The sequence below is a fragment of the Theropithecus gelada genome, chromosome 10 (genome assembly GCF_003255815.1).
Source record: "Theropithecus gelada isolate Dixy chromosome 10, Tgel_1.0, whole genome shotgun sequence".
Taxonomy (NCBI): domain Eukaryota; kingdom Metazoa; phylum Chordata; class Mammalia; order Primates; family Cercopithecidae; genus Theropithecus; species Theropithecus gelada.
The window spans coordinates 44,610,682-44,682,770 of record NC_037678.1 but is presented as its reverse complement, the minus strand read 5'-3'; the positions used below and the strand labels follow the sequence as shown (position 1 = coordinate 44,682,770).

Below are 72,089 nucleotides of genomic sequence, written 5' to 3'. Positions count from 1 at the left end.
ACAGCACCTGGCCTACCTGAGTTTTAAATTTTAGAGATTCTGTTGGGCATGCATGGCATCTTACTGTGGCTTTCCTTTGCATTGCTCTAATGACTACAGATGTGACTGTCCTTTGATATGTTTGTGGACATCAGAACGTCCTTTATGTGGAGTGCCCTTTCAAGTCATTTGCCCATCTTTCTTGTGGTTTATCTATCTTTCTCTTAATCATTTGCAGGAGCTCTTTATATATTCTGCATGGACAAATCCTTTGTTGGATGTCTATGTAATATGGTTTGGCTTTGTGTCCCCACGCAAATCTCATCTTGAATTGTAATCCCATAATCCCCACACGTCACGGGGGGGACCCAGTGGGAAGTAATTGAATTATGGGAGTGGTTCCCCCCATGCTGTTCTTGTGATAGTGAGTTCTCACAAGATCTGATGGTTTTACAAGGAGCTTTTCCCCCTTTTGCTTGGCACTTCTCCTTCCTTCCACCATGTGAAGAAGGGCATGTTTGCTTCCCCTTCCACCATGATTGTAACTTTCCTGAGGCCTCCCCAGCCCTGTGGAACTGTGAGTCAATTAAGCTGCTTTTCTTTATAAATCACCCAGTCTCAGGTGTTTCTTTATAATGGCATGAGAATGGACTAATACATATATTGCACATATTTTCTTGCTCTTTGTGGCCTTTTTTACTCTCATAATGGTTTCCTTTGATGGATAAAAGTTCTTTACTGCAATGTGGTTCAGTTTAGCAATCTTTCACATTTTAGACAATGTTATTTGTGTCCTGCTTCAGAATTCTTTGCCTACTCCAGAGTTATAAAGATAATTTCCTTTGTCATCATATTGAAGCCTTATTGTTTTATCTTCTACATTTTAATTCATAAGCATTCTTAGAATTGCTTTCTGTGCATGGTGTAAGGTAGGGGTCAGGGAAAGCTCCTCTGAGTCACATAAGCCGTGGCCCACCCTGGGCTTGCAGCAAATCAGTGTGGTTTACAATGAGTGAGAGGACAGGGGAGAGGCTTGTTCTAGGGCCTGGAAACCTGTTCCCCTGTTAGCATCATAAAATAAAAGTAAATACATTATTCTCTTCCCTCATGAAAGACACATCTACCATGATTTACCCTTTTTTTGAGAAAATGTCTGGGGTTTTTCTAGGTGAATCTGAAGCAAACCAGGACAAACGACTCCCTAGTGATTCAGTCATGCATCTTGAGTGAATGATTCTCATTATCCATTCATTCAATGAGGTTTCTTAACTACCTACTGTGTGCTGAGAATTGAAGATACAACAATAGGCCAAAAGGGATAAGGTCTCTGCCTTCACAGAGCCAGACCTTTTGTGAGGGAGACAGCTCTTATGACAAAAGCTCTGACTTGGGATCAAAGAGAAAAGTACATGAGGCTAGAAGAATTTAGAATAGGAAGCAAACCTACTTAGGGGGCTCTGGGGATGTTTACCCAAACAAATGATAACCGATCAAGACATAAAGGATGACTAGTTGTTAATTAGGTAAAGAGAGGAGAGAAAAGCTTTCCAAGTGGAGGGACCAGCATGTGCAAAGGTCCTGAGGTTAGAGAGAGCAGAATGAGCACCAGGGGCTACGAGAAGCCTGGTGCACCAAAGGCCTTGTGGGTACATGGAGTCCAAGCAAGTTGGCTGAAACCAAGACATGCAGGATAGAATGTTAGGAGGACTGCAGGATTTGAAGAAGAGTAAGCAAGACATGACTTAATTTTAGAGAAGGTTTAGAGAAGATGGCCTGGGCTGCTGGGTGGAGAGCAACTTGAAAACTGTAGGGTCTGGGACATTTGCACACGTTCCAGGCTAGTCTCCTGGCACTCATGACCATGCCAGCCCTGAGTGTCTTGTTTGGCCATGGGTTTTCCACTTTACCCTGGGGCCTTCCTAGGCCACTCTGACCATGCATTCTACTCTTTCACCACCCCAGGTAGGCTCAGCCTGTTCTGTCCCAGTTCTTCCTTTCAGGCCAGTAGTTTATGGTTCACCCAGACCTCCCCGTCTACGAAGTCCTTCCTCCACTCTTCATTGTTTTTACCAACCTAGGAGCTGGCTCCCCTCACTGAAAGAAATACCCATTTCTTGAATGTTGGGAGGGAGATAGAGTTCCTGCTCCTCTAGATGACATCTGTTCAAATCCCTGATGTGCTCCTGTTCTACTTATTCATGAAGTTGCCCACATATATCCTCCCAGGCACTCAATCCAAGGAAGGTTGTCAGTGGCAGTCCCCCTGGAAGCTGCTGGCAAGTTACTGGATGCCATGACTATGTGCAGCTGCCCCTTAACCAGCAACATGGAGCTATCTCCACAGAAAGAGGCATGAGCCAAGGGTACCAAGTGCATTTCCACCTATAAACAAGACCCACTCAGCCCAGCTTCAAAGGAAGGATCACTTCTGTTCATCCAACAAACACATCATAGCAACAGATGACCAGAACAGAGGACCTCAGCTTTGGCGGAGGAGGTAAACAACAGACATTCAAATAATTCCACACCTACCCCAACTGATCTGCCCTCCACCATACTCCCATAGAAAAGGAGGCTGAGGACTTAGGAGTCAGCACTTAGGCTGCAGGTGAGCTCCAGGCTGGGACCATATAGTAAGAAGACATGAGGAGTTTTTTGGTCTCAGATCCCTCCCCACTCGCACCTTCAAAGCATTCTGGGATGCTCCATTTCTTCTGGACGTAGTTTTCTTCCCAATTTTCTTGATTCTTAAAATGTCTTAAAATAGAGGTCTTGCATTAAGGATTAGAATTTTCCAGTGGTCACAGAGTAATGAAAACCAACAGAGAGTCTGTTTTCGAAAAATAAAAGACCACAAGGAAAGACTCTCTGAAACACAAAACCAAAGGAATCTTTCTGCCTTGTAAGTCAGAAACCCATGGATATGCTATTTATCTGTTTATTTTTATTACAGAAGCATTCTAGGAGAGCAAGCTCTCTCATGGGAGGATTTGCAAGTGTGATGGGTGGGGGCAGATATGGCATTACTTAATGGTCTCAAAATTTTTTCTTCCCTGTCAAAACTGAGGAGTCCCTGCTCTTGTTATCTACTGTTACCTAACAAACCACCCCAAAAATCAAGACGTCATGCAGCTATTTATCACTATGCTGTATCACAACTCCATGTGCCAGGCGGATGACACACAGCAGGGACAGCACAAGTCTGGCCCCTCAGCTGAGAAAACTTGAACAACTGGGGGATGACTAGGCATCTCTCCTCCTCCTCTTCCCCCGCTTCCTCCTCCCTTTTCTCCTCTTCCTCCCCTCTTCCTCCTCCCTTTTCTCCTCCTCCTCCACCTTATTCTCCTTCCCCCCTCCTCACCCTTCTCTTCCTACTTCTCTTTCTCCTCCTCCTCCTCTTCCTCACCCTCCTCTTCCTCACCCTCCTCTTCTTCACTCTCCTCCTCTTCTTCCTCCTCCTCCATTTTTCCTCCTCCTCCCAGTACACCTCCTCCCCATCTTCCTCCTCCTTTCTCTTTCTCTCCCTTTTCCCCATCCTCCTTCTCCTTCCTTGTTCTTCCTGCCCCTTCTCCTCATCTTCCTCCTGCTTCTCCTCTCCCTCCTCCTCCTGCTTCTTCTCCTCTTCCCTCCTCTCCTCCTCCTCCTTCTCCTCTTCGTCTCTCTCCTCCTCCTTATCCTCTATCTACATGGCCCAATGTGGCTAGCTTGGGCTTCCTCACAGCATGACAGCCTGAAAGCAGTCAGAATCCATTCATGAGGGCTCAGGGTATCAAGAGGAAAAAAGTGGAAGCTAGCAGTCCCTTTAAAGACAAAGCCTGAAATGGACAGAGCATCTCTTCCACCATACCCATTGATCAGGCACCAGCCATGATTCAAGCAGAGACAACATGAACTTTACCTCTCAATGGGAGGAACCTCAAATAATTTGTAGCCATCTTTAATTCCCACAACTCTGAACCCCATATTACTTGGGAACCTGAAGGACAGAAATGATAAAGGACAAGAATCAAACCAAAATAAATAGAACACTTAAGGTGGGTCACAAGAAAACAAAAAGCAGAAAAGGTAATATGCTGCCTCTATATGTCCCAGGGGAAAGATAAAAGCCATGCATTCATTCATGGATTTGTTTGCTTATTCACTCATTCATTCAATGAAGTGAAGACCTACTATGTGCAAGGCACAGTTCTTGCCACTGGAGACACAGCAATAAGCAAGCTACATGAGACAGTGCTATCATGCAACTTGCAAAAAACTGTCAGAGGAAGAAGACACTAAACAAATAATTACAGCATATTTCACTTTCAAAAGGCAACAACATGGAACCATGAAACCACGTATTGGGGTACATGACTCAACAAGGAGGGTCAGAAGAGGTTCCTCTGAAGAAAGGCTATTTAAACTGGGCAAATAAAATAAGCTGAAGTTTTATGAGCAGGGAGAGAAGTGAGAGAGAGAACGCCCCTGACCAAGGAAACAGTTTGGGATTGTAAGCAGAGAGATGGCCAGGGTGGCTGGAGCTAGGGCTGCGCAATATGGTGGGGCCTGGTTGTGCAGGGGCTCATCAGGGCCTTGTCTCATGATAGGGACAATGGTAAGCTCTTGGAAGGTGTTCAGCAGAGAAAAGACCTGGCCGGACTTGCGTTTTCTAATCTTATCCTGGAGGGGTTGGAGAGGACATCAGGAGACCACGAGGAGTTGGCTGTAATTGATGAGGTGACAGAGCTCGCTCCAAGTGGGTGCTATGGACATGGAGAACATTCAGGAAGTGGAATTGGCTGTCCCTGGTGATGACGAAAACATGGTTTATGGGAGGCTCCCAATTAATATTTATGCCATAAGTGAACAAACAAATGAATTGATGCAGCATCAGAGATGAGAAAGAAAGGGGTGCGTCAAGGTGGTTCCAGGTGTTGGGGTTTGAGTCCCAAAGTGGATTTTGGAGACCGTAGGTGGAGCAGCTTGGCAGGAAGCAGAGGGGGTGGACGAAAGTCAGTTCCAGACCCCATGAGCTTCTAGTTGCCATGGAACACCCATCCCTCCCTTCCTCCCTCCCAGGATGTGGCTCTCTCTGGGGCCTGCCTCTGCTAAGGGCCAGCCTCCTCTGCTAAGCCAGGCACTTGGCCAGAATGTGGGTCCCACCGGAAGGCGAGCTTTGTCCTGGGAGAACTCATGATTGTGCAGGAGGAAGGAGGCTGCATCCTGCCCCAAGGGCTGGACCAGACATGTTGATGTCTCCTGGAGAGAGCTGAGTCTCCAACCCCCATTGTTTGATGGTGCTCATCTCAATGGGGTGCACACCCAGCCCTGGGCCTTCAGCCTTAATTATACCCCAGACTGTTTGCAGTGTGTAATTACCACCATTAATTGACTGAGGGCGGCCACACTTCTCCCCTCCAGCCGTCTTTCTGACACTGAGATCCGCCACACAACGCATCTGCCTGCACAGGCAGGAAGGAAAGGTGGCAGCGTCTGCCTTTATTTTATTACCAAGAAATATTTATTTCTGTGATTTTCTGGAAGAAACAGGGTGGAGGTGCAGGCTGAGGTCTGTCCAGCTCGTTCTGTGCCTGCTTTGGGATGTGGGCACTGAGAAATTAAGTATTGAATGAAGACTTTCCATATTGTCCTTTCACTTCCATGGAGACCCCACAGTATCTGGGCCATATATTATTATACTGTGCTTCTTCTCCTAGAAGAAGAAACATCATAACAGACAAACAAAATGAAACACACACAGCAATAAAAACAAGAACAAACTCCAATTCATTCTTGAATTTGTGTTCTAAATATAATAGTTTCTGCATTCCACACAAATCCCTATCTTCCTTCCTTTCTTGTTTCCTTCCTTCCTTCTTCCTTTCTTCCCTCATCCCTTCTCCTTTTATTCCTGTCTATCTAATCTAGCTGACTATATCTGTATCTATAGTGCTTGGTGAGCCTTGGTTTTACCCTCCATATCTGTGGACTCTATCTATAGCTATATAATGGTTTGTGAACCTTGGTTTTCTCATTTGGAAAAGGGAGAAAAAAGTACCGCCCTCTCAGGTTTCTGTAAAGATTAAATGAATGTAAAATGTGACCCTGGCTCCTGGTGTGTGAGTCCTCAGCTTCAGTGTCAGCAAAGTCATGCCAGACATGGGTCGTGTCCTCTATGTCCTGCTTGGGAATGGGCACGTTGTGACTTGGGTTTGAATTCAGTGGATTCAAACCTGGGGGGTATACAGTGGCCCAGGTACTTTGGGGTCCCGTGGGAAAAAAAATGACCCTGGGACAATATGGAAAGTCTTCATTCATTGCTTAATTTCTCATTCCCCGCAACCCACAGCAAGCACAGAATGAGCTGGGCAGACCTCAGCCTGCACCTCCACCCTGTAATCAATGTGGTTGTCCTCACCCCTTAGACTGTACACACCAAGAGGTGACAAAGCTTTCACCTTAACAGGAAGCAGGTGATTTTTGTTCATTTGCTTTGTTTTGTTTTGTTTGTTTCTTTTGTTTTGTTTGAGATGGAGTCTTGTTCTGTCGCCCAGGCTGGAGTTCAGCGGCACAATCTCTGCTCACTGCAACCTCCGCCTCCCAGGTTCCAGCAATTCTCCTGCCTCAGCTTCCTCAGTAGCTGGGACTATAAGCGCTCGCCACCACGCCCAGCTGAAGCAGGTGTTTTTGTGCCTTCTTTCCAGATGGCAGAGCACCCCACTGCCAAGTGAAGCTGAGATTGGTTAAGAGACTTCTCTAGGGTCACACAAGCTGAGAGGTGAAGGCGGGACTGGAATCCCACCTACTGACTCCTGCCCTGTGCTCCTGCCACAAGAGGGGCCGGCACCACGTGCTCATTCCTGCATGTGCCTGCACAGAGGCTGAGTGTCCTCAAAACCATCCCTCAGGGAAAAGGGCAACCCCTCCAGGGAGCGCCCACAGCCTCTCGAGCTGCCAGGCTCTCTCTCAATTTTAGGGTCAGTTGCACCTGCGAGTTTGTCCTCACTCCAATCCAGGGAGCTCAGGCAGTCACTGGGCGTAACCTCTGTGGGAAGCAGGGGCAGTATAAGATCCTCTGCTCTGTCCAGGCTCCAGGGGAAGGGGACGTATCTCAAGAGGTACAGGGGCAGGCAGTTAGAGGCAACGGCACGTGGATGCCAGGTAGGGTGAGCAGAGGGGTCAAGGGGCTTGAAGCAGGTTTGAGCAGAGTACCTGCAATGCCTGCGCAGGCTGTGTCTCCTCATCTGTGAAACAGGAATGATGATGAAACCATGTCCTGTAGTAGCGCCGGTGGTCCCATGCAAGCCTTCCATTCAGATGTAAGTAAAAACAAATTAAAACCACAAACTGATCTTCCTCTCCTCTCACACCACAACAAGCAACACAGAAAACTTCCGTGAGCAAATGTGTGAGGGTTTCTTCCCACCAGCAAGCAAGCCATCTATTCTGCAGTGATGCCAGCTGGGTGTCCCCTGATTCCATTCTGCAGAGATAGTGTCAGATCCCACAGGTGGACGATTCTGTCCCCGAGCCTGCCCTCCGTCATTTCGGCACGAAGTGCAAGCCCCTGCGCTTTTGACCTGTAAATTGGGGTTCTCAAAACCTTCCCCTCAAGTTTAATTTATTTCCTAGACAGGCTCACAGAACTCAGGGAAATGCATGTTTACCAGTTGATGACAAAGGATAATTTAAAGAATACAAATGAACAGCCAGACGAAAAGACACGCAGGGCAAGGGCTGAAAGGGTCCTGAGTGCAGGGCCTTCTGTCTCCAGGGAGTTGGGAGGCGCCACCGCCCGTGTCCACCTTTCTGCAAGCCTCTACATGCTCCGCTATCCAGAAGCTCCCCGAGCCCTGTCCTTTTGGGATTTTAGGGAAGCTTCATTACATATGCGTGATTGATGAAATCATTGGCCACTGGTGAGCCACTTACCCCTCAGCCCCTCTCTCCTGCCTGGGAGTGAGCTGAAAGTCCCACCCCTCTCATCCTGCTCTGGTGTCTTTCTGGTGACCAACCCCATCCTGATGCTACTTAGGGGCTGCCAGTCACCAGTCAACTCATTAGCAGATGAAAAGATAACGTTTTGGAGTTCCTAAGGATGTCAGGAGTTATATTCCAGGAAATGGAGTTGACGTATATATTTCACAATATCATAAGAATATTCTTTCCTTCTTTCATCATCCGACTAACAGAAAATGTGCTGGAGTTCCGGGGCCTGATGCCTTACTGGCCCCTTGGGTGCTGGGCACCTGAGCCCCTTGGTCTCCAAAAGCCTCACTGACTTGGAGAGGGCCATGGGCCTGTGCTCTGGCCAGCATGTGGGCACTTGGAGTAGAGATGCCAAGCTAAGGTAGCCACATGCCTTCACCTCTCTCCCTTACAGGCCCTTCTTCTGAGTTAGCTCTGGTGGTTTCTTGAGATCTCAGGAGAAAGTTCCTCTAAAAACCCAGTGTGGGGGTTCTGTCGCTGTCCTGTTGTGCCCCTTGATCTAAAACCCGTTTGCAGCACCAGTCCCAATATCCCACTCAGGGAGGCCATTTCACTCCGGGGAAAACAGCTTTCAAGTTCAGCTCTGGTTAGTGGGAACAGGGGTGTGGAGTCAACAGAAGCAAGCCTGGGGCACATCAAGCTAAATGCCCTGTTTCAAGTAGTGTAATTAGACTAATCGTAGTAATTGTACTAACTGACATTTTTGAAATTATACTCTATGTGCTATGATTAACACCTCCATTTCATAGATAAGGAAACTAAGGCTCAGGGAGGTAAAGCAACTCCCTGAAGTTTACCAGGAAGTTGCCCAGGAATGGTGCTGGCTTTTCCTGTCCTTGTTGGAAGCGGGAGAGGTGGAGGGATTGGCCCTCATCCAGAGCAATGAGGGAACGAAACAGGGTCTACCAGCCCTCCACACTGCAGGGGGAAACACGGCAGTCACAGGGGGCATTGTTAGAAGGGGACACAGTAGCTATTCATTTATTTCAACAGGGATTATTTTTCTCTTGGCATCTTTTGTGCATCAGTGGCTTCAGAAGCGAGGATACCCCATCCCCTGGATGTGACTCAGCAGACCCCTGGGGGAAAGCTGGGGCACTGTAGGGCATCCCAGGGGCCAAGTCCGGCCAGTATAGCCTGAGGGCACCACAGCCCCAGCTCGTGGCCAGTGTGGATGCTCCGTGGGAAGCACCATCCCTGCTCCAGCCTTACTTGAACAGGAGCTGATGCCACCCTTCCCAGCATCCCTCCCTGCTTCTTTGAATGACAGTCTTCAGGCTTTGTTTGGGGACCTCCCCCTGCCCTTTTCTCAGACAATGAGATCTGGATGGAGCTCCATTCCTGGCCAGCACACATCTGTCAGTCTTCATCTTCCTGGGCATGGGGTGGGTGTGTGGCCAGCTTAGGCTGGTGCCGTCAGAGCGAACTTCAGACATGCCTGGACCCTGGAGAGGAGGCTTTCTCTGTAAACTTGGCTTTGGGGCTGTAAGGATGGGGAGTTTCTGCTAACATCTCTGCCCCCCAGAGGCGAAAAGCCAGCCTCTGAATGGAGCCATCCTAGGAGAGCAGGGACAGGCGGGAGAAGGTCAGTCCCTTCCCCCATGCAAGTCTGCAGTAAGGTCTCAAACACAAGCCTTTACATCTCCATCCTCTGTGAATCCCATCAATGGCACAATGCCCTCCAGAGAAGGCTTCAGTGCCCAGCATGGTAGGTGAGGCCAATGGCATCTCGTCCCCACACACCTCTCCAGTCCCTTCTCTCGCATGACCCTAGTCCCTTCTCTCGCATGACCCCTTCTCCGGGCTTTGCCTAATCCAGTGTGAACTTCTCACCCTGTCCTTAGGGATCAATATTTTGCTCGCCTCTGGGTATTTGCTTCTAAGTTCTCTCTGCCCAGCAACACCTTGTCCCCTCTTTCAGTGGCTTGTTCTATGTGATTGCAGGTCTCTGTTTGGTGGTCACTCTTCCCCGATTCATCAGCTCTCCGTGGGTTGCCCCTTCTGTGTTCTCACAGCACCAATGCTTCCTCTATTAATGGCCCCATCAAATCGAATGGTTGACTTTCTCTGTTTACTTTCTGTCTTAGTTTGTTTTCTGTTGCTTATAACAGAACACTTGAACTGGGTAATTTATAAAGAAAAGGAATTTATTTCCTACAGTTATGAAGTCTGAGAAGTCAATGGGTTATGTCTGATGAGGGCTTTGTTGCTGGTGGGGACACTTTGCAGAGTCCCAAGGCAGGGCAGGGCATCACACAGTGAGGAGGCTGTGCACAGCTCACTCAGGCCTCTCTTCCTCTTCTTGTAAAGCCACCAGTCTCCCTCGCATGATAATCCATTAACCCATTAATCTATTAATCCATGAATGGATCAGTCCACTCGTAAAGGCAGAGCTTTCATGATCGAATTGGAACCGCCTTTGCAAAAATTACGAGGTGAAAAAATTATGACAGTGAAAGAGATCTGATCTAACCAATCCCCATCTTGCCTTTAACTCCAAACCGACCTTGGTCATTCCTGGGCATAATGGCCCCTCCCCCAAACTAAACCACCTTTGTGAAGTTAGTGAAACCACCAGGTTAGGAGGATGAGAGGAGCCTGAATTCTGCTAAGGTGTAGATGGGAAGGATTACCAGCCATTATTCCAGAGGCCACAAGGCTTGCAACTTTCCCAATTACTCCTGCAAATAACATCACCATTGTAGAACCTAAGATTAGCCTTTTGAGATGTCTTTTCAGGTATCTGTATTTCTGATGACCGATGGCTCCACCCCAACCAGCCAACCCACCAAGTGGTCCTATGGCCCCACCTGGAACCGGACTCAGTGCCTATGAGAAGTGTTTTCCACATCCCTATGACTGCACCCCCAGCTAATCAGCAGTGCCCATTTCATTGCCTGACAAATTATCTTTGAAAAACCCTCGCCTCTGAATTTTCAGGGAGGTTGATTTGAGTAACAATAAAACTGTTGAAGGGGGCAAATATTCAAACCACAGTACTATCTTTAATTAACTTTGTATTTTGAGGTAATTATAGATCCACATGCACTTGTAAGAAAGAATATAGAGAGATCTCAAGGACCCTTCCCTCATTTTTCCAATGGTCACATCCTACACAACTACAGTACAATACCACAACCAGAATATTGACATTGATACAAACCAGGAACCTTATGTGGATTCTAGCAAACTGACCTGTGTTTATTTGAGTGTGTGTATTTAGTTCTGTGGGATGCTATCACCTCTGTTGATTAGTGTGATCCCACCACAGTCAAGGTACAGATGGTTCTCTGAAAGGACCCCTCATGCTGCCCTTTTAAAGCCACAGCCACCTCCTCTGCTTCCCACTTCATCTCAATCACTGGCAACCACTGATGTGTTCTCCACCTCTATTATGTTGTCTTTTAAAAATATTATATGAATGGAATAATTTAGTACATAACATCTTGAGATTACCTTTTTTCCACTCTACACAATTCTCTGAATATCCATCCAAGTTGTTGCATCTAATACTTGCCCTTTTAAAGGCTGCATAGTATTCCACAACATGGGCATACCTCAGTTTTGTTCAACCATTCAGCCATTGAAGGGCATCTATATTGCTTCCAGTTGGAGACTATTATGAATAAAGTTGCTATAAACATTTATGTACAGGCTCTGGGGAGAAGATACATTTTCTTGTCTCTGGGGTAAATGCTCAAGAATGCAACAGTTCACATTTGGAAGAGCATATACCATTAGCTATACTTGTTTGCAAAAGCAGACTCCTGGGGCCCAATACCCTAAGGGACAGTGAGACCAATCCTGCCTCTCCCTAGGGGCCAAAGTCCCAGCCTGCAAACACAGACTTTCCTCTTTTTCCCATTAAAAAAAAATATGCTTATGCCTTATTTATATAGTTCACATGCAACCTTGGCTCTTTCAAGAAATATTCATTCACTCGTTCCACAAATATTTATCTGGTGCCCACTCTGTGCTAGGCACAGCCCTAGGCACCAAGGAGACAGAGGCAAACAAAACCCAATTCCTCATGCCAGGCAGTTACATTGTAGTGTCAGGAGATGAGCAGCAATTGAATGAACAAGCTGACACTGATGCAGACATAGTTTTCTCGAAGTGCTGTAGAGAAGTGTATTCTTTTGAGGGCAAAGGACAGTTCAGCCAGTGAACTTGAGTGGACGAAGTGAGATAACTCGATAAGATCTAAAGAGACTTGTGGACCTTGGAGAAACTTAGGCTTTTGTTTCTGGTGAGAAAAAAACAATGGGAAGATCTTGAACAAAGCAGTGACAAGGTGTGGCTTATACTTTCCAGACCTCTTGCTGCTGTGGGCTACAGCCTGGTGAGCGGGGTGGGCAGAGGGGCCAGCTGAGCACAGTGACAGTCACCCCAGGGAAGTTTGATGACATGAACCAATTTAGCAGAGGTGGAGGGGGTGAGAGGTAGTTGATGGAACTGATCAGATTTGTGTATGAATCAGACATAGGGGAGGAAGAAAGAGAAAGTGTGAGAGGTCAAGGAGGACCCCAAGACAAGAGAACCCCAAGACAAGGAGGACCCCAAGATGGGAGGTTTGGGGGGGCTGGGGCATGGGAGGTTCGGGGGGGCTGGAGCACAGGAGGTTCAAGGGGGCTGGGTCATGGGAGGTTCGGGGGGGCTGGAGCACTGGAGGTTCGGGGGAGCTGGGGCATGGGAGTTTCAGGGGGGCTGGAGCACAAGAGGTTCAAGGGGGCTGGGGCATGGGAGGTCCTGTGGGGCTGAAGCATGGGACGTTCAGGAGGCTGGAGCACGGGAGGTTTGGGGGGGCTGGGTCATGGGAGGTTCGGGGGNTTCAGGAGGCTGGAGCACGGGAGGTTTGGGGGGGCTGGGTCATGGGAGGTTCGGGGGGGCTGGAGCACGGGAGGTTCGGGGGGGCTGGAGCACGGGAGGTTCAGAGGGGCTGGAGCACAGGAGGTTCGGGGGGCCTGGGGCATGGGAGGTTCTATGGGGGCATCAGGAGCCTCAGTCTAGGCTGTGGATTGAGCCAACAATCAGGCATCCACAAGAGTCAAGAAAGAGGGTTTTTCTTGAAAAGTAGAGAAAACTTTACATCATCTATGTTGCTAATTCAGATGAGCCAGCAGCCTGGGTGGGGTGGGGGTCCAGTCTATTGGTCCAGAGGCAGAGGGACAATAACTGATGCCAAAGGGAAGGTAGGACCCAGGTGGAAACAGAGTTGGGGCTTTTGGAAACAGGACACAGAAATTCTGTCACATGGCTCTGTTTTCCCAGTGAAAAGGGAAACAAGGCCCACAGTGGGAAGCAGAGAGGCAACTTAGAGAAGACGGCAGGAAATGGTGGTCTAAGAGCGTGGGAGAGGAAACCAACCAGAGTGAGGCTGACCTGCCAGGCGGCTCTGAAGGCCTGAGTGACATTAGTGATTGAGTGGTGATTTTTAAAATAATGTAAAACTTAAGAATAAAGTGCTTACTTGGAACATTGACCTTGGAGTCTTAGAGATCTGGGTGCAAATTCTGTCGTTGCATTGTCTCTCTGAGCCTCAGTTTCTTTATCTGAAAAGGGATACGGTGAATCTACCCTGTGGGGTTGTGTCAGGGGTCAAATGAGGTAATGCGTGTGCAGCGTCCTGCACAGAAACTGGCAGGGGACACGAGCTCATCGAGGGAATGTGTTCTCACCGCCTTTCCAGGGCCCTCTCTGAGCACCCCGCTTCTCCCTACATCTCACCATCCCTTTTGTGAAACTGACCCCACTGCTTTCTGTTTGTGCATCTTTCTCTCCAAGTGGACGGTGAGTTCCTGCAAGGGGAACCTAGTCTTGTTCATTTTGGGTCCCTGTGATTGGCGTCCCTTCAGGCCCCTGGAGGTTGCAGAGGGAATGCAGGCTGGGAGGAGCAATGCCCACCCACGGTCCAGAGAAGGAGGCTGGGCCCCTGGAGACCAGCAAGTTTGGGCCTGCAGCTCCAGGCTGATGTAAGTAATGGGCAACCCTTGAACCCACTGTCTACCGAGGTTGAGTCTTTCATAAATAAAATCAAATACATGTTGCAGGGGTTCAGGGAAGGAAACGAGGAAATTGTAAAATCAGTAGGCACTGGCACCTGGATTTACTCTGGCATCTGAGATATTGAAAATGAAGAGTCTGGATCTGAAAACATTAGCATTTCAAAAGTGCTCAAGCACCATCCTGGTGGGAAAAGAGGAGCTTCACTCCAGATTAGATCATCGAGCAATTGCTGAAATTTCAGCCTTTCGGTGCATAGACAATAACTCCTTCCTGACATCCTTATGGATGGAACGGTCTCTGTCTCGGGGCCACTTCCAAAAGCCATGAATAGAGCAGAGAAACAGTTTCCCATTGTGGCTCCTGGCACGGAAAAGCTGAGTTAGAGTTGCATTTGCATTCATGTCAGGTGATGATGTAATTATTGATTGAAAGTGAGATTTTTGTCCTGAAAGGAAGATGCATGAGTGTGGGAGGGGGTCAGGTGTGTTGTTGTGCAGATCCCAAATCCTAGGCAGTTTCTGAGAGAAACCAAAGCTTGGTGTTTATGCCTTTGGCCCTGGAGCCCATTAACTATTTTGCTCTCTGAGCTAATTCACTGGGAGTGATTGAGATGCTTGAGGTTTCTAAACCTGCCTTTCCAGATTTGCCTATACGTAGCCATCAAATCACATTCCATGTTCAACTAAAGCCTTGTCATTCGTTGATTTTGTGCATCAGCTATACTGAGCCACAAGGGATACCACAGCGAACAAAGGCAGGGACTCCCCTGTACTCCCTCTCCGCTTTCCATGTCCACATCATGGCTTCAGTCAATCTCTGTCTGGATGCTCTCATCCCTACCCAAATCTCCACTGTTTTAAAGGCCCATCCAAATGATATGTCCACCATGAAGCTCACTTAGGTCCCCTATGTCAATCAGGAGTCTCTCCATTGCAAGAGACAGAAAATCAACTCACCATGGTTTTTAAAAAAATAAAAAACAGGACAATTTATTGGCGCACAGAATTGAAGAATCCAGAGGGAGACCGTCAGGCGTGATTTGATCTAGGAGCTCAGTGGATGCTATTAGGGTATGCTCTTTCTCTCTCTCTGCTCTGATTCCCTGCGAGTTGTCCCAGCCCACTGTACAGGGGCACATGGGCACAGACATTGTGTGTCCCGTATCCTTGGGCTCTAAACACTAGAGAGAGCATCTGTCTCTCAGTGTCCAGGTATGGAAGTCTCAGGAAAGGACATGAATTGGGTCTGGCTTGGGGTTTGGAGTTGGAGATTCTAATTGGTAGCACTTTGCACACACATTCCTTCGGCCCCTAACCACCTTCACAAAATGGGGAAGGGTAGTTCCCTGAAGAAGGAGCCAGGACACTGGCAAATAGGAGTGAGGGGGTGGGGACAATACTGGGTACCTCTTCCCCATGCTCAATCCCTCCATTAACCAGAGCCCACCACTCTAGGAAGGGCCTCTCTTATGGGCTGCTCTGGGAGCGTACCTTGACTCCCCGGTCGTCCAAGAGCTCCCTGAAGGCCACGGTAGTGGTGTGTCCATCTGCACATCCCCAAAGCCCAGGGCAGGGCTGGTGCCCAGCGATCTCTCAACAGCATTTGGTGGGCTGGGTTAGGGGAGATTTTTGCCAATGGCAATGAGAGTGAGAACCACACCCTCCCTTTCCTGGAATTTTGGGGCTAAAGGCACAGACCAGAGAATGAGAGGTGGTGGTGTTCAAGCACATCAATGAAGTAGGCAGTTCTGGGGGCTGTGGTTTGGGGCTCTTAGGAGCTCCCTGGCCACTCCCTAAATATCTTCCCTTTTTCATCACAGATTTGTATCTTGGCATCTTGTATCTTTGGGAGCCCTCAATAGAAATGCACGGATTCATGAATAGAGTTTCTGTTTCTGTCCTCTGAAGAGTGTGGTAGCTGTTCCCTGCCCTGAGAAACTGTGGAAGGTCTCTCTCAGCATTGCTGTCTGCCTGAACCCACACTCCTCCTCTGCCGAAGGGGCAAACGCCCATACACGGGCTGCAGCTATGTCAAGTGTAGACCCGCTGCCATCACCAGGAACGACAGGGGAAGGCAAAGCGGCCCCTTTCTCAAATCCTGGCACAGTGAAAGAACAAAGGGTGCTATATGTATCTGGGGTAGGGGCCCAGTAAGCAGCCTGCCATCGTCAGGTAGGCTCCTTGCCCCTGCTAAATGAGTCATCAAAAGAAGGACATTGACTTATTTGAGCAGACGTGAGCCAACATTGCCGTGACCAATAGGTGCTAACATCCTGTAAGGGCTCATGCCCAAAGCAAATGTGGACCAAGGGCGGGGAGCACTGGCGTATTATCACTGCTTACAACCAGACACAGGCATCGGATCCTTGCAGCCGTGGTGGGATGCGTGGCCAGCAGGAGAGGGATCCAGGCCAGGCAGGATGGGGGAGGGCTGGGAAGAGGCAGGACATGCCAGGAGGACTCAGCCCCAACCCAAGGGTCTTCTAGCTAGCAAAACCCCAGTGAAATGCCCTTCCCCTGTGCATCTCATCAACCGACAGAATTGGACTCACAAGGGCTTGTGGATAGATGGATTTCTTCAACCTTTTAATGCTGCCCATCAAATCCCTGTCCAAAACATCATCTGAGCTGAGCCAGATGGATTCCTTTTTCAGGGTTAGTCAGTCTGGATCCATCTCACCTGCTGTGATTAAGCAATCACAGCAAAGCGGGAATGAATTACAGAGCGTGGCTGTCTGTCATCTGGCCTCCCTCCTGGAGAGGTGTCCTGGCGGGGGCGGCCATAGGGGGTGAGGGCAGAGTCGTCGGCTCCACTGCACAGACGGTAAACACAGTCGAACACAGGCAGTCTCCGGGGAAGAAAGATTTTGTGATCCTTTGCATTAACTGTAAACAAGGTGGTGGTTGTTGCTGTTGTTGTTTTTAACCAAGTGTATTTTTAAGGAGTGTTTAATGGGACTGCGTCTGCCATATACCTATAAACTCTGCGTGACAGCACGCTGGCTCCGGCAGAATTTCATATACAGAACTCCAAACAAATAATCATATCTGACAGGCACTTTCTCCAATAAACCCAGTGAAATATTTCCCGCTGCGGGGGAGGCAGTGTGCACACGGCCTTCTGCAAAAACTGGCATGATTCGGGGGGATAAGGGGAGTGGGAGCCAAGGCTTGTTTGTAGCGAGGGCTTCCGGACGTTGGGCACAGGGAGATTCATCGTGAATTTTAAAATGCAGACAGGATCAGTCTTCCGTTGAACACCCAGGCACCTTCTGGGGGAGGGACTGGTTTAAGCATTTGCCCCACAAGCCATGGGGGTTGCGGGGCTGTGGGAAACCTCCCATTTTCTTGAAAGGCCGTTGATAAAATGGAATTCCTGGATCCTGGGGAAGGGCTTCCTTGTGTTCTAGACAGTGGGTGTTGTTGCCTGTCTGCTTAAGAACCAAGTTGCAGAGGGAGGAATCTCACTGGCCTGGCCCAGGACAGCATGGGGTATCTCCTTAACAGCTCCGTCAGACAGCGAGACCCCAAACGTGGCTTTGTTCAGGCTGACCTTCCCACGGCGTCAGCACCTCAGGCCTTGGACGCTGCTTCGTACTTCCCTCTGCTCCAGTCTGGTTTTTCAGCTTCTTCTAGAAGTAAGAGAGTTCTAGGAAGTCCTCATTTGCCTAAGCAAGCCAGAGGTGCTCTCTGTTGCTTCCAACCCAGGAGCCAAGACCAGCATACTCTATTCCGCATCTGTGAAACAGGCACAGCTTCCGGTTTTATTGGCATTGGGTGCTAACCAGATCTCTGTGGTAAGCGTTACACCAGAAGGTCTCAAATTTGTTGGTCTCAAGACCCCTTAAAATTAATGAGAACCCCAAAGGGCTTTTATCTATGCAGGTTGTATCTATCGATATTTCTATGTTAGAAATAAAAACGAATAAAATTTTAAACACGGGAATCACAGCACAGATTCATTTCATCAGCCAGCAAAGCAATGACGTCCTTGCATGTCACGGAGCTGCTGGAAAACTCCACTGTACTCTCACAAGAGAATGAGGACTAAAAGGCAAATCGTGGCCTTAGGAATACCCAGGGGTCCCGGGGCCACACACTTTAAGAACGCTGTGCTAGGTAATCCTTACAATGTCCCTCAGCCCATATTACAGCTGAGAAGACTGACGCTCGGAACTGAGAAGAGGCTGACTCTAGCGCTAGGGAGTGGATTAGAACCCGGTCTTGAGACTCTAAAGCCTGAACATCACCTCTCCAATTTGCCTCATCAAGAGTGGCCCAGAGGAATGAGGACTTCCTCTCACAGTTCCCAGATGGCACCTCTGTTCTCTGCACACTTGCCCCATCCTCTTCCTGTTCACCGGCTGCCACACCTCACTTCCCGTCAGCCTCCAGGTTATTCTATTCCAGGCCCAGGCTGAGGACCTGACTGTGCCTCTCCACTGTGTTGCCTCCCGGGGACTCCTGGTTGGAGATTTTGGGCCAAAAGTGTTGTGTCAACAACGGCCAAGCTAGGCAGCCTGGGGCTCGCTTTCCAGCCTCCATCCCAGGGAAACGGCTGCCTCCTGAGGGAGGCCAGGCCTGGACAGGTCCCCGATGTCTGTTTCCAAGCCCGACTCAGTCCATCCCGCAGGGTGGTAGATGCTGCTCCTATCTTGGTACTGTTCCTGCTGTGCACGGAAGCCATCGCCTCCCAGGGGCCGGCATAGCTGTGATTAAGAGCGGGCTTTGGCCCCACATGAACCTAGGTGCAAATTCTTGCCCACCTCATGTTAGCGGGTGGTTCGGGATGTGTACATTCCCTCTTGAAGCTTCCTTTTCCCTCTCTGTAAAATGGGACTAATGGTATAAAGGCCCCTAGGTCTCACTTACCTATCCATCCCTGGTCCCCTCTCTCTGCACTCATTACTCTGCAGTCTAATTGATCTTCCCTCCATTTCTTCCGTGTGCCTCATGACTTTGCACATGCTGTTCCGCTGCCTGGAACGTCCTCCCTCACCTCTCTCCTTTCCGTCCTCAGAGCCGCCTTTCGGGTCTCAGCTGAATTAGGCGTTCCTTGGTAACCCTGTTCAGAAGGAAACTGTAGAGGCCACAGTGAGAGCCCAAAATGGTGATCTTATCGATGCCATCATACGTCACTTAATGACAGGATGCGTTCTGCGAAATGAGTTGTTAGGCGACCTCATCATTGTGCAAACATCATAGAGCCTGCTGCACAAACCCAGATGGTGTAGCCTCCTACACACTGAGCTATGTGTGTAGCTGTGCAGCCATGGCTGTACTGAATACTGCCGGCAGTCGCAACACAATGGTGAGTGTTTGTGTATCTAAACCTATCTCAACACAGACGAGGTACAGTAAAAGTATGGTATAAAAAATTTAAAACTGCTGTACCTGTGTAAGATACCTGCATGAATGGAGCTTGTAGGACTGGATGTTGCTGTGGGCGAATCAATGAGTGAATGCGGAGTGATGTGATGACCTGGGACATTACTGCTCACTGCTTCACGCTTTGTAAACACTACACTTTGGCAACACCACGGGTATAAAAAGATATTTTTCTTTCTTCAATAATAAATCAACCTTAGCTTACTGTCAATTTTTACTTTATTAACTTTTTAATTTTTTAACTTTTTGATGCTTTTCTAGTAACACTTAGCTTAAAACAAACACATTATACAGATGTAAAAAAATTTTCTTTCTTCTAAACAAGCTTGCAGTTATGTTTTCTTTCTTTATATCTTTATTCTATACCTTTTTTCTACTTTAGTTTTTTTTAAGTTTTACTTTTACTCTTTAAGCTTTTTTGTTAAAAACGAAGACACAAGCACACACATGAGCCTAGGCCTAGACAGGGCCAGGATTCTTAGGATCACTGTCTTCCACCTCCACGTCTTGTTCCACTGGAAGGTCTTCAGGGGCAATAATGCGCATGGAGCTGCCATCTTCTATGATAGCAATGCCTTCTTCCAGATTCCTCCCGAAAGACTGCCTGAAGCTGTTTTACAGGTAACTTAATATATATATGTATGTGTATACATACATGTATATATGTATACATACACACACACACACACATATATATGGAGTCCATGCTCAAATAATGACAAAAGGTATAATATAGTACATACATAAACCAGTAACAGAGTCATTTATTATCAGGTATTGTGTACCACACATAATTTTAAGTGCTAGACTTTTATATGACTATCAGCACGGTAGGTCTGTTTGCACCAGCATCACAACAAACACATGAGGAATGCGTTGTGCTCCGAAGTTATGATAGCTGTGATGTCACCAGGTGACAGGAACCTTGCAACTCCGTCATCATGTTATGTGACCACCATTGTGTACGTGGTTCATTGTTAACCAAAACGTGGTTATGAGGTGCAAGACTGTCATTACATAATTGCTTGTGTGCTTATTTATTTTGAACCTATAGTCCCTTTGAGACCTGCACTCTCCAATACAGGAATTCCTAGCCACATGTGGCATTTTAAATTTAAATTAATTAGAATTAAATACAATTAAAAATTCAGCTCCTCAGTGCTCCATTAACCGCTTGGCCATTACCATTTTAGTGCCGGTGGCGGCCCCTGAGTGTCTTTGCCTGAGAGCCCTCAGTGGCTGCTCATGCCTGTTGTACCCACACATGAGGCAAGCTGAAGGTGCCCAGGAAAAGCAATGCCCAACCAATGAATGCCAGGAGTTAGCATGTCAGTATCCCAGCTCCCTCGCCCCTGCTGCAGGGTAACTGATGTGTTTCTACCCAGACTCCGTGGACTGGGTCCACTCATCACCCTGGCCAGCCAAGAGGTGTTCCAGTCATGGCCCTGAGAAGGAACAGGTGAGCTTTGCCTCAAGAGAAAACTGAAGTGCTTGACATAACATGTACAGAGATGCAAGCAGGGACAGAGGACCATCCAGCAGGGAATGCAGCTAAGACCAGCAATAGCCGGCAAAGGCCAGAAACTGCCTCACTGAAGCCCAGCAGGAGCTGGATCCAGGATTGGGTCCCCTTGTCCCCGACCACCATTAGGAACTGTGGCCATCGGAGGGCCAGGCCATGGCAACCTAGGGAGAAGGACACATAACCTCCTGTCTCTCCTCTCATCCTCCTTGCTGCAAGTGCTCATTTTGGTCAAACCTAATCAGAAGTCAGAGGATAAGGGACATCATGGATGCAGTTTTTAAAGGCCATCTTCCCAGGGCTCAGGATAGGGTGGAGACAGACAGAGAATGGGTGAGGGTTGGGGTGAGGCTGGAGAATACTTAGCCCAGGTGGGCATAGTGCTCTTTCTTCTAGGACTTTAACTCTTCAATTGAATGATGAAATTATTTATTAGATGCTAAGAAAAGCAGTTCCTTTATTCCTGCAAGAAGGTAGCTGGGAGTCTGTCATTACTCCCAGCTACCATGATTTCTTGGTTCTGCCCCAGACCTGGTTTATTCCAAGCAGGTTCTCCAGCCTCCCTTGCTTATCCTGAGTCCTCACTGTGCCCTCCCAGCAAATGTGCTCTTTGCTTCCAGTGGCCAGTATCAGTTTCTGTTGCTTACAACCATCAAGCCCTACCTGGGCAAAGCCCATATGAGACCCTGAAGTTTTTGAGGGCAGCAGAACAGGACATGAATCTAGACATTTAGGTAACATTCATCATTCCAAACAGATTTTAGGGCCTAAGAAACTTGCCTAGGACACCACACTCAGTGGGTAGCAGAAGTCAAGACAGAGCCAGTGCAGCAAAGACTTACCTGGTATTGTTTCTAGGGCTGGGAGCTCTTGTTTTAATGGACCAAGCAACTCATCCTCCCCTGTTTTTCCTCCCTCTCCTGCATTGGGCTTTTGCCTGTCACTTGGACACATGAAGCTTGTTGTTACCTCAGGGCCTTTGGACCAGCTGTTCCCACCTCGCAGTCCTTCACTCTGTACCCATATTTACCTACCTAGTGCAGAGCTGGAATTCCAAAACAGGAGGCTCCACATACCAGCCTCATGAATGAGAAATTGGAACATGGAATTGAATAAGGAAAAGTCCACTGATTTTGTGTGAGGCAAGAACAGACACTGAGTGCAAGGGCCGGGGTGGGAATGGGAAGCATCTGGTCTACACGGTAGGCAAAGATCAAGTTAAATTTGGACCCGTGTTGCCTCTTATATTCAGAAGAAACCGGGATCCGTGGCCCCAGAGTAATCATGGCTGTCATGCAATCACCGTGGATTCACAGGCCCTCCCCCTGCCAGGCCCCTCATGGTGACGCCTGCTAGTGAACTCTACTTCCTGCTGTGGACTTAAAGGGCACATCAGACCTGTCTGCACTATTTTTGAGAGTTCTTCTGAATCTGTAATTTCCAAAATCAAAGAAAATCAAGCCAAAGGAGAAGTAGCAGGCATGGGGCCTTGTGGGGCCTGGACAACCATCTTGAGGCATGCAGCCTTTATGGCAGAGGGTGGGGTGGAAGTGGGTGACTATTCGCCATTGGTGTTGGGTTTTAGACCGGGAAGAGATGTGAGCCTTTAGGCTGCTGGGGGTAGCTGGATCAGGGCGAGTGAGTGGACAAGTGAGCCTCAGCTGGGAGGTCAATGATAGTCCAGGCATGAACCACGGGCTGGGGGCGATGGAAACGGGCAGTGGAGACAGACCCAGAAGGCACCAATGAGGCAGAACCCACAGGTCTTGCTGACTCTCCATGGAGTCTGGTGGCTCAAGGGAGCCAAGGCTGACCTGAAGGGGGATTTTTTTCTGCCGGACAGGGAGCTCTAGAAAGACAAGGATCCCATTTCCTGGAACTTCTAGAGCCTAGATCGGTGCAGAGCAGAGACAGGGGGCTGAGGGTCAGCCATCTGGAGAGAGGCCCAAGAAGGGGTTACCCTACACTCTCCCTCCCCAAACCCCATCCCACCTCCAGGAAGGCTCCCCATGCTTTGTTTGCCCAGAGGAGTCTGATGCGTTCCCCAAAAGTAGATTAAAACATGCTCTGGAATGCTCCCTGGAGGCCGGGAACAGAAGTCTTGAGCCTGGAGTGAACATTAAATACATATGGGTAAGGCCCCCAGCAGCATTCAGAATGAGGCCGGAGCTCGCGGCCATATGGGGATGTGGTTGTGGAAAAAAAATATTTATAAAATGGCTTTTCCAAATGTTTAATCTACAGCAGATGCATCTAAAATTAATCTGTTTGGCTTGGCTTTCACTGTGGGGAGATGCCATTTCGTCGTGCCGGCCGCCTGGAGCAGAGGAAATGGGGGTTGTAAAAGATTCATCTGTTTGTGAGTCAACTCCAAATGAAGATCTTCAGAGGGCAGGGAGGCAGGGGAGGCAGGAGAGCAGGTCGGGAAGAGAGGGAAGGAGGTTCCCCCACACCCTCTGCTTCCCGTGGGTCACCCACACATTAACTCTTATCTCATGGATGCTGTGTGTTGAATCTTTTCCACTGGAGTAATAATCTGATGGCTGCGTTTCTTACTAAGATTTTGTGCTGTCCCTCCAACTACAGTTGAGTAATGGGTCCCACAACAACTCCTACGTGTGGTATTTCCGTTATTTTTGCAGAAGGGAAAACAATCCCCTATTGAGAGTACTTTATACCAGAGAAGTTTCTGGAATGGGAAACAGAACCACTGACTTCTCCAACCTCCTGCTCACTATACTCAGCCACCTTCGCCATCTCACAGATCCTGAGCCCTTTCCAACTGCAGGGCCTTTGCATACTCTGCTCCCTCTGCCTAGAAACTCTCCTTTCCTGCTTTAGACTAAATATCAATTCCTCAGTGAGGCCTTTCCTGAACTTCCAAGCCCAGAGTGGGTGTGCCCCATGGTCTCTCTTCACTGTTCTTAACACACTTGCAACCTCATTTTGATGGTGGGACGCTGCAGCTCACGTCTAAGTCCCACCCAAGACTTGGCCCACTTCTGTGCCCTGTACAGATGGACGGATGGTTGGATGGATGGATGGATGGATGGATGGGGGACTGGATGGATGGATGGATGGATGGATGGATAGTAGATGGATGAATAGTGGATGGATAAATAGATTAATAGATGGATAAATGGATGATGGATGGATGGAAGGATGAATGGATATATGGATGGAAGAATGGGTGGATGGATGGAAGAACATATGAATGAATGGGATAGATGGATGGATGGATGGTAGATGGATGGTCCATCTATGTCAGGCCTGCATGACACCTGGCCTGGAGGAGCCACCCAGTCAACATTTGCTGACAGGACGGACAGACGGAGAGGGGGTGAGTGACGGGGGCCCTCAGGTGCTTTATTTTTGGAGACTTGAGCGAGGAAACAAGATACCTGGAAGCAAGTGCATTTTTGTGAAAGTGTGCAGGTCCTCACAGTCCTGGAATACTCCCCCCAAAACCTGGTCTGAGAAGAGAGAAGGGGACAGGCTCCCCCAAGAAGCCCTCCAGCTTCATTTTTAGCTACTCAGGTGTGGGAGGCAGAATAATGGTCTCCAAAATGTCCATGCCTCAGCCCCCAGAACCTGTGGATATGTCACCTTACATGGCAAAGAGACTTTGCAGATGTGATTAAATAAGATTTACAGATGGGCAGATTACTCTGGATTAGCTGAGTATCTAAGGGGGCACAATCTAGTTACTTGAGTGTCAACATCACTCATCATTAAGGAAATGCAAATCAAAACCACAATGAGATACTCCCTCCCCAAACACACTCATTAGGATGGCTACTATTAAAAAAAATAATAAAGAAAGAAAGAAAAATAAAACTAGAGTTGATGAGAATGAGGAGAAATTGGAAACTTTGTGCATTGTTGGTGAGAATATAAAATGAAAAACAGTATGGTGGTTTCTCAAAAAATTAAAAATAAAATTATCATGTGATCCAGCAATTCCACTTCTGGGTGTATGCCCCAAAGAATGAAGCAGGGACTTGAACAGACACCTGTGCACGCATGTTTACAGCAGCGTCATTCACAGTAGCCAAAAGGCAGAAGCACCCCAAGTGTCCACTGATGGATGAATGAATACACAATGTGGTGCACTCAAACAATGGAATATTACACAGCCTTAAAAAGGAAAGGAATGCTGACACAGGCTACAGCATGGGTGAACCTTGAAGACATGATATTAAGTGGAATCAGCCAGTCTCAGAAGGACGAATACTGTCTGATTCCACTCATATGAAACACTACAGTAATTCATAGAGACAGAAAATAGCATGGTAGTTTCCAGGGACTGGAAGACACGGGAATGGGGAGTGAATATTTATGGGGGACAGGGTTTCAGTTTGGGAAATTGAAAAAACTCTGGAGATGAATGGTGGTGACGGTTCCACAGCAATGTGAGTGTACTTAATGCACCAAACTACACACTCAGAAATAGTTAGGGTGGGAACTTTTATGTTATGCGTATTTTACCACAATTAAAATTATTTTTTTAAAGTAGAGAAACTCTGGCAGCCACAGTGAGAGTGACACCAGCTCCTAAGAAGGGTTGCGACCATGTAGCATGTGCAGAATTCCATGTCCCGATGCTGGCCCTGAGCGGAGGTCATGTGCAGGCTGCAGAGAGGCCCCCGGCCAAGACAGCCAGCCAGGAAGTGGGACCTCAATCCCACAACTCCTAGGAAGTGAAGTCCACCAACGGCCTGGAACAGAAACCCATCCTCCTCTGGAGCCTCCAGAAGGAAGGCAGCCCTGTGCCCCTCCGATTACAGCCCAGCGAGGAGACCCCTGAGCACTTCCCACCCACGGAACTGTAGGAGGGTAAGCTGGTGTTGCTGAGCTAAGTCTGTGCTAATTTGTTAAGGCAACAGAAATATTTTCTAGCATTCAGGAAATATATTAATACGACTCCAGGAAAGCACAGCGCAGTGCAGGGAGGGGGTCCAGGGCCCGGTTCAGCCATGAACTGTGTAGCTGTAGGGCACACAGGGCCTTGGTTTCCCCACCTGCATGACAAAGGGGTTGGCTTAGAAATGGTTTTCTTTTATTTCTTTTTCTTCCCCTTTTATTTGGCTGTGGAGACCTCTTGAGTGGCATCTTCTGTCAAAGCCCCAACATATGTACCAGATGAAATATGTTTAAAGGCCTGCTCTGTTTAGAGTGAGAGTAGGGCTCTCGTTCTGCCTCCTGGGTACCCTTCAACCCACCTCTGGGGGCCCGGCACCTCCAGCTCTGCAGAGCCTTGGTGTCCACCAGCATTGTCTGCAGATGGCCAGCCTGAGGCTTCTGGGGGCCTGAGCTGACCCTTGGGCTTGTTAGATAATATCAAGCTTCTTGAAACACAGATATGACTCCCAACCTCCCTCCCTTCCTGGCCCACACTGCTCTTGGGAAGGTGAAGCCCCTGCAGGGTCCAGCTTCTGCTGATCTCTCAGCCCCTGCCCACTTCATGCCACCTGTCCCCAAGCTTCAGTTGTGTGACTGCCTCTCAGATCTTGTGCTCTTTATTCTTCCACAGGGCCTTTGCACGTGCAGTTCCCTGAGCCTGAAATGCTGTGCTCACCCCTCCTTGCCTGGGCCCCTCATGAACCTACTGCTCACCTCACCTTTTCCTTCCCTCCCTGCCTAGGTCAGCCTGGCCCTCACTCTCCACCCACCGCTCCCCAAACCCTGTTAAATGTTCTCATGCCTCTCCTTTGTGGCTCTGACTAGTTACAATGTTACAACTTCTAACAAAAATTTTGGTTAATGTCTGCCTTTTCCACTAACATAATCCAATTCATGTAGCACTTACCTTGTGCAGACCCTATTCTAAGCACTTTATATGTTTGTTCATTTTATCTTAAGAAAAAAACTTCTGAAATTGATACTATTGTCATCACCATTTAACAGATGAGAACACTAAGACACAGAGATGCTATGCAATTTGTCCAAGATCACACACTACTGAAGAGCTGAGGTTTAAGTCTAGTCTGTCTGTCCATCCACCCATTCACACACCCATCTATTTATCCATTCATTCACCCACCAATTCATCCATCGATCCATTATTCACCTATCCATCCATCCAATCATCTATCCATCCAACCACCCGCCCACTCACCCCCATTTATCCACCCATGCATCCACCCATGCATCCACCCATGCATCCACCCATGCATCCATCCATCCATCCATCCATCCATCCATCCATCCATCCATCTATCCATTTATCATCAGCTCCATGAGGACAGGAATTGTGATGCTCTGTTCACTGCTCTAACACCAAAGTCTAGCACATTTGTAAATATTTACAGGATTATAAGACAAACCCTGATCTGTGTTCTACCATAATTCTCTCCAGGAGAACCCTCCTGGAGTCACCAGGGGTGAAGGAGAGGGGACCTTGGCTGTCTTTACCCTCTCGTGCTGGTCAAAAGTGGCCTCCAGCAGAGCATTTTAGCGGCCCTGCAACCAGCACGTCCTCTCCATGTGCTGCATTGGGGAACCCCTTGCAGCAGGAGTTGACAAGAATGGGGTGAGGGAAGAAAGATGAGCAGAGAAAAAGGACTTAGTGTTGCAGCTCTGTCTACCTAAGAGCTGGTGCAGTTGGCAATATAAACAGGATAGAGGAGAGGCTTGGGAAACGCATGGCCAAGGACATCCATACAAGGAAATTGGAAGAGGCTCCATGTTTCCAGGCTCACAGCCTCAGGCCTGGTATCAGCAGAAGCCCCACCCTCATTAATGCTGAGGGGCCTTGGAAGAGCCCCCAGCCAGTCTGTCCGAGCACTTGCCCCAGAATCCACATCTGTCTGGCCTCCTCTGCTGGGGACAGTCATGTTAAACAGTGGCCTGCGATGAGCACAGTGTTCCTGCTGATGGCCCTGCCTCTGATATCCTTGAGGTGCTGGGACAGGGCTGAGTAAAAGTAGAGACAGAGAGAAGAGCCTTCCCCCAACTCTGCTTTCCTGAGCCCCAAAGCAGCAGGAAGAGTCTCCTCCATTTCCTCCCCATTACAAAACCACAGCCCACGTGTATGGGAAAGGAGACACCCGGAGGAGACTGTGCCCTATGATGGAGAAGAGCGAGGTGCCCACATCCCAGTGCGCTGGACAGACAGCGATGGAGCCTGCTCATAGGTACGGCCTCTTTCAATCCTCTCCTTAAAACCAGATCTGTGGACCCTGGGCTCAAGGTTAGCCCTGTCAGAATCAGGGTCAGCCCTTAAACGAATCTGGATGGAAGAGCCGTGACCAAGGAGCCAGGCAGATCTGCTCTCAGTCACGTTCCAAGCCCTGGGACCCTGGTCCAACTGCTGAAGCTCCCTGTGCCCCATTTTGTCCATCTGTGAAACGGGGATGCTCTTGGCACGTAATTCATGCGGCTGTTCTATGTACGTGATACTGCAAACTGCATGCTCGGCACAGCACCTGGCCCTAGCAAGTGTTCTGTAGACGTTAGCCATGTTATTTTTAATAACAAGACACTTGGACTTAAACTGCAATTTTTCTACCCGATTCCCCCTTAAGAGAGTCTCTTTCAGCCCCAGCTGAGACGGAAATGAGGAAATGAACCTGACATCCACTCTATACATCCCTTTGATGAGAGTCACCCTTCAGGAGGAGAGACCTCATTGAAATGTAATTTTTTTCCCATTAATCATCCACCCAGACAGCTCTCAGTTCTCCAATTCTCTTAAGCAAATAACAACCAAAAAAAAATCTCTTCTTTAACCTCTAAGTGGAGATTTCTATAATAAAAAGCATGGCATTGAAGCAGTTATCTCCTCTCATCTGGTTTTCCCTTTCATACTCACAAAGGTCTCTCTCTCTCCCCCTGTCCTCACCATCTTCCTTTCTTTGAGGCCAGATGCATGCATGGAAGAGATAGCATCATCATAGGCCAGGACTGGTCTCCATGGAGTCCAACTTTGAAAAGTCAAGCAACCCCGGGCTTGGCCCCAACCCATACAATTTCCCCGGGTGCTTCCTCCCTGAACTCCTGATTCCTCAGCCTCTTAAAGTGGGGATAATAACATTAACAGCTCAGGCTGATGGTCGGGGACTGCCATTGTTGAATGTGTAGATTCAACAAGTATTGACTGGATGTCTACTGGGTGCTGGGACCAAGGGATCTAGCCATGGGCAAGATGCAGTGGGAGGCCTCTTGGCACTTTCTTTCTAGGGCCAGTCCTGGAGGAGGCATTCTTGAAATGGAAATTGCAGAGTAGGGATCCCCAAGACAACTGTGACTGATTACAAATTTGGGGTCCCCAAGCCTATCCTCAGGGTTCATAATTTGCTTAAAGGATTCACAGAACTCACTGAAAGCCACTGTACTCTGTCACAGTTTGTTACACAAAATAATTTAGATAAAAACTGGTCATTGGAAAAAAACATGGAGCAGAGCCCAGGGAAGTTCCAAGCATAAAAATTCTAGTTGTCCTCTCCTAAGTCCCAGACAGCACTCACTTTTCCTGGCAATGATGTATGACCACATACATGGAGATTTGCCAGCCAGAGAAGCTCGTGTGAGCCTCCATACCCAGAGTTTTTATTGGGTTTCAGGCACGTAGACATGCATGACTGCCTATGTGGCTGGCCTTTGGCCTCCAGTCCTTCCAAAGGTCAGGTTGGTACTGGGTGACCAAAGACCCCCACCATAAATCATACTGTTGACATAGATAATCTTGTGTGGCCTAAGATTTCCCAGGTAAACAAAGACACTTTTATCAGACAGGACATTCCAAGGGCTTAGAGGCCACCTCCCAGGAGCCGGGGACAAAAGCCAAACTCTCTCTGGGCAGTGTGAATTCTTCACTGCCCATAAGTTTAGCTGCAAAATCACTCAAGATGTGAACTTCACTCTTATCTGCGTCTTCCTCTTCCAGCCAATATAGCACTACTCACACAGGCATGCAAAGATCACACACAAAGAAAAGCAAAGGAAAACCATGCAAATGCTCAGCAAACGGGGACGTTTAAACAGAGGAAGGTGCATCCGTGCTGGGAGATACAGAGCAGCAGATAAAATGATGAGGTACTGCTCTATGATAGCTCTGTATGGTGGAAGGAAATGCTGTTGGTGAAAAAGTCCGTTGTAGAACAATTGTTATTGAGTAACCACTTGGCCCTGGGTAATTTATTTAACCCCTTGAGCCTCTTCAATTTCCTTGTCTCTAAAATGGGGCAATGCTTTGATCTCCTACCCAGGTCTGTTGTGAGGAGTAAATGGAGCCACATCTAAGAAGCAGCTGGCACACTTGGGGCTGAGCCTGGGCCAGCTCTTAGCACCGTGACTTCACTCTCAAGTCCTCAGGGTGAGGCTGCAGGGCACAGAGAGACTTTTCTGAGGGGCTCTTCTTGGAGACATTTACTACCAGGCAGCAGCCTTGACCACTCAGACATTCATAATTCATTTGGTAGACTGATCAATTTGTTCATTTCTCCATAATAAAGCCCTGTACTAGGTGTTGGATTTTGAGGAGTAATGAAGCCACACAAAGTCTTTACCTTCAAGGAGAAACCAGTCCAGGGTGGAAGACAGACTGCAAACTTAGCCCAGAGATGGGGTGAACTGGCCCAAGCTCACACAGCCGGTCCTGAATGCCCTGCTCACAAATGAGACAGATGCAAAGTAGATGTTCCACCAATTCTGTGTTGAAGTGAGGTGGGCTGAGCGGATGGGGCAGGGGCCATCATTGTGTCTCTGGCCAAAAGGGCTGCATGTGAAGCGGCCTGGATGTCTGGTCATGAGAGAGATCAAAACTTCAAGGACGGGAGAAGAGTCAGGGTGGTCGGAGCAGAAAGTCCACGAGAAAGCGAGTGGAAAGAGGTGGTCAACAGGGGTCCAAGGGGCAGAGTTTTGAGGGCCAAAGTGAGGAGGGGACTTTATCCCTAAGGTGATGGAGGGTCTGTGAAGGGTTTTAATCCAGGGGTGGCGTGTTAGAGTTGTGTCTGCCAAAGATGCTCCTGCTCATGGGACAAGGAAAGGCAATGGGTGAGAGAGGAAGCAGGAATCTTGGTTAGAAAGCACCTGCCATCATCCAGGCCCAAGAGGTGCTGTGTGTCCTGCCACAGTCTTCTTTTCAGGAACCTTCGCTTCCTCCGGCTGTCTTGAGAGTTGACTGCTAATGTAGAGTGTGCTTAAGCCAGCTCCTCTGGGCTTGAAAGAACTCGTTGTTAAATATTCAGGAAATTTGTGAGCCCATTGTTAAACCGTTGGTAGCTTTGCAATTGGCATAGAGGAAGTATTGACACCACAGACATTGGCAAAAGCTATAAATCAGCACTCTTCCTCCTGTGATCCCTGAGAGCTGGTTTACCAGAGTACGAATGCTTCTAAAGACGCTGCTGTTGCCTTCTCTGGAAAAGTGTCCATGACTGAGAAGGTCCTCCTTGCCCACCCCACAGGCATCGTATAGCTGATGACTGACTGACATGGGGTTTGAATGCTTTGCCTCGCACCTAACACAGTTTCAACTCCGTGGCATCATTTTTGTTCCAGGGCTCCCCATGGGACTGTGCTAGACTCCAGCTGAGACCAATCGTTGCTCAGACCCTTTCTGCCCTCACTGCCTTTCCAGCTTCTCCTTAGAGCCCTCCTTCAATACATGTCTTGTGTGAGGATCTCACAGCATTTGGCCAAGTGTGATGCCCAGACCACTTGTATCATGGTCCTGGAATCCCACCCTGGACCTACTGAGTCAGAACCTTTGGATTTGGGGCCCTAGCACTTGCCTTTGTAACAAAGGCTCTTTGAAACTAGCGTTTGAGGGAGCTTGGCTAAAGTTAGAGAAACAGAACAAAGATCTGCAGGAACAGAGCAGCCTTGAATGGGGGACCCGACAGAGGAACCCCACCCTATGAATGGCCCCCAGGAGAGACGTTCAGGAGTTGCATTTTATTGACATCAAGTAGCAAACATTCCTGTGTCCCCAGGAAGGGTGAGGTTCTGTGCCAGGTTGGGATGAGTTTACTGAAATGTTCGAGAAAGAAAGCGCTCTTCCCGCGGAGAACACCGCTCTTAAAACTCCACCTCCCCGTGGCTTCACATCAGCAAAGCCCAGAGATCGCGCGAACCACACATGGAGACCAATAGGACTGAGAAGGCAGATCTGCCGGGGTTAGGGAAGAACTTGAACCTGCGGCTGCAAAGTCGGCGCTCGGCAGACACTCAGGATGCTCTGCTCCTTTCCAAGATCTGGGCCTTCCTTTTGATGACAAAAGTTGCCTTAGCCCCAGCTCCTAAGCACTTAGAAACAAAATAAAATTAAGTTTTGAGTAACAAGTCTTCAGTTGTTGGGGTGAGGTCACTGTTGAACCACTGTGTCAGGCCCAAAGAATGTTTCCATTGCCCGCCGCCTCTCGGGTGACCCCCTCGAAGGAGGCCCGCCTGCTACAGCAGGTCACAAATAGAGGGCAATTAATTTTTACAGCCCTCTGCTCTCAGCGGCCACCACATGCTGGGGTGAGGTCACTCTTGCCGCTTTATTTTTATCTGTTTTAAAGATGTTGGTGCCTTGAGACTCACACTTCCCCCGTGAGCTCAGATCCCCTGGTTCACAAGTGGCGGTTCTGCAGAGCTCCATGGTGGGGGACTGTGGGTGACAGCAAAGACCACCACCTGATATTGTGTGAGCTCAGACGAGTTCCTTCCCCTCTCAAGGCCTTGGTTTTCTCAACCCCAAATGCTAAGCATCGACTAGACTAGCGTTTCCCAAAAATCAGTAATTTCTGAACCGCCACCATCATTTTGTCCTGACCCAGCACCTGTACTATAATTCAAGTCCCTATTTTTCTTTTTCTGTGAATCACTTCACTTTTCTAATGAAACATTTAACTAAAAGGGAACTTGATATCATTATCATAAATGGAAGTCGATGTTGCTTGCCATTAATGAAAGGTAACTACAGAAATAAATACCTTGACCACAAATGAACATTGCTAAATTCCAGCCAGATACTGCTGCCTGCTGATGGCTTCAAGCCTGAGGCCTCTCTCTCTTTGTTCAAAAGGGAGCTTAGAAGTGTCAGGAGGTGCTAAAGACTCTTAGTGCCAGATGAAGAATTTTCCTTTGATCTAACCAGAGGGGAATAATTTTCACACTATATAAATTGATGCCCTAAAATCTAAAATCACCTTCCCCTCAACCAGCAGCTTGGATGAAGAAGCTGGGAACTTGGAAAGACACTGGTTTAGATCTTTCCTACAAATCTTTACTTTTGAGTGATGATATAAAGCTCTAGATTGCTTCTGGAGCTTTCTTCCAAGCTACCCAGCATTTGGCGAAGTGTGGTGCCAGGAACACCTGTATTACAGTCCTGGGACCCCAACCTGGACCTACTGAGTCAGAGCCTTTGGATTTGGGGCTCCAGCACCTGCCTTTGTAGCAAAGGCTCTTTGAAACTAGCATTTGAGGGGGCTTCACCCAATTTAGAGGAACAAAATGTGGCACTCGTCAGAAGGCCTACGGGAACAGACCAGCCTTGAATGAGGGCTGGAGCCTTCAATGACGGTGGACCGAGAATCCAATGTGGTTAGTGCTGGCGGTGTCGGCCGCTGTGCACTTGTGCAAATAAACGATTGTCTTCTGGATAAGGTAGAAATGCCTGGTGGACTTATTCTGAGCCAGAGAAGACCCAGCAAATTCCTCTGACTCTGTCCTCAGAATGGTGTGGAATGAACTCCACCCCTTCGATCCCAGGAGAGACCTTAAGGAGTTGGATTTTATTGACATCCTGTTCCCAGGAAGGGTGAGGTTCTGTGCCAGGTTAGGATAAGATTATTGAAACTTTTGAGAGAGATAGAGCTCTTCCCGCTGAGAAGCGTCAACCTAGAGCTGTGAGTGGGGCTGGGGTTCCGGGCTGGCCCTGTCTCTGCTCTTGCAGTTTCACTGGGAGTTGTCAGCTCTGCCCTCTCTGCCAACAGAAACTTGGAAGCAGCCGTGCCTTTCTGCCTCCCGCTTGCCCTCCCAGCAGGTCTGATCAATGTCCGTTTTAAAGCAGGACATTTCTTCTCGCTGTGGAGCCTGTGAACATACGGCTCTCTGGAGCCCAGCTTCTCCTTGTTCGTTGTCGTGCAGGGACTGCTGTTTGGAGAGAAAAGTCAGGTTGGGAGGCTCTGCTGCAGTCCCCCTCTTTGAAAACCAGGTGAATTCCAAGCAAGGGCAAAGATGATCATGTATCCTGAGAGGTTCCAAGGCTCTGTGCCTCGCCTCCTCATCTGAGGCAAGGTAGCCACTGTCCCATCCTCATAATATGGCTAGGAGGAGGGAATCAAGTCAAGTCTACAAAGCACTGAGCGCACACACACTAAATAACAGAAGCTGTTCTGGGCGGGATAGTGTCCCTCCCAAAATTCATGCCTCCCCAGAACCTCAGAATGTGGGCTTATGTAGAAATGCAAATGTACTTAGGTCAGTTGACATCATAATGGATCAGGGTGGGTCCTAAATTCAGCGACTGGCACCCTTACGAGAGGAAAGGGGTACAGAGCTATAAGAACACAGGAGAGAGGAGCCACTTGGCCGAGAGTCAGACTGGAGTTTTGCTGCCATAAGCCAAGGAGCATGGAGGGTTCCTGAGTTGCGTGGAATGGATTTTCTCTTACAGCCCCCAGAAGGAGCCAGCCCTGCTGATACCTTGACGTTGGACTTCTGGCCTCCAGAATTGTGAGAGAACAAATTTCTGTTGTGTTCAACCCCCTGGTTCTCTGTAACAGCAGCCCTAGGATTATAATGCAGAAGCTAATTTACTGAGCACATAGTAGGTACTAAGCATTTTGTTAAACACATTACACACATTGTCTCCAATCCACCCACCTGATGAAGTTGATGCTGTCATCACTTCCGGGTTACAAATGGAGAAACCAAGACCCTGGTGCTCAGCTGCCCAAGTGCACCCAGGTAAGTGGCAGACCTGGAATTTTTAAACCCTTGTCTCTCTGTTTCCCAAAACCTTGTTTGTTCTAGTATCACTCAGCTCCATGAGGCAAGAACTGGGTAGAGCTCTTGTTTTCTAATGGATCTCATACCTGGCAAAGTTCCTGGCATGTTGCAGGGCCTCAAAAAAATGTGTAATGACTGCAGCTGGGCAAGGTGGCTCACACCTGTAATCCCGGCACTTTGGGAGACTGAGTTGGGTGGATTGCCTGAGGTCAGAATTTCGAGACCAGCCTGGGCAACAGGGTGAAACCCCATCTCTACTAACATAAAAATACAAAAAATTAGCCGGGCATGGTGGTGGGCATCTATAGTCCCAGCTACTTGGGAGGCTGAGGCATGAGAATCACTTGAACCCGGGAGGCAGGGGTTGCAGTGAGCAGAGGTAGCACCATTACACTCCAACCTGGGTGACAGAGCAAGACTCTGTCAAAAAGAAAGGAAGAAAAGAAAAAGGAAGAAGGAAGGAAGAAAGAAGGAAAGAGAGAAAGAAAGAAAAAGAAAGAAAGAGAGAAAGAAAGAAAAAGAAGGAAAGAAAGAGAGAGAAAGGGAAAAGGGGAATGTAGGAATGCAGCCCCTGAATCAGAAGGTCAGGGAGAGGAGGTGCTGTGGTGTCTGCGTAGGGTCTTAACTTCGGTTCTCTAAAGGAGAGAAGAAAGGAAGGGAAGAGAACAGCTGGAAAAAGAAAAAAGAAAGAAAATGGCTATTTATCTTGATTTTTATTTGGTTATAAAAATAACCCAAGTTTGCTCTAAAAAATTCAAACGTAAGAGAATCAGTTGGTCTTTAGGCTTTGGTGAGCACAAGAACCTAGTGGGGAGATGATTTAAAATGCAGATTCTGCGGGCCCTGTCCTGGGGTGATTCCGGGGTAAGCAGCTCATGGGGTGCACGCTTAGAAGTGCTGATGTAGAAAGTATGTGCCTGGCCGGCAATCCCAGCACTTTGGGAGGCCAAGGCGGATGGATTACCTGAGGTCAGGAGTTCGAGGCCTGCCTGGCCAACATGATGAAACGCCGTCTCTACTAAAAATACAAAAATTAGCTGGGTGTGGTGGCAGGTGCCTGTAATCCCAGGCAGGAGAATCGCTTGAACCCAGGAGGCAGAGGTTGCAGTGAGCCGAGATCGTGCCACTGAACTCCAGCATGGGCAACAAGAGCAAAACTCTGTCTCCAAAAAAAAAAAAAAAAATATATATATATATATATGTATATATGCCATTCCTTTCCAATTAGAAGCATTCTGCAGGGAGAGAAAGTTCCACCAGGGAAAGACTGGAAGGATGGTGGGCCCCCTGGAGAGACTGCAGAAGCCTGTGCATGACATCTCACCTTTCGGCAAGGATCCTCTTCTAGCTCAGAAATTCTGCTTTGGGACAGGACCCAGAGTGGAGTCAGCTCCACATCAAGTCACTCAGAGGTTGTTGATGGGTTAGACGTGAGGTGCTGTGAGAAGCGTGGCTGGACAGCATTTAAAACAAACCAGAATGTCAGAACTCACCGAAGATCAGGACGCTGCCCAGAGCTAGCCTGAAGGGGGGTCCTAGGAAGACCTAGCTGGAAGGGGGCTCCTAGGAAGACGCCAGCATCGACCACAGAGCAAAGATCTGCAGGCTGGAGATTTTAAGAAGTTTCTAAAACTTTTATTGTTGTTACATAAAACTGGCCAATTAATGTTAGTGTCACCAGAGCTGGGAATTTCTCCTTAGAAGCTCAGTGCTTGTTCCTGGTGGCATAAGTGAACATTTGTCCCACTGTCAGCTCTGAATGTTCATCCTTCAAGAATGTGGCTGTTCCTCACTCTAAATACACCGTAATCATTCTGTTTGGTTTTTAAATGAGCAAATCATTTTCATGGGTTTCTGAGGCCCAGAAATGTTTGATCCCATATCATGGGATCAGAAAGGCCCATGCATGTTTTTGGAAAGTTCAGAAAACTCTGCCTACACATGTCAGCTGGGAGGGCTTAGAAAGAGTTACCTGCTGCAACATGGACAAACCTTGAGGACATTGGGCTAAGCAAAATAAGCCAGTCATGAAAGGACAGACGGGATAATTCCACTTGGAGGAAGCACCTAAAGTGGCCGGAGTCATAGAGACGGGAAGTGGAATGGAGGCTGCCAAGGGCTTGGGGAGGGGGAACGGGGAGGTATTCAGCCCGGGCAGAATTTCAGTTTGTGGTGATGATGAAAATGTTCTACTGGGCCAGGAGCAGTGGCTCACGCCTATAATCCCAGCACTGTGGGAAGCTGAGGTAGGCAAATCACCTGAAGGTCAGGAGTTTGAGACCAGCCTGGCCAACATGGTGAATTAACCAGGCATGGTGGCGGGCACCTGTAATCCCAGCTACTAGGGAGGCTGAGGCAGGAGAATTGCTTGAGGCCAGGAGATGGAGGTTGCAGGGAGCCGAGATGGCACCACTGCGCTCCGGCCTGGGTGACAAGAGCAAAACTCCATCTCAAAAAAAAAAAAAAAGCTCTTTTGATGGAAGGCGGTGACAGTTGTACAACAATATGAATGATGTGAATGTACTTAGTGACCTGAAGCCATACACTTAAAAAGATAAATTTTATCCTATGCATATTTTGCCACAATTTTTTAAATAAAACTTCCCCAAATCTGCAAGCCTGACACCTTTGAGATTTGCATAAAGTTTCCGTCTACAGTGAGGAAGTTTCAGCTTATTGTCTGGAAGCCCCAACCACTAAAAATTGGGATCCAAGGTTCTCAGGTTCTTGTCACCCCTTCACCGCTCCCCTGACCCTCACTAGCCTATTGCTGCTCCCACTAACATTGCCCTCCAAGTACTAGGCCCACAGCCACAGCGGCCCGGCGCCGTCCCCACTACCCCTCCACACAAGCTCTCTTTTCTGTTTTACCAACAGAACTGGGACCGGAAGGGTTTAACCCCAGGGCTCTGGCAGTTTCCATTTCTACATGTCAAAAAGGCTTTTTAGCCTAAACTTAAGCCGAGTATGCCTCCAGGAAATACTCGCTTCTTCCCTGTCCCCCAGGGAACCAGGCCTGGGGCCAGATGAAAGAAGCAAAGAAAAGGGAATTTATGCACTGAAAAAAATGGGGCAAGAAGCACTGCCAGCTGTTCTGCCCAGCTGTTCCGGTCACACTCTGTCCCATCCTTGGGGACTGTGCTGGTCTGGTCACTGTGTGGGAGGTGGACCCTCTGCCTAAAGCAAGACTGTCTGTGCACGGAGAATTGGGAAGAACATGGACCTGGAGTCAGAGGCCTGGGTGCTGGCTCTGTCTGAGCTGTACCGAGAAGTATAAAGTGATGCTCGCTAGAAGGATTTGCTGATATAATCCACGCAGAGGCTCGGCCTGTGTGCACACGGATCAGAGTATGCACTTAATGAGTGGTCATGCCCACGAAGAAGAAAGAGGAGAAGGAGGAGACAGAGGAGGAGGTGGGGATGGAAATGGTAACGACTCTCTCGGCCAACCCTCAGATCAGTCAAGCTGGCTACTGAGGTCACAGGAGCCCAACTCAAAGTAACTGAGAAACAAAAGGGAGTTTACTGGTTCATTTTAAGGTGTTTTTCAGAAGTAGGTCTGGCTGCAGGCACGGCTGGATCCAGGAACTCAGGCTCTGTCTTCTGGGGTCTTTCTCCTTCTTGCCTCTGCCTGCTTCTACTCAGCTTCTGGCTCTCCTCCTTCAAAAAGGCTCCTGTCCCTTGGCCCCATGGCAGAGACAGCAGCCTCTGCCATTTTAGATGTGTGTCCTCTCAGTGGCAGGAACAACACAAAAAGCTTCTTTCTGTGCTGCTCCAAGCACAGCAATTTCAGGGAATACCATTTCTGGCCCAACCTCTTGACAAGAGGGATGGGGCCATAACGGCTTAAGTTAGGTCACCTGCCATCCCAGGGGGTACAGGGACCAGGCACTGTGATGACAGTCCCAGAAGAATCATCCTTGTTCCCCAAAGGAAAGAGATATTGTCCAACATCATGCACTGTAGACCCTTCCTTTCCTTTCTCTTCCTTCCACTGCCTCACCCTTGACACCCCACTTTCCAGGGACCATTAAGACCATCAGGTGACCAACTGCCAGGTGGGAAAGGACCTGAGTGACTTATTAGCCATTTGTACCTTCAAGTGAATTCATTTCAGGGGGTTACTGTCATCACTCTCAGTTAAATGGTGTTCAGATAGTGGAATGAGGCAATGGAGGAGACACTCGAATGTGGTTGAATAGTTCAATGAGAAGAGAGGCCAGCTTTGTCTTTTGTTTTCTACACCTTCCCAGTGAGCCTGCTCCAGACCAGGAATGCTCACAAGCACCTCCACCGTTCATCCTGAATGGCTCTGGAGGCCAAGGCTGGGAAAGCCGTGGGAAGGTAGTTTGGGGATTTCCCTTGGTCTACCCCAAGGTTTTCCCGGGGGCAGCCCGACCCAAGCCTCCTGTGAGGCAGAAGCTGCTTCCAGCACAGCACTTGGAGCGCTTGGAGCACCTTGTGGCCAACATCGAATGTCATTCCTGCCCTACGTCTTTGCTGCATTCATCAATGCCTTAGACAGTCACAGCACCCATTCCTCTGGCCACAGTGGTAGGTTCAGGAGTGGGCAGTTGGCCTCAGCCAGGTCATTTGGGCCCTCTCTGAAAATGGCTGTGTTTGCTGTTGGTGGTGAAGTGGCTTTTCCTTTTGGGTGTGGAGCTGTGAGGACACCTGTGGATGACAGCTTGGGTGCCCCCTGACTGCAGGGCAGGGCAGCCTCTTTTCTAGAAGCAGACCAGAAGCCACATAGAATCAAGTGAGGAGAGACACAGAATGATCCAGAAGACAGAGCTCAAGTCCCTAGATCCAGCCGTGCCTGCCACTAGCACTCTCCCAGAATTTCCAGTGAAAATGAGGCAGTACACTTTCTTTTTTTTCTTAGCTATTTTGCACTGGGCTTCTGGACCTGCAATAGAAAGACTGATGGATCCAAAGACTGTCTGGAAGGAAAGAATGATCTGCCCAGAGTGGGTGAGGGAACCCACTCTAGGCAGGACCCCCATGAGCTGCCTCCGCTGGCTGGCCTGACATTCTCATTCAACAACTTACTGAGAATCAGGAAAAAACAGCTGGGACTCATGAGAGTCACCCCATGGGCTGTGCAGCCAGCTGCCTGATGCCCTCGGCTCTGCCACATGCCAGCCCTATGACCTGGTGAAAGTCACTTCACATCTCAGTTTCCTCACCTGTAAGTTGGGTCGATGAGAGTAGCTTCCCCAGACCCGTAGGCTGTGGGAGGAAAGGAAAGCCACCAGAAGCCGCCTCAGGCCCATGCATGGCCCCACACCCCACTTCCCAGCACAGGTGGGCCATGCAGCTCTGGGGTTGCCAGCTTACTGTCCATCCTTTTCCTGAACTGAGAGTTACTTGGGGCCAAGGGTCTTCCTTGTGCCACTCACCATGGAGTCACCCCACTTTTGATGGCTTAGCTTTTAGTCAATAATGACTTGGCTAAATGGATGTTGAATGGATGCTGGGACTTTGCCTCATGGATTTGTGAGTGGTTTGCTCACCAGAGAAACACAGACACGTGCCCCTCCCAGGATCTTTTCATTCCCACCCCCAGTGCAACCTGTGAGGTCGTCATTTCTCTGTAAGAAGCCACAGTGTACAACCTGTCAGGGGCCCAGCTCGCCGGTGCTGAGAGCTTCCATCTTTCCTGCCCACCTGGTAGTTGCCTGGAGGCAAGGGTGTCGTGTCATTCATCCTAAGAACACGAGGCAGTCCTGGGATTTTCACACTGGAGTTCCCGTTTCTAAGGAGTTCTCTGAGTTCCTTGGTGAGGGAGGGGTCCTGGAAGAGACAAATGGAAGCTGGAGACTGGCTGGGAGCTCCAATGGCCATCAGGCTTAGAGATGAAAGTGGCCTGGCCGGGGAGAAGGCAGTGGGGTGAGCGTGGGTCAACCAGGACATGAGCATGAGGGGTGAGGAGTACCCCAATTCTGGACCCAGGTTGCCTCACACAACAGGGCACTGCCACCTGCTGACTCACCATCATTGGCAGGTTACTTGTGTTCTCTGTGCCTCAGTTTCCTTTTCCATAATAGAATGCTGATCATAGAGCCTACCTCATAGGGCTATTGTGAAGATCAAATCAATTAATATATACAAATGCTTAGAATCAGCCATCAGCACGCGGTGAGTGCAGTGTGAGTCCTTCCCTCCATCTTTATTATCACAGCCTCTTCATGTGGGGCATGACTAAGAGGCACTGATGTCCTGGATCAGGGACCTTGGTATTCATAGTTCTACCCCCGGGGGCCAATAGACAGTGGGGAGCTCTCTGAACACTGGTGCTACAGAATCATAAGGAGCAGAAGCAGCTGATGGCGGGAGGCCCCCTGGCAGCCAGAGCCTTCCACCGTGGAAGACATGTCCACTCAGACCTGACATTCCTCCTAAGTGGCTGCACAGGCTCAATCTCGGGGACACTAAGTGCTCCCTCTTCTATTTGCTGCAGAGAACAACAGTAGAAATTGTAATTTACAGGTTGTCTGCAAATTACCGCCTGGTCTGATTTATAATTCATAGTACAATATTTATTTCTAACAGGAAATTAATTTTGGAAACTCAGTGGGTGATTAAATTAAATTGCAAAACCATTCCACTTGCTTGGGGGGGGGTGGTGAGTTACTGGAGATTATATTAAGAGATAAATTGGGAAGCATCTATGCTCGGAAAACCTGAGACAGGAGGAGGGAAAGGAGGAGGGAAACAGTTCATCCCTACTCGAAGGAGATGGCCGTCTTGTCAAACATTTGTTACAGAACATGTGCCCTCATGCTTTGGGGTCTCACAGTTACTCATAGCCTTTTCCCAGTGGATTTGTCATTAAGGGAAAGAAAAATAAAAGCCGAATTGACTGTATATCCAGTTCAATGGCACTCTGAATAATGAACAATCCTAGGGAACAAGGTGGAAGCTCATAGCATTCTCATGACCGGTCTTGGGAGCCACACAGCATCATTTCTGCCATATTCCCTATCGCTCCACCCAAGCTCCTCCCACTACTGAATGGGAGGAGTGTCAATGTCACATTTGTTAGAACAGCAAGTGGGGTGGAATCATTGATGGCACTCTTCTCTGAAAAACACAATCTGCCCCAGCGTATAATATCTTAGCCAAGAGCCTGACAGATAGCAAGAAGCACTGTGAATGTCAGCCATTCCTTCTGGCTTGGGGGACGAGGAAGGTCACCTGGAGGAGATGGTGTTGGACTGGGCTTTGAGCAGTAAGGATTTCCATAGGCAGATGCTGGCTTGGGACACCTGGGGCAAAGGGATCAGAATGAACAAAAGAGAGAACAGAAAGAAAGGCTTGACAGAAGCTGATGGCCCCACCTGTGTGGAGCGTCGGGAGTGTGGAATGTAGGGTGAGAGATTTCCAGGAGCCATGAAGGCCAGGTGTCCAGGACTGGACCTTGGAGGGAGCCCTTTAAGGGAAAGGTTTTGAATCTGATGGAAAATGTTTCTGATTTTGGAGTGAGAAGCAGCCCTAGAGATTTATTCCACCACTTGTTTATTCATTCAACAATTTTCCATGAAACAAACCCTAGTACATGCCAGACATTGGGGAATACACTGCTGAACAAAATAAACATGGTGCCTGCCTGTGTAGCTTACAGTCTTACAGAAGAGACAGTGACAGCAATAGGCGTATTATTACACCATGGCAGATTCTTGAGTGTTGGTGTGGAGAATGGCAGGGAGACACCTTGTAAGAGACTCTGGGAAGGGCCTCCTGGGTGCTGACATTTTGGCTGAGTTCTGGAGGATAAAAGGGAGGGTGGGTGGAGATCAGCTAGAAGATGCATCCAAGGGGGAGGGGATGTGGAGAGAGGAGTGGGCAAGGCACCGAAAGCCACCAGTGTGCCTGGAATAAAGTGAGGTGGAGGAAGGGGAGGGTGGGGAACATAAAGCCAGGCAGCACCTATCATGGGGGTCCTCTGTGGTCACAGTAAGAACCACTGAGAGTTATTGGAGCATTTTACACATGCTCACAATGTCATCCAATTTAAGTTTTTAAAAGATGGCTCAGGCTGCTGAATGGAAAACAGATCAAGGGGTGGGTAAGAGTGGATGAAGGAGAGAGACCCTTGGGATGTGGTGAGACCTTGGACTAGGGAGGAGATGAATACCAGGAATGGGATCCAAGATGTGTTTTGGAGGAAGATCTCATGTCACCTGCTGGTGGATGGGAGGAGCAGGTGAGGAAAGGTCTGGGATGTCAAGATGACTCCCAGGGTCAGGTTCTGCTCTGCTGTACCCTGCAGGGATGCCCGCCGAGATGGACAAGGGCAACTTTGGAGGCAACCCCAGGGCACTATTTGGATGTTGGCCTTTGCTGCATGACAGAGTCATTATGGAGAGGGCAGGTGGATGCCTGGGTCTGAGACTTGAATCTTATCACTGACTCCAAATGGCCTTCATGGTGGTTTTGGAGAAGAGGAAATTGTGCCTGAAGTTGGTTCGGAAGACTCACTCCTGGACAATGTGGACTGGGGTGAGAAATGAGGGAGAAGGGGAGGTAGCTTGAAGGGTGCTGCTTTGAGGAGATGAGAGGATGAGGGCTCCGAACTCTGCCCGCTGCCGTAGGGAAAGAAACCCCAAGTGCATCAAGGGCCAAGGGGCTGACCACAGTTGTCCCAGGGCCTCAGACGATGATTTCTCAATCAGGGCCAAAGAGCTCACACACTTCTAATCAAATAAGCTCATCAAAGGGACAGCTAAGAGCCTGAATATCAGGGACTGTTCCACTGACATAATTTTTTACTGTGAATTAATTTTCTTTTAAATGTCCCAAAGAAGCACTGACAATCACAATATAGTACTGAGGAGAGAGCAGTGGATGGGAGCTCAGAAAATATGAGATCTACTCTGGCTTTACTGCTAACCAACTGGACACCTTGGGCACGTCATTTCAGTCTGTGGGCCTCAGTTTCCTTCATCTGCCAGGCCGGAGTAAAATTGATGTATCACTCAGCAGAGCAATATTGATGCAAAAGCACCACCTGTGAGCTCACGTTCCCTGGATACTCACCAGCTAGTGCAGTACCATGAGCCACGGCAAGTACCTTCACTCCTCAGCCCAGGTGGGATGGATTAGGAAGTGCCCAGGAGCCAATGCCCTCAGTCAATAGGACCTGGGGGTTGGGAAGGTATGTCTGAGGCATGCCCCACACCATCTCCCAGGGGTCCCCAGTGAAATTGCCTACAGGGGTAGCAACTCCACAGCCAACTCATTACCGCCCTGTGTCTGTTTCCTCCCTTTCCTTGCCTCTCCGTTCCTCACACCCCAACGGGAGCTTCCTGGGATCAATCGCCAAACAAACCGCTTGCACCAAAAGCCTCAAATTAGGAGCTACTTCTGGGCCAGCCTCAGACAACTACAAACTCCAAATTCAGAGATCAGAAGGCATGAATAGTGGATGAGGCTACACACATGTACACATGCATGCACATACATGTGTACAGCACATAGCATCCAGCACAAGGCCTGGCCCTTCACAGACGCTCAGCAAATACTTTTTAAATGAGTGAATTAATGAATGAATGGCCTTCCTTTTTGCAGCATTTACCTCAAGTCCCCGGCAGTTCAGGACATCAACAAAGGTGTCAGAAAGCACAGGCAGGATTCCTGGGGTGTGATCTGGGGTCATTCCAGGAGCCTGTCTGGGGATGGGAAGGGCGGGGAGCCCTCATCTTCCACTCTGCCCCTCCCAGCAGTCCTGCCAGTCTCTGCCGGGGGCTTCCCTCCCCCACCAGCTCTCTTGCTGGGCCCCCCACCCTAGCCCATCTGTTCAGCATGTGTAAGCATTGTCAAATTGTTTGAATAAATTGTCACTCCGATTAAAATGTTTATGTCTGCGGGATGACTCGTTTCTGCTAAATTGTACCCAAATAGTCTCACATTTGCTGTAGATATTTGACATCTGTGTCTGGTCTCCCCACTGACGACCAGATGGAGAGCTGGATCCACGCAGAAGCTCCCCTGCTCCCTTGTGCACTCATCACTCACAACCTGAAGCCACTCAGGGCTTGGGCCAAACGGGTGGGAGGGAGGATAGACTGGGTGTCTTGCCCACCCTGCCTTTGACAAACCTCATGGGTAAACACACACACACACACACACACCCCACAAGTTTAATTTTCCTTAGATCAGACTTAGATGGCAAGATCTTTAGTGCCTCTTGGTCCTAAGGTTGGCTCCAAAAATTTGAAAAAAAATTTCGGTGCCTTCTCAAAGATGGTCAATGTTTACTGTGTGTTAAAAAGTGCAGATAAAGGACATCCCGAGAAGACTCCCATACACCCCTGGGATCCCAGACTCAGCTGGTCAAAGCACCAGCACTTTTGCAAGGTACAGAATTTCCTTGTGATAGCCCTCACTCTACACGTTGGCTGGCTGTATAGATGGAAAGAAGGAAGGAAGGAAGGAAGGAAGGAAGGAAGGAAGGAAGGAAGGAAGGAAGGAAGGAAGGAAGGAAGGAAGGAAGATGGATGGACGGATGGATGGATAGATAGATGAACATAATAACAAACATCATCTATTGAATGTCTGCTGGTGTACATGTAGCATTTACTTTCTTTATCACTAGCAATAATTAGTGTTCTATTATTGCATAACAAATTACCACAAACTTAGTGGCTTAAGACAACACACATTTGTTATCTCACAGTTTCCATGGGTCAGGTGTCTAGGCATGACTTAGATGGATCCTTTACACAGGGTCTCACAGGCTGCAATCAAGGTGTTGACTGGGCTGCATTCTCATCCAGAGACTTGACTGTGGAAGAATCTGCTTCCAAGCTCTTTCCTGCTGTGGGCAGCACCCATTTCTTTTCCCAACTCCTTACTGGTTGTCAGTTGGAGGTCCTAGAGGAATCCGAAGTTCCCTTCCACATAACTGGCTTTATAGGCAGTTCACACGTGGCAACTTGCTTCTTCAAGACCATCAAGAGGTTCTCTCTCCAGTCTGCTAAGATAGAGTCTGATGTGGTCACCCCAGGAGAAACATGGCCTAGGGGATGGCAGCCCCTTGCCACTGAGGCAGTCCTCACAGGTTCTGACTTCTGCAGCTGGCTGCTGATAGACATCCCAGCAACTGGAGCAGTCAGTTCTTCATGGGGGTGGGATCTGGGGATGTACTTCCATACCCACTACAGGTAACACAGCTGAAAAAAACAAAGGCAGGAGTGGTCCTGCACTTAGGACAGCTGTGAGCTGGATAAGCCCAGCCCAGAGAAGCACCCACTGGACCTGGCTGTGTCTGGATGGCATCTGCCCAGAGCTGTGCTGGGATGGACGTGTTCTTTTTCAATGTCAGCTGCAACCATTTCTCATCCCGGAGAAATTTCCACCTCCCTCTGTCTCTCTTCTCCAGGCGATTGCACCCCACAAGGCCAGAGATCTGTTTTATTGAGCATCTATTACATGCCAAGTACTGGAGGATGCCACTCCCTCACCTATCAGTGCTGTCTACAGGGCCTCCTTACAGGGGACTGTGAGAGTTAGAGGGAACAGTGCGTGTGAGAAGTTCAAGACAGCATTTGGCTTAAAATAAGCACCCAACATAGAGCAGACAGTGATGTGAACATGCCCTCACCCAAAACACCCCCAACACCCTCCAGGGCTTTCCTCTCACCACACTTCCGACATGTGGGGCTGGTGATTCTCTGAGGGGCTGCACTGTGCGTCCTGGGATATTTAGCAGCATCCTTAGCCTCTGCCCGAGATATGCCAGGCGCACACCCTACCTCCCCCATTTTGACAATCAAAAATGTCTCCAGACATTGTAAAATGTCCCGTGTGGGAGGGGCAGAACGGTCCCTGATGGAGAAACAACTGCTCTGGCAGAAGACAGACCAGGACACAGTGCAGGCCCTGGGGAGACGTGTGGCCTTCTCAGAGAGGCAGTCGTTGGCCCGCCATCAGGTCTGGGTAGGATTTCTGAGGTGAGGAGGAGGAGAGAGAAAAATTCCAGGATGTGGGAAGAGCACACGGGCCGCGGTGTGGTGGGGACCCATGCTGCTGGCAATGTCCACCCCAAGTCGGGGCACAGGGGCTCTGTGGGCTGAGTCATTATGGAGAAGTGTCCATGATCAAATGCTTAGCTCTACCTCCGCCCGACCCCTTCCCTTTCTGTCGTCTTATGTCCTCCTCTCTTTTTTTCACCATTCCATTTTAGGGCTTCCCCAAACATGTGCTTCCCAGGACCCTGGCTCTTGGAGACGCCACCTTACTTCAAGGGTCTCTCGCTGTACAAAGCCTCTGCTGGCCCCTTGGGCAGCCAGACACTGCCCCCAGCTCCCCCTCCCCAGCAGCGACGTCCAGTCCACGCAGGTCACGGGCATCCATCCTGCCAGGCCACTCCCCCGTGGAGACGCCCAGCTCTGGGAACGCTGTCCCCACACTCCTTTTGGGTTTTTCCGCTGCGCTATTCCTCGCGCCTTCAGCTGAAATAACACAGGTGCCTGCCTCTCCTTTCCTGCCCTCCCAGAGAAGCCAAACATCCACAGGAGAGGGGACATGGAGACAGCCAGAGCCCTTGTCTGGGTCCTGCCCTGCCTCCTCTGCCTGGGAAGCCTTTGAATCTGTTTACCCTCCTCAGCCGGCCAGGGTCAGGCCATGGGGTGCTGGCTCCTGCCAAGCCCACTGGCCTCGCCAAAGCCACAGCTTGTCCTGCCCAAGGCCAGGGACCTGTCCTCTGCCAGCTTAAACCCTTCAAGGCTATTCTGCAGCGCATCCAACCAGCTTCTGCCTTCCCATCCACTCTGTCAGCCTCCCACCCACGATGGCAGAGGGAACGTGGTGGCCAGGGCAGGAAACAAACCCTGACTCAGAGCAGGGTCTCCCTCACCCTCCCTCCCCACACTTATTTGGCTGTAAATTTGTCGATTTGTCCTCCAGCATAGATTCTGGATATGAGCCCTTCCTGTAGGAGAACCCATCCTGATTCTTGCAGATGTCTCTTCCTAGGTCCCCATGTGAGTCCCTCACCCCCGAGTCTGCCATCTCCACAGCCAGAGGGGCCCCATGGAGATGGAAGTTAAGTCCCAGGTGTCACCTCTCAGTTCATGATGCTCTCGTGCATCCGCATCTTATGCAGTATAAAAGCTGAAGTCCTGGTTATGGCCTCGGTTCCATGACACCCGCCCCCTGCCTCTTCCCGTACTCTGCCTGCACTCTCCCAGAGTGTTCTGTCCCAGCCCACCAGCCTCCTTGCCAGTCCTCAGGTGCTGGGTCCACTCTCCCCTCCTGACCTGCACACTTGCTGTTCCTCCACATGAAACAGGCTCCTGCTAGACCAGCACATTACTCCCTTGTTTTCTTTAGATCTGTACAAACATTTTGCCTTCTCTTTGAGACTTTTTCTAACCACGTTATATTTACATTAGACACACTCTGTTATCACCATCACCAAGACCATCACCACCAACCATCACCACTATAATCATGACAACTACCATTATCATCACCATCACCACTATCATTACTATCATCACCACCATCACCACCACCACCATCATCATTACCACCATCACTACCACCATCATCACCATAATCACTATCACCACCACCACTACCACCACTACCACCATCACTACTATAATCACCATCATCACATCATCATATCACCACCACCACCACCACTACCACCATCATCACCATAATCACTATCACCACCACCACTCCCACCACTCCCACCATCACTACCACCATCATCACCATCACCATCATCATCACCACCATCACTACCACCATCATCACCATCACTACCACCACCACCACCATCACTACTATAATCACCATCATCACATCTTCGTATCACCACCACCACCACCACTACCACCATCATCACCATAATTACTATCACCACCACCAACACCACCACCACTCCCACCACTCCCACCATCACTACCACCATCATCACCATCACTACCACCACTACCACCACCACTACTATCATTAGTGGAAAATGTCTTCATGTTTCCTGACAATGCATTACGGGAAGACTTGGGATTACTGAGCAGGAAGTGGGTGCAGTACTGTGCCGAGCATGGAGCGTGTGTTCGTTCTCTCCTGCCATCCTCATCACCACACTAGGAGTGGGCACAGCAACACCCCACTTTACAGGTGAAGAAAGAAACTGAGGCCGAGAAATTTAAATGACACTTGAGATTGCAGAGTTGGTGACGGGCAGCACGGAGCCTGGAACTCAAGCCGTTCCCCTCTAGAATCCACAGCACCGTGACCAACCCAGGCTGCCCCTGGGTCAGGGAGCCCAGCTCCTGGGTTGGTCTAGGACAGGCAGGCTCCAGTGACCCCTAGTTCGAGGAACGTACCTCAGAGAAGACTTAGGTTGAAGTTCATTCCCTCTCCCGGGCCCTTCCACAACTGCAAGGAGAAAGTCTCCACGGAGTGAGAGCATATTTTAACCCTTTTCTGACATTTGAATGGCAACAAACATGAAAAAGGGAACCTCATATTCAGAACCTTCACAGGCAACCGTCTGCAGCCAGCCACACGCATAACTCGGCTGTGTCTTCATTTCACTTATTTTTAGGGGTATTGTCTATTTGTGGCATGTGATACTGGTTGCCCAAATACTGTAATTATTTAAAATTTTCATGTTAAATACATTTATTGGACTTAAGAAAGCACAGTGATTTAATTTAAAGAAATTTATGAAACAAGTGATAGTGGTACAAAAATGATTGGGGTTGATGCAACTCTATCCTAGCCCAAATTCAGTAATAATAAACTATCGGCTGCCAAGGAAGAGGGAAACCTTGCCAGCCTTCAAGGACTTTATGTTCTGGTTCAAGGGTTCTCACCTGGGCATTATTGACACTGGGGCAAGTTCATTCTCTTTAAAGGGTGGGCAGGGGCTGTCCTGGGCATCGTAGGATGTTAAGCAGCATCCCTGGCCTCTACCCACTAGATACCAGGAGCACCCCGCACCCTCTCCTGACAGCCAGACCTATCTCCAGTCATTGCCCAATGTCCCTGGTTGAGAACTGCTGACCTAGTTGCAGGTGGCACCCTGAGGGGGCCTCAGACACCCTCTCTGGCTGTTGACCTGCAGAGGAACACAGCAGAAAAGCTGCAGAGGGAGGAGGGCAAGCCTCAGTCCCATCCACCCACTTTCCCGGCCTCAGAGCTGTCCCAGGCTCCTCCAGGACCTGCAAAGTCCTTGCAGTAGGCAGCAGAAATGCAGGCGCTGTTATCTCTTTCGGATCCTGCTATCTTCATGGGATTTCTGTAGCTGAGTTCCCAGAGAGACTGCAGCTGCACAGTCAAAAATATCCATGCCGCTGTGGATCTCGGAGCTGTTTGTATGAGCTGAGCTGCACCACACAAGTGGGGTGGGGGGTTGGGGGAGTTGAAGTTGGGGAGAAATTAGGAAAGAAAAACAACAAAACAAAAACCTTCACAAAGCAGATCCAAATGGGAAGAGAAATAGAAATATAATATGAAATACGGGAAGAGCAAAGATGAGAGGATAGTTGTTTCATCATTGGGGAATCTTTTAATAAGATGCCAAAAAAAATTCAGCAGAACAAAGGAGTATGGGAAAGGATGAGAGAGTGTTGACTGAGGACACTTTCCTGCTCCAACACGAGCCTGAAAGCGAGGGCTTCTCAGCTTTGGCTGCCTGCCGGAGTCACCTGGTTTGGAGGTGGGCGTGCTTTCAAATGGTACACGCCCAGGCCTTCCCTAGTGCCACTGAAGGTGTCAGTGGCCTGCTTTGTTGGAGAGGCCTCGTGTGATTCTAACATGTCGCCAGAAATGAGCATTGTCTTTTTTAATTTTTTTATTTTACTTTAAGTTCTGAGATACATGTGCAGGACATGCAGGTTTGTTATACGGGTATACATGTGCCATGGTGGTTTGCTGTACCTATCAACGTGTCATCTAGGTTTTAAGCCCCGCATGCATTAGGTATTTGTCCTAATGCTGTCCCTCCCCTTGCCCCCACTCCCCGACAGGCCCCAGTGTGTGATGTTCCCCTCCCTGTGTTCTCATTGTTCACCTCCCTCTTATGAGCGAGAACGTGCAGTTGGTTTTCTGTTCCTGTGTTAGTTTTTTAAGAATGATGACTTCCAGCTTCATCCATGTCCCTAAAAAGAAATGAGCATTTTTTTCTTTTTTTTTTTTTTTTTTCTGAGATGGAATTTCGCTCTTGTCCTGCCAGGAGTATAGTGGCTCTATCTCAGCTCACAGCAACTTCCACCTGCTGGGTTCAAGCGATTCTCCTGCCTCAGCCTCCCAAGCGACTGGGAATACACGGGTATGCCACCATGCCCAGCTAATTTTTTTATTTTTAGTAGAGACAGGATTTCACCATATTGGCAGGCTGGTCTCGAACTCCTGACCTCGTGATCTGCCCGCCTCGGCCTCCCGAAGTACTGGGATTACAGGGGTGAGCCACGGCACCTGGTCCCAGAAATGAGCATTTTCTAAAACTTGAAAACCTACCAGGTGAGTCTCTGGTGCTGTTGCTATTTTATTTCTAAAACGTCTTGCTTGGCAACGTGGCATCATTTTTTCTTTCCTGTGATTTCCCTCCTTCTGCTTTTTTTCTTTTTTTCATTTTTAATGTTTCTGACTGATTATTGCCATTTCAGGGACTATGCCAAAGCTCTCTGAAGCAGCAAAATCCTCCTTATCTCTAAATCATCCCTAAGCTCCCAGCAATGGCAGGCAGCCCTGGGCAGGCCCTGCACGCAGCAACCTCTGCCCACAAGCACACATCTCCCCCAGCACGGTTAAACCGCGTCCACCTGGCTCCACACACTTTCTAAAGGAGAAAAGAGGTAAGCCCTCCAACCCCTCAAATATACACCAGGATGAAGATGTTGAGCCCAACAAATTACAGACAAACGTTTGAGATCAGCATGTGAGAAAGTGGGCTTGGCAGAACCTGTTTGGCCAGATGTTCACAGATGTTGCAAGAAAGGGGGCCAAATGTGGAAAGGCTGGACAGGGTTGACCCACAGGACTCCCCTGACTCTAAGCTGCAAATGTGCATCCCAAGCCTATTCCAGGGCCCCAAATCCTGCACTTCACGAGTCTGTTTGACTCTTGGAGCAAGCACCTCTCAAGGACCAGTTAGCTTTGCAAATGCAGAAGCGGGATGCCTGGGCATAACCCAGGAACAAGCCCAGCTTCACTGAGACACAGACTCCTTTTTTCCAGGCTGGTTGTGCTCATGCAAATACAGCAAAGCCACCGCAATGCAGGCCCCGGCCAGGGCCCTGGTCTGTCTGGTCCCCACTGTGGTCTCAGTGTCCAGCACGGTATCCAGTGTGTCTGGTCCCCACTGTGGTCTCAGTGTCCAGCGTGGCATCCGGCATGCAGGTGTTGGGGATAGGCTACATTTTAGTAATGACTTTTTAAAAACAAATAAATGAGGGAATGGGGCCGGGCATGGTGGCTCACGCCTGGAATCCCAGCACTTTGAGAGGCTGAGACAGGTGGATCACCTGAGGTCAGGAGTTTGAGACCAGTCTGGCCAACACAGCGAAACCCTGTCTCTACTAAAAATACAAACATTAGCCAGGTACACTGGCATGCACCTGTAATCTCAGCTACTCGGTAGGCTGAAGCAGGAGAATCACTTGAGTACGGGAGGCGGAGGTTGCAGTGAGCCCAGATCGCGACACTGCACTGCAGCCTGGGCGACAGAGCGAGATTCTGTCTCACAACATATATAAATAAATAAACAAACAAACAAACAAATAAATAAATAAATAAATAAATGGATGGATGATAACACTGTGAATGACTTCATTGTCTACACAACGGTCACATGTCAGATCTTTAAGGAGGTGTTTTGTCAGAATCGCCTCTGTTTTGATGCACGTGAGATTGACATCTGGGGCAGCCAACGGGGCAGTCAGGGAGACAGAACTCTCTGGCACCACTTTTGAGCTTGAGGGTCTGCTCCCATCTCTGACAATGGGATTCACAGCAGGGTGCAAGCAGGGCTGAGAATAGGATGAGGCAGGCGAGGCACAAGGATGCAAAACACTCAGCAATGTCACCTCCAGACTCACGCAAGCGCGGGGCCGGTCTCTGCAAGCGAGGCCTCCTTGATTCCCAGCCATGAGCATGGCACTTGGCTCACCATCGTCCTGGCCCTGCAGGTCTCAAGCAGCAGGAAAATACCAGGAAAACAGAGCTTGTCTTCCTGGAGTGTAGATTTTGTCCAAAGACTTGGCAGGGGAACTAATTTTTCTGTTAAAAAGATACAGAAAAGATCAGAGAAGAATGTAAAACCGAAGAGTTTTTAAGATGAAACATGCCCCGGGTCCTAGGAATATAAGCCCTTGTTTTCACCTTTAGTGGGATCTGGGTAGAAATTTGAAAGAAGTTCCAATTAAACTGTTGATAAAAAGATTAGAAGACAGAATATGTGCTTATTGAATCTGCAGGAGACATGCACTGTCATCATCTTAAGATTCCTAAACATCAGAGCAGAGAAGAACAATGCACTGAGGTGGCCTTTGTCCTGGATAAAATTCCACGCTGCAGTTAAAAGCAAAGCTAGCTGCACAGGCATTGGTCTACGGAATATGACTGAGCAGCCTCCGAGTGCTGGGCTCTGTGCTGGGGCAGACGTGCAGCTGTGAGATCAAGTGGCAAATCACAGGCGAGTGCCTGGAGGAAGAGAGCTGTTACAGTCCTGTTGGGATAGTTTCCATTTCACTCCTCCTTCAAGACCCAGTGGTGACTAAAAGCCTGTAAGAAGAAGATTTTTGAATTGCAGATAAACCACGATAAGCTCCATGTATTAGACCAGGCAAGATATGCCTTAAGGACAACTCAACAGTGCTTAGATTCTCAAATTCTGAATTCCACTGAGTTTAATTATCTGAACGTGACAGCACTGTGAGGGTTCATTGATAAAACCTTGAGTTCTAGCAATGCTGCCTGTTCATTCATTCATTCTTCATCCATCCTTCCATGTGTCTGACACTGTCGGGGCACTGAGATTCTCCAGTCCCCAACTACTCCTCGAAGCATCCAGTGGTGGAGACAGACACAAACCAGTGAGTCTCACACGGAGCCAGCGGTACTGAGGGACAAGAGCTCGGGTGCAGGGTCAGGGTGACAGTGAGATCTGCACCATGAGTGGATGGTGCCTGCTGGGGCAGGTCACTGAACGAGTGCTCAGCAGTAGAACAGGACCCTGTGTGAGAGAGAATCTGGGAGAAGCTTGGAAAGCAAGGTCACAGGTCCAGGACAAGAGTGGAGAGAGGCACTCACCTTGCACCCCAAAATTTAAGGGCACACAAAAAAACTCAGTGATCAAGATAAAGAATATTTTAATGATTTTAATGCAACACTTAGAAAACAATCAAAATTAATGTGAAACATTCATGATAAATAAAATATCAAATTTTAAAATCAGGACAGGGTCTCACAAGACCAAGGTCACGGTAAGGTGAGTGAGGCAGGTCATGCAGGTGCAGGTCGAAGCCCATCATGACCTAAAACTTTTATATCACATTTTTTGCATTAATTTTTATTTGTTAAGCATTGCATTATTGATCTTGATTCTGAGTAATTTCCACCCCTTTTTCCATTTGTGCATTTGTGGTCAATGCTCTCTCTCCCTACCCTGGTCCCACCCTCCCAGGACGAGGGATTGGGGAAGGAGGCAGGGGCCGGACTACATCAGAGGTTCAAGGGTCATGCTCCAGACACTGGGCTTTATCCAGCAGCATTGAGGAGCCACTCAATGACACATCCAATGTGTTTGTGTGACAAGATCGCTTGGGAGGAGAATTTGTAGTGAGGGGAGGGAGGATCAGAAAGAAGAGCGTGAAAGCAGTTAAGAGAGTCATGAGTATCTAGGCAAGAGGTGCAAACAATTTGGAGAAGACTGGTGGGAAAACAGTGAATGAATTAGAGACCATTAGGCAGTGAAATCAACAAGATAAAGGCCAGGACACATGGATTCAAGAGTATCACTTCTAATTTTCTGATGGTACAATTCACTGTGGCCATGATGAGCTTGGAGTGGGGTAGAGAGGGGCTCTGGGTTTTGGCCTATTGAAGCCCCATTCATTTGCAGCATTCTAGTAAAATGATGAGCAGGAGGTGGGCAGGCAGGTCTGCAGTCAGAAAGATTTGGTTGCGTTTGGGTTGAAGGAATTGGTTTGGGAGGTATTGGTGCAGAGGTGGTAATTAGGGGAGTCACATCAAACAGGGGACCCCATGCTGTGGCTTGTGAAACATTTGGGATATACTCAAAAATGACCTGCTGTCCATCTGCAAGTCAAGCCTAACTGGGTGTCTTGGGTTTTTCTTTGCTACACCTGGCAGTAGCCTCAGTGGTGACTGGGGCCACAGGCTCTGGTGAGCTCACCTGGAAAGCAGGTAGAGAAGAGAAGGAACCTGGGAAGAAGCTGCTGGAGAGTCTGGCAGCTGAAGTCCCCAGACTACAGGGGAAACCAGGAGTCTGGTTTTGCAGAAGCCAGAAGGAAAGGTCGTTTGGTTACTGTGTCAAGCTGCCAAAAACCAGGTAAAATGAGAACAGAAGGCAGAGTGCTCTGGACTTGGGCATATGGAGGTCATGGGGCCTCTCACCGGGTGCTTTTTTGCAGAGGGCAGGAAGCCAGATGGGAGGGGCAGTGACGGGCACAAGGAGAGGTAGGCAGGAGCAAGTTGGCCATGCAAAGGTGAGAGAGTCAGGGCAGCGGCTGAGGGAGGTAGGGGCGCGAGTAGAGATGGGAGCATGTCCAGGTGTGCGTGGTCATGTCTCTGAATCAGTCCCCTTCTCCATGCACAGCCCAGGAGCCCCCAGCATCTCTCCCTGGACAGTGCTCTTGGTCTCCCAGGGCTTCTGGTACAACCCCTCCCAACTTGTCACCATCTCTTCTCTCCTGTCCCCCACCTGGTGTGATTTTGTACATCCCCAGTGTCCTGTTCTCCCTGGATAGACCTCCCACTCTCCAGCACAGCCTGGGGGACCCTCCTCCTCTGCCCTTACCCACCCCTCCCACACTCCACCACCCAGACACCCTGCTCTGTTTCACTTCCAAGCCACTATTCTTCTGATTTTCAAAGAAGTTGAAACCTTTTCCTTGGTCCCTAAAAGTCTCTTGTAGGCACTGTGTTTGGAGAAACAGGTCCTTCCCGGGGTTCCTGCTGAGCCATCCTGCATTAGTGCTCTCTCTGCCCTGCCTTTGAGGGGCTAGTCTCCCGCCCAACCTGGCCAGCCACCGCCCTGGATCACCTCCTCTGGCTCAGTCCAGCGGGCCAAGCTGATCAGCCTGGGAAGGAGGCAAGCTCGCCCCATGCTGGACAGATTGCAGTGGCTAAACGAACGTGAACATGGCCATCTGCCTGGAGAGGGTAATGTTATCATCACCGGAAAATCCCAAGTAAGCTGGTGAGGCCGCAGTAGATGCAGAGGAGAAGCCCACAGCCACTCGCCGGGCATGAAGCTATGGATTCGATGCTAAGTCTGTCACCAGCAGCCGTTCCTCATCCATCATGGGGGTGCTCACTTCAGGGTGAGTTTAATCTTAGCATCTATTTTGCTCTCATTGTCCACTGAAATTATTCCAGCCCAACCAGACTTGTGAAAGGAACGATAACTCTATCAGATTTTTTAGTTCACGTTTAGGTTTTTCTTCAAATAGTATTTTGATGGGGGAAGTCACAGAGAATTAAATAACAGTTTTACAAAAAAAAAAAAGAAGTGTTTTTTCATTATAGAAAGAGATCTGCCTGTGACTTATAATTAGAACTAGAAACAAAACATGGGAAACAAATGTATTTTTTGACATATATGTATTTCATTATCAATATATATGCACATATATATTAATATATCTTATATACAGAGATACAAACATGTATGTTTACATATATCAATATATGATATCAATATATGCATATAGTGTGTGCACATGTACAAAATATACCTATTTTTATATACATTATACAACTTTACAAACAAGGTTGGTTGTACCAAAACCAAAGGAGGTAAGGCTGGCCAGGCATGGTGGCTCATGCCTGTAATCCCAGCACTTTGGGAGGCCGAGGTGGACGGATCACTTGAGGCCAGGAGTTGGAGACCAGCCTGGCCAACATGGAGAAAGATGTCTCTACTAAAAATACAAAAATTTGTCAGGTGTGGTGGCGGGTGCCTTCAATCCCAGCTACTAGAGAGGCTGAGGCAGGAGAATCCCTTGACCCCAAAAGGCGAAGTTTGCAGTGAGCCACGATTGCACTACTGCACTCCAGCCTGACAGAGTGAGACTCTGTCTCAACTGAAAAAAAACAAAAAACAAAGGAAGGAAGGTGGACCACAGTACCCCACTATCAGTGTGGTAATCACCATGGCAATGGTCCTGGGATTCCTCATGTCCGGATGCTGCTTTGCTGAGCACAGGTGGCTTGTACCACATTGCTGCATTTTAATCATCACCCACTGGTGAGGACACTGAAGGTCAGTGCCCTTGTGACTTACTTGAGATTACCTGGCTGGGCTTCAACCCAGGTCTCCTCACTCCAAATGCCACAGTCTTTTCAATAGCTCCATTGCCTCCCGGTGGCACACACTTACCATTTTACAAACCCCAAACTTGTCCCCAAGAGGCAACTGCTTTAATTGTTTGATATCTTTTATCCCCCTTGCCCGGAATCTAACCGTTTTAAAAGGGAATACCTCGAACTTACAGCATTGGGGAGATATCTTCCAGGTGCTGGCTCGGCTGTCTGCTGATCTGCTGATTGATAAATGCCAAGACTGCTCCTGAGTTGAGGCGAGAGATGGGTGCAGTCCTGGGAAGAAAAAGCACGCCTGGAGCGTCAGCTGACTGGCGAGCGAAAGCCACGCTAGTGTCGAATGGGGTCACAAAAGCCACCTGAGCACTGCAGCATGCGCCTGTAGTCCCAGCTACTCAAGAGGCCATGGCGGGGGGATCGCTTGAGCCCAGGAGTTTGGAACTGTAGCATGCTATGACTGCACCTGTGAATGGCCACTGCACTCCAGTCTGGGCAACAAAGCGAGGTCCCATCACTAAAAAGGAAAAAAGTTATCCAGGGCCAGGAGACTCAGCCAGTCGACCCTCATTTTTCAGCCCTAACTCTGTCATTTAGTGTAACCCTTGAAAAGACATGCTAGGACTATGACCTGTTCTTATAATATTTTCAATCCTTTGTGTGGCTGCAGATGTTTCTTGGCCCACACGATGGACCCGTCACACCCTGTGAAACCTGAACTACTCCTCTGGCAAAGTGCACTCCAGAACCAGCAGCTGGGACCATCCAGGTCACAGCAGCCTCAAATCATCTGGCCTAAAAACCCAGATTGGTGTTTCTTGAACAGCTCCTCCAATGCCAGTGCAGTCTTAGAGCTCAGATTGCTGCAAAGTGGGAAGGGAATCTCCCTTCCCCTGGGGCCAGTGACCAGCTGACCTAACTGCCAAAGCTGCTAGACTGCTCAGTGGCTCAGCAGAGCTTATGTCCTCACTCACAAGGGACAAGCCTTAAAATCCAGTTCTGATATTCACTTTGAGGCTTTAACATATTGTTAGGGAAAAACCTGTTTAGAAATACATTTCTTTCTTTATTTATTATTTTATTTATTTAGTTATTTATTCTACTTTAAGTTCTAGGGTACATGTGCACAACGTGCAGGTTTGTTACATAGGTATACATGTGCCATGTTGGTTTGCTGCACCCATTAACTTGTCATTTACATTAGCTATTTCTCCTAATGCTATCCCTCCCCCCTCCCCCCACCGCACGACAGGCCCCAGTGTGTGATGTTCCCTGCCCTGTAGAAATACATTTTGAGTTAATCAAATGCAATCGAGAAAATGAGATGTCATCCAAAAAGTTAATGTAACAAAGATTGTTGAAAATAGTAATTCTCATTGCTGGGGATGGTGTGGTGAAATAGGTTTTCTTATACACTGCTGGAAGCTCCTTCAGGAAAAACTATTTGTTGATGGGGGTGTGTGTGTGTGTGTGTGTGTAAAGAAATGTGTTAAAAACACTCATCCACTCTAATCAGTAATTCCACTTGTGGGAATCTGGCCCAAGACAATAATCAGGAAATGAAAACAGGTTCATATAAACAGGCATTAATCATGGCTTTATTTGACTTTTTAAAAAATTAAATGTCCAACACTACCAAAGTGATTAAATAAATTATGGAATGTCCTTATGATGGAATATTTATACAGTTATTAAAACTGATGTTTGCATAGTTTTAATGCAAACATACTTTGATGTATGCAGAGTATTTTTTTAATAAAAAGGAGACGGCGTGTTTGTGCCTGACATTGAGTGCAGACTGCATACACACAGCGCAGTGGGACTCAGCACAGGCTGTCATAGACAAGGACCTGGAAGAAAATATTTTGAGATTAATAATGGTCAGAATATGTGAAACTTCTGCTTTCTCCTTTATAGTTTTTTTTTTGTTTGTTTTCTTCTACAATTTTAGAATTATCTTGATTTCCTTTCACTACAAGAAAAGAAATACTTCAATACATGAGTAAATATTTTGGAGTAGAGGAGACTTTTAAGAGGGTAGTTATGAGTAGTTGTATATTCACAATAGCAATATTCCCCCCTGGAGAGTGAGCTAGTAAACACGTGCTCTGTTATAAGTAGCTGTAGGGCTTTGCCATTGTCTTTACATTCAAGATGAGTTCATGTTACGCTGAGAGGGGAGTCCCGAGGGAAGCAGGACCTCACTGCAGAGCTTGGCTTAGGAGGAGCAGAGAGCTAGGTGCTTCCCCAGCTGATTCCCAGCTTCTGTCCTGTGAGTTCCAAGCCGCAAAACTCTGGGCAAGTCACTTATCAGCTGTGATCCATCTGTCCCCTTCGATAGAGCAGCATTAATGACTCCTGGCTTCCTCACAGGGCCACCAGGAGGGTCAGCAGACGCCCTTGGTGGGAGACTGCAGGGCTGTTGAGAGGAGGACTCCCCAGCTGTTGCAGGGTCCATACAACAGTTTGGGGGACAGCAGCCTCCAGGTCAAGTTCTGGTCTGCTGTGACCCTGGGACCCCGAGATTCCTGTGGAAAGACTGAACTACTCACATCATGCTGACCACTGGAATTTGCAAAGCCTGTTGACATTTGAGAGCTCACCTCTAAGCCACCTGGCTGTTCTGTGAGGTGGACAAGGTGGGGGAAGTGGTGCTTCTGCAACAGACAGTGAAGCTGATGCTCAGAGATTGGATCTCAGGAACCCAAGTCCCCAAGGTGGCCTAGTGGGTCTTAGAGCCTGACTGGGCCCAGCCCCCAGACTCCAAGGCCAGGCCTCTTTTGACTATCCTCTGTGAGATGGAGATGGGTTTACTATGTCCATTTTACAAATAGGGAACCTGAGACTCCCAGAAGTCCAGGATGACTAGCCCAACTCATATATGGTCAGATCTGTCAGGTAACATATGGTTCCTAAAAATCTCCATACCATGCAGGGCTTATGGCAAAAATGGGGTTGGGAGCACCACACTCAAAACATTACTAGCAACATTAAAAACAAAGATAGAAGCCGAATAAAATGATAGCACCATTTTACACACATTAAATGTGTGGGAAATGCATAAACACTAAAGTAAACATGGCACTTACCTTGGGAAAGATCTGAATTCCCCCGTGCACCTGGGCCCAAGAAGAGTTACAGTTTCTAAGTGATTGTGCGGTGGAGGAAGGGAGGTTACCCGAAATGGAGCAGACGGTTGTAACACCAGGTGCGGACAGGTGTGGCTCCTAACCCACAGCTGAGGTGGCATTGAAGGGCCACGTGTGTGTGCACATGCTTGTGTGTGTGTCCTGCGGGGCTTGACCAAGCAGGATGTAGTTTTCTGCATCGGCCTAGCATTTCCTGAGGACAAAATCACATATAGGTAAAAACCAAATTCACATCACACTCAAATTATCCACTAACACATCAATCACACTAGAACAAATTTGGGTTTTCAAGACAAGCCTCGGAGCAGAACTGGCTGTACCCAGCAAAGGGTGGGGCTGCAAGTGAGACACGGGCTTTTCTTTTTTCTGAACCCAAAGTGTTCTTTACATAGGATGTTTCTGCAGGCATTTCCTCCTTTCTCTTCCTCTTAGCCTGGCTCCAAGCTGGCAGGAGATAGCATCGGTTACCTGCAGCAAGTGGGGTTAATGGGGTGGCAAGGGCAATGGGGCAGGAAAAATTCTGAGACTTCGCCTGAACCAGCAGAAGGAAGCCATAATAGGTCACGGTTTCTCTTGGAGACACAGATAAGGGAGTTTTGTACTCTACTCCGGATCTGCAACTTGCCAACTGCATGGGCTTGGACAGGAGACTCAGCTTCCTTGAGGCTTGGTTTCCTCATCTGTAAAATGGGAATAAATGTAGTACAACCCTCACCAGGTGAGTTTAAGGGTTAACTGAGATCAGGCATGTAGTAAGTGTTCAACAAACTCTGATGACCTTGCTCCTCCTCCTCCCCTTCCTCTTCTCCCTCTTCCAAATCTCTTCCTACTTCTTCTTCATAGTCATCTTTGTCATCATCACCATCATCATCATCACCATCGTCATCCTACCACCAAAGGAAAAAAGTCACAACCCAGTCGTTCCCGAGACACTGACGATGGAGTCGGTTTTCTAGGAGCATCAGATTCTTAAAGAATCCTCTTGGTCCGAGGCACATCATTAGGTGTCCTTGAACCCTAGACTTCACTTACTGCAGGAAGCAGGCTCTTCCTTGAGGAAAGCAGCAGGAGCAAAGCTCTCCTCGGCTTGGTCCCCCCGCGTGGCAGTTTTCCTACTGGGTCCTGTGCTGTGGCTTTTCTTCCCTGGAGCCCTGCATTTGTGCGCATTCCTTCCGTGCACTCTATGTTCTCAACGCCGATCGCCCACATGTCTGAAACCAGGAGGCCAGCTCCAGGGAGGTGGGACATGTCTGGGAGGTGGTTTCAGGTATTCAAAGTACTGTCCACAGACTACAAGCATGGGCATTACCTGGGAGTTTGTTAGGAATGCAAAATCTCAGGCCCAGCCAGGAACCATAACCTGTTTTTTTTTGTTGTTTTTTTTTTTTTTTTTTGAGACGGAGTCTCGCTCTGTCGCCCAGGCTGGAGTACAGTGGCGCGATCTCCGCTCACTGCAAGCTCCGCCACCTCCCCGGTTCACGCCATTCTCCTGCCTCAGCCTCCCTAGAAGCTGGGACTACAGGCGCCCGCCACCACGCCTGGCTAATTTTTTTGTATTTTTAGTAGAGATGGGGTTTCACCGTGTTCGCCAGGATGGTCTCGATCTGACCTCGTGATCCGCCCACCTCGGTCTCCCAAAGTGCTGGGATTACAGGCATGAGCCACTGTGCCCGGCCCATAACCTGCATTTTAATAGCATCCTCAAGTGATTCAATGCACATTGCAGTTCAAGCAGCACTGGTCTTAAGGGACACAAGAGCCACAGCCCATAAGTCTGGGCTCTGGGAGAAACGGCTATCCCTTGATATGTTGAATGCCTGTTTCTCTTGGTATGTCCTGGGGATTATGTGCACATGTCTAAACTCACATGGGATGGTGTTAGAATCCTGACTCCAGCTGATATTCTGTGTGGCTTCAGGCAATTGGCTCCACCTCTCTGAGCCTCTGTTTCTTTTACTGTGATCTGAAATCATAATAATAATAGTTATTAATGTTTGACACAAAACATTAATGCATTCAACACAGTTCTCAGCATGCAGTAAAACTCATAGGAAATGATATTATGACCACTATTGTTATTTGGGGTGAACACTGGAAGGTCCTCAACCAATATCCACTTTCTTTTTCTTCTTCACTAACAGAATCTCAATTTTACTCAGGCAGTAAATTGCATTTCACAATAGGCACATTATTAGATGTGCCTGTTTAACAACGTTCACCTTCCTAGACCTCCTTGAAACTAGAAATGACATGTGACCATGGTCACAATCCTTTGGCAGGTTTCTCTCCTTAATAGAAAAAAAAAAAAGATTTTAAAATTTCCTTTCTTTCCTATCCTCCCTTCTTTCTTCTTGGACTCTGGATGTGATGTCTGGAGGCAAAGCAGCCATTTTGCTCTCGGGATGAAAAGCACACTAGAAGGATGGGTAAGAGGAGAGAAAGAAGGCGGCTGGGTTTCAGTAGCACTGTGAAGCTACTATTTGGATTGCCCATCTCTGGACTTCATCGTATAAAGCAGGTGGGAGGATTAAAGATGAATTTCTTTTTTTTTTTTTTTTTTTTTTTTGAGACGGAGTCTCGCTCTGTCGCCCAGGCTGGAGTGCAGTGGCCAGATCTCAGCTCACTACAAGCTCCGCCTCCCGGGTTTACGCCATTCTCCTGCCTCAGCCTCCCAAGTAGCTGGGACTACAGGCGCCCGCCACCTTGCCCGGCTGGTTTTGTGTACTTTTTAGTAGAGACGGAGTTTCACCGGGTTAGCCAGGATGGTCTCGATCTCCTGACCTCGTGATCCGCCCGTCTCGGCCTCCCAAAGTGCTGGGATTACAGGCTTGAGCCACCGCGCCCGGCCTAAAGATGAATTTCTTAAGCTGCCACTGAGTTTCTCTTACGTACAGCCCAGCATAGTCCTAACTAGTGATGCCATCATCGTGACACTATTACCATTATGATAGCTGTTGTTACTGACCATCTCTGGCACGCACTAAGGACTCATCCTGGATCCTTGGTTAGCATTTGCTAATTTCAGTTGAACAGTTTGAAGGAAACCTAACCTGGGAAACAGAATTGACTGTCAAGCCCCTTTAAAAAATGAGAATAAAAAGAAAACATAATCCAAATATCCACCAATAAAATCTGCTAAATGTATTTTGACATGCAGCTTTTCATGTTTATTTTTACACACACATTTAAAATATACACCTACTTGTAATGATAACGTGCACTGCGTATTGTTTTATAACCTGCTAATTTTCATGTATCTATACATTACCATCTTTTTCATGCCATTAAATTTGCTTCTACAATAAAAATAACAAATCAGGTAATGAGATGAGCCTGATCCTTCACTTGCTTCAGTTTTACCTTCCAAGAACTGTGTCTTTGCAACACTTATTTGAGCAGACATCACCCCCACAAATGCCTGAATGAGCATTTCCTGTTGAAAAGCTGCATCGGGAAAGACGTCAGAGCTGCTGGCTCACTTTTTCTGGAGAGCTTCTTAGGATGCCCAGAAGAAACATGGGATAGTCACTCCTTAAACGGCTACTCGTTATGTTCCTCCAAATATTGCTGTGAAAAATTCACATCCATTTTCACAATGAATGCACATTTTTTACAATGATGAAAATGATATGACTTTAATTCTGAAGTTCTACTCCAGGACTTCAAATGCTTCTTGTCCTGCTTTGGTCCAAGGTCCTGCATGTGTGGGAAGCCCTCTCTTCGGAAAGCAAGTGAATCAGAAATTACTTGTGAAACTGACTCCAATACTGATAATGGGCTGATAACAGAAAGAATAGCATCCTTAGTATGTCTCACTTAATAAAACAAGACAAGAAATTATTTGGAAAAGCACCTGCGCCAAGTCACAGGGGCCAAGCTGCCTGGGGGGCTCCCACCTCACCCTACCCCCACTGCACTCGCCAGGGCAGCCTGTCCTTGTCCCCAGCTAATTGTTCCTGTGTCAGACGGTGGACTCAGTGCTGCTGGATTTTTGAAGAGTGATAGAAATATACATTTTTATTTGAAATCTTCCCATTTTTAAATGTCAGCCACTTCTGAAAATCACAAAACAAAAAACAAAACTACTATAAGAGCCACAAAATAAAACCAGTCCACAGGCAGAGGCGGGCCACTGTTTGGAGTTAGCATGCCCTCCTTGCCAGCCTGTCTTGTTAGGGAGAGGACTGGGTTTCAGAAGAGACGTTGCCAGAGGGCCATCGCATTATGGTAATAGCCTTTTTGCTTAACATCGGTTTGCCCACACCCTGTGCTTCAGGCACAAATGAGACAAATTAAGGGCATTCAGCTGGGAGCCAGCACATATTTTTTTCGTTAAGGAGCTGAGCGAGTCATTAACCGCCCAGGGCTGGTGGAAGGCGGGGGAGGCCCCAGCAAACCCAGGAGGTGCCCAGGACCCGTGACCTCATTCTGTCCCAGCCCAAGTCTTCACTGCTTCATGAGGAGCTGTGACAGCGTGGCCTTCTCCAGTCCCACACGGCGACAGCAAGGCCAGGGAGGCAGGGAGCTCGCTGTTTCTGTTCCCCACAATCCAAGCCTCCAGACTCAGGTCTGGGATGACAGAGAAAATCCCAAAGAGTGCGCTTGCTGCACTTCACTGGCATGGAGCACTGTGACTAATGCCCACACTGAGCCTGGTGCTCACTAAGCCCTGGCTGATACCACTGGGCGCTCACACTGTTGGGTTCCAAGGCCTTCCTGAGTCATCTTGCCTTCCCTCTAATTGCACAGCCTTCAGCCTATATAGGATGATCAACTCTTCTCGGTTTGCAGGGTTTTGGTACCGAAAGTCCCACATCCCCAGCAGCCCTTCACCCTAGGCAAACCAGAACACTTGGTCACTCTGAGTCTATGCAAAGCCCAGGGAGTTGATTTTGAAGCCACAATTGAGAAGTCCCATCCGACTGCAGAAGGGCATAATTTTAAAAAATCAGAACCTGGGCATTTCAGCTAGGTGGGCTGGAGTACAGAATACTCGATTGGACTTTGCTTCCAAGGGTAGAAGGGTGGTACTGACCACAGCTGGGTAGTCCTACAAGCAGCTGGCCACCCTCCACAACCTTGCTACTCAAAGTGTGGTCCCCAGGCCAGCAGTATCAGCACCACCTGGGAACCTTTCAGAAATTCAGACTCTCAGGCCTCAGCCTGGACCAACTAGATCAGAATCTGCATTTTGAGAAGATACTTGGGTGCTGCACAGCACACAGGCTGGAGAGGCACCGTCTGCGGGTGCTGCATTCTTACAGCTTAACTTGGTGAAAGGACAGAATGGGGCTCCAGAGAGGTATCAGCAACCTGAGCAGGTGTGAGAAGTCTCATTTCACCTCCCTGGGTTCCTGGAGGCTAAAGCTGTTCAGCTCCCAGAAAGGCAAGGAGGTCTGTCTGCCAGGATGGAAGGACACAAATGAGTGACAACAGTTCCAGGCTACACGTCCCCTGACTATAGACCTTAGAAGACAAGGGACTTTGTGCATTTTTTTATTACCCCTTCTGCCTAGATTTTCCAGGACCTTCCAGATAAAATGTACTACATTTTGTATTAGATTGGAATGCACTGGGCTGCAGGTATCAGAGACCCAACTAACAGTGGCTTAAACAAATAGAAGTTTATTGTTCTCACAGAATGAGCAGGGAGGGGTGGATGATGTGTGGCTGGGGGATGGCTTGGCCATGCCGGCGGGGATAGAGGTTCTCCCTGCCTTCCCCTCTAGACTCCAAGCACTTCCACTTTCTGTCCTCAGGTTGGTGGCCTTATGGCCTCAGGATGAATTGCTGTAGCTTGAAGCATCATGTTGATGCTTTCGAGACAAGAAAGGAAAAGGGGGAAGCCAATGAATATGACCTTCTTTTTCAGGAGAGCAAAATATTTCTTATAAACTGAATACCTACTTCAACTCAAGCCTCGTTTGTGGTGCTACAATGCCATCTGGACCCAAGAGAGTCTGGGAAATAAGTCACTGACAAGAGGGCCAAGCAGCTGTGAGGAGCTCAGATCAATCCTGATCCATTGCCTAGAGCCAAAGAGAACCAAGAGGGAGCCGGCCAGGGCCCGGAGACACCTCTTGTAGGTCTTCTGGTCTTTGCACGATGGCCCTGATCATGTTGGCTGTTCATTTACATTTCCGACCCCTTCTGGGTTACGGAACCCTTAAAGGCAGTGAACATGTCTTAGTTGTCTCAATATGTCCCTGGTGCTAACACACCAGGCACAGAGGGTGCTCAGTGGATATTTACAGAAGGAATGAATGAGGATGCCCTCTGTGCCCATTACCCAGAGCCACTCATCCCCAAATGTCTTGAGATGGTGGCATCGGCTTTATCTCATAATTGGCTTTATCTCCATAATGACTTATCTTTTCAAATTGGAACCAGTCTTCAGATAACTGGGGCAAAGTCATAGAGAATCATCTAGCTTGAGACTGAAGTTTCAGTTCCATGGAGCCTGGCTTAGGAGTACGATCAGAGGTGGTCAGCAGCTGCCAGACTCACCCACTCCCACGACTACATAAAAAGAAGGAACAAAATAAAAGCCAGCCTCTGGGGTCAGGCGAAGCCATTTGTTCTTAAGGGGAGTCACAGGCAAGGCTGCGCTGTGTGCCTTGGAGTGTCACAGCTAATCATGGTTCATGAAACATGATGGGATGGAGCAAGTCAGACAATTCCGCCTGATATGTGCCATATGACAGCCGTTAAGCCACTTGGTCTACTGGAAATAGCATTTCATGGTGATCCAGGTAGGGGAATGCAGCCAAGAGCAGAGAGACTCCTCCCATCTCGCTGGAGAACAGGAGGGGGTTGTTCGGGTGACGTCTCATTTCATGAGCCAAGTCAAGGCATATAAAAGCCAGGGAGGGCACAGGGTCTCCCCAGGAACTAATTTGGATGGGAAAAATAAAGATTTTATGTGCTGGCTCAGGCACTGGACTGAAAATCTCGAGAATCTAATCAGTGCCAGGTGGAGGGTGAAGCAGCGCAGTGGCTGGCGAGGACCCCACTTGGGGCAGGCAGGACATGGGGGCTGCACATTTCTGTGCTGGGGGTGCATCAAGCTGAGTCGTCACGGGCTTGGGCTTCAGCGACCCACGTCTTTGGGCAAGTCACTTCCGCTCTCAGCTCCCTCTGTTTCCACATGGGCAAAATGGTTGTGAGGATGAAAGACAAGAAGGTAGAGGCCAAGAGCCCAGCACGGTGCCCGGCACAGAGTGGTTGCCAATAAACAAATCATAATCGTAGTCATTAATGGGGCCAAGTCCCAGCTAGGGTGCCCTGAGGCCTCCCCCTCCCCCTGTGGCCAGGTGGTGCGGTTGCCAGAGTGAGCAAACAAAAACACAGGACACTCAGTTAAAATCAAATTTCAGATAGACAATGAATCATTTTTTTTTTTTAGTATCCATATGCCTCTAAATATTTCATGGGACATACTGATACTAAAAAATTATTTATTTTTTATTTGAAATTCGAATTTAACCAGGCACCCTGTGTTTTTTCTGGCAGCTCTACAGGGTGAGCTTAGGTGCGGCCATAGATGAAAAAGAAGGGATTTCAATGTCAGTGATGGCTGAGTGGAGTGGTCGAATTAACTAAAGGAACCTATATTCTGTGCACTCAAGTTAAAATTTCTGATCTATGACCTCCAACTCTCAAAGCTTAAAAGGAAAAAAAAGCCTCCTTTAGTCAATAAGCAAACTAATGAAATGACAGAAGATTGGATGAGAGTGTCCCGTTCCCCAGCTTCAGCTGCAGTTTTCTGAAGGCCCCCACGCCCTCTCATCCCATTTTGCAAAAGAGGAAATCAAGGCTCCAGCAGGTGAAGAGAGTTGCTGGGTTAGCATGTGGCTGCAGTCCATGTCTGTCTGACACATGGGCCAATAACCATCACCAGGAGACCCCACTGCCTCTCATTGCTTAAAAAGGTCTGCCCTAGAAGGCCACAGACCACCCCCAATTTTTGTGGAGGGGAGAAAATGTTACTGAACATCAGGTGAGAGCAAGTTTCCCAACCTCTTTCTGCCTCACCTTTTCCCTCTGTCGAATAGGAATAATTATTCTACCATCTTGATAGCGTTTTGGGTGACTTGGCAATTTTGTGTACATTAAGGACCCAGATGCTAATCGTGACTAGACAGATGCCATTTATTAGACTTGTTGTTATGAAGACAGTAGGGTTTTATTGTTAAAATATCAGCCGTGAAACCCATCAGAACGAGTTCAGCCTTGGATTCACCTCTTTACCAATCCTGGGATGTTTCTAAACCTCCCTGAGCCTCCATTTGCTCATCCATAAAATGGGAACCTCGTGGAGCCTCCCTCTCGCAACTGTCGGGGGTAATGGAGTAGCACAGGTGAGTACTCAAGTGCAGGCTATTTGTATTTCAACAGGCAGAGAGGATTGGGGTGAGAGCCAGTGGCCTCTCTTGGGACCCCTGAAACCTGGCCACACGGAGTGGGCTTCTACTCCGCAACCCCCCTCTGCCCGGGCAACAATGGAGCTGTCACAAGCCCACATCTGCTGCTGGTAGAGACTTTTCTCTCAGGATTCCTGGAGGGGCCCTGGCAGGGGCCACAGCCCGTCTCTTCTTGTTTATGTGTTGAGAACAATGCAGACATAGAAGCCAAGTTTGCAACTGGGTCTGGAGGAAAATGGTTATCTCTCCAATAAATCCACATGCATCATTGTCAATGACCCTGGACACGCTGCCCACCCACAGCGCCTGCCCATTAGAGGTCAGACAATGGCTAATGAGATTGCCATCCCTGGTTAAGCCAGGAGGCAATGCTTCTTTAATTCTACACACAGCCAGGAGGCAGGGCCTTAGCCTCTCTTACTAGGACTTCCCTTTTCCTCTTACCAGTTCTGCCATCCATGGCTTTCTGGATTCGCCAAAACTTCAGGTTTCTCAAGGAACACAGATGTGTCAAGTGCATTTTCTGGCTTGAGGGGTTGTGTTTTTCGTAGACATCTTTCCAGTTTCATAGCCATTTTGCGCAGGAGTGTCATCAGCTGAGATTCAAGGCTCATTGACGCTAGGCTGGGAAATCCCTGGGAGATGAGAAAGTCAGTCCACACTGGACGCGTGGAACCGGAAGCACACTGCAGAAGGGGGATGTGAGTGCTGTTTGCAGTCCCTCTTCTGGGCCAAAATTTGGCTTAGGGCTTCCCCTACCCTCCCTCGGCCTCTATAGCCTGTGAGATAGGTATTAGCACCTCCTTTTGCCAAGGAAGAAATCATGGCCCTGAGAAATGACATGGTGCATGCAAAGTCACACAGCAAGCAAGTGGAGGGGAGGGCGTGAGTCCATCTGTCTATATGCCAAGCTTGTGTTTTTCCCACTACACTTGACTTGTTCACACTCGGCTCATCCCAGTGCTTGAAGCCCACTGCAGAGCCAAGCCCCAGGACTTACATGTGGCTTCCTTAATGCCCATGTGGCAGTTCCAGTGCTGTCAAATCCCTCTAACCTGAAGCAGTTAAAACTGACGATTTAATGACCCACTGGTGCATCCACTTAACTAATCTTTGTGAGCACATCAAGGTGTTTTTATTTTTGCTGTTTGGAGTTGCATAGTAATCTTTTACATAAACCACACCCATTTTTACAATCACCAGCATTTACAGTTTCCAGTCCTTTAAAATGAAGTAAAAATTAAAGGGCATTTACAAAGATACCTGAATGCAGAATCCTTCATTGTTTGTGTATTTTTTCATCTTTACAGTAGTTTCTTCCTCACTGAATTGTTCAGCATATTTTTTAGGAACTCATATTTTTCAAGTCATTCCAAAGCATTTGACTTATTTTTCATAGAAGCAACTTTTCTCTTTCTTTCACGCTCATAGTTTTTTAGTTTATATAGTAATTCAGTTGAATTTTGAAATTAAAATTACAAATATAACTGGCATAAGAAGGCATGGGAACAAATCCACTGATTCTCGTTAATCAAATGACTCACTGAATGAAGGCAGATATGGGAGAGCTCACTGAGGTGTAGCTGACCAGCCTCCAACTTTCAGAGCACTGTGGGCAGCCACAGAATGTTTACAGTGACGGGGGAGAGCACTGGTTAGTGGCTCGGTAACATGACGACAGGTGAAGAAAGCTTCTATTCTACTATCTCAAAGGTGGTAACAGTAGCAGTGGTGACTGCAGTGATTTCTCTGTATTTAGTGTGAGTGCCACGTATTACTGTCCATCCTCACTACAATGCCTAGAAATTACTGTATTTACAGTCTAAAGATTAGCTAATACATAAGTCACTCAATTCTACCAGGAAGCTTTTCTGAAAAATATTATCTACTACCCCCGACTCGACCAAGTCTTCTTGGAGAAGTGCCAAGTAGCCAGGAAGACTGATTTTTAGATGTCTCTTCTTTCTGCTATTCTTGAAGCCTGCACATTTGCTTACCCAGGGGGAGCAGGGGAGGAAAGGGATAAGTTGCTGAGAGTTATTCCATCCATTAGTCTATGGTGGACTTGATGGTGTCACACAAGGAGACACCTGAGAAACAGAAAATGAATCTTATATACTGGCCAATAAAAGATTTTCTGCTCTGTTTTAAGATGAGGAAACAGACTCAGAAGTCAAGTGACTTGGCCAATGTCACATAGCTTGTAACTGGAAAAGCTGAGATTTCCACTTAGGTCTATTTAATTCCAAATCCCATGTGCTTTCCATTGAACAACTGTTGCCGTCGAGCTGGGTTGGACTGAGTTGAGTTGGTTTGAGTTGAGGTGAGCTGGGTTGGGTTGGCTGGAATTGGGTTGGTTTGATTTGGGTAGGTTGGTTGGAGTGGGTTGGGTTGAGCTGAGTTGACTTGGTTTAAGTTGAGGTGAGTTGGGTTGGGTTGGCTAGAGTTGAGTTGGTTTGAGTTGGGTGGGGCTGGGTTGGGTTAGGTTGGGTTGGGTTAAGTTGGTTTGAGGTGTGGAGGGTTGGGTTGGGTTGGGTTAGGTTGGTTTGAGGTGGGGAGGGTTGGGTTGGGTTAGGTTGGTTTGAGGTGGGGAGGGTTGGNGTGGGGAGGGTTGGGTTGGGTTAGGTTGGTTTGAGGTGGGGAGGGTTGGGTTGGGTTGGGTTAGGTTAGGTTGCATTTGCGTGGGTTGCACTGCTAGCATTGAATCACACTAAGCCATTTGCTGGGTACTCTTGGTCCCAAAACAGAGGGCTAAAAAATGTCTCTTTTATAGTCTTTCAGCAACCTGAGGGCAGAAAGGGGGATCAATGCAAAAGAAACAGACAGGAATCATGTATGATTCATTGTTGAATTCTGGTGGGATTGCCCAAGTAAATCATGCCCTGGGCAAACTAGCAGAGTAAAAGGCACCTTACAGAGCTGTGTGTGGGGAGGGGGTCCTTCTGTCACATTGCCCGGAAGATATGGATCCAACTACCCTCATGGTCAGGAACCACAGAGGCCCCAGCCCAGTTCTCAACCCTTCATGTGCAAATCACGTGCCACAGCCCCAAGCCTGGCAGAAGTTCCTGGAGAATGGCAACTCCTTGAGCACCAGCTTGGTACTTCATGCTGCTCGCCTCCTCTCTCTGTCTCTAAACCCACATCAGCTCTCTTCAGGAGGTATGGTCACCATCTTTTT

The 72,089-nt window shown here is 48.4% G+C and overlaps 1 pseudogene; it reads right to left on the bottom strand.

Moving 5' to 3' along the window:
* Nucleotides 1–33,293: 33,293 nt before the first annotated feature.
* Nucleotides 33,294–44,467, bottom strand: LOC112632463 (annotated as a pseudogene).
* Between the last annotated feature and the right edge of the window lie 27,622 nt (nucleotides 44,468–72,089).